We start from the raw sequence: 72,089 nt of genomic DNA on the forward strand, positions 1-72,089 counted from the left end.
CCAAGAGTGACCACACACAATGTGTGCATGCTAAGTCGCTTCAGTCGTGTCTGACTCTTTGCAACCCCGTGAACTGTAGTTCGCCAGACTCCTCTGTCCATGGGATTCTCCAGGCAAGAATACTGGATCGGGTTGCCATGCCCTCCTCCCGGGGATCTTCCCAACCCTGAGACTGAACTGTCTCTTTCGTCTCCTGCCTTGGCAGGCAGGTTCTTTACCTCTAGGGTTACCTGGGAAGCCCAGCCCTATACAGTACAATTACATGATTATGTCTGTTTTCTACTATAGTCTAAATATTACTCCTATGACAAAAAAAAAAAAAAGTAGGAAATAGTATCAGAAACCAGTGCTCTGGCTAGTTGCATGGTGGTGGTGGTTTAGTTGCTAAGTTGTGTCCAACTCTTGTGACCCCATTGACTGTAGCCTGCCAGGCTCCTCTGTCTATGGGATTCTCTAGGCAAGACTACTGGATTGGGTTGCCATTTCCTTCTCCAGAGGATCTTCCCGACCCAGGAATCAAACCTGTGTTTCCTGCATTGTAGGCAGATTCTTTACCAACTATGAGGGAAGCCCATAGCTAATTGCTTAAGTAGTGAAATTTCAGTTCACCCAGACAGCTGTCAAAGAATGGTAACTTCTGTTCAGGCCAGGGTTCCTACCTGGACTGTGTATTCTTCTTACCTGTCTCTCCTAGCAGGAAAGGAAGAGTCAGGCAGTCGCACAGACTGCTTCCTCAAGGTCTAGGTAAAGTGCTTTGGCCCCTATCCCCACCCTCACAATTGCCTAGAAAGGGGAGTACAGAGGCAGGGCCTGGTGTAGGGGAGGCTGCAGGTCCTTAGGAGGAGGGAGTGAGCAGGCTTCCCTTCCTGGACCACTCCCACTGGCTCCCACTGGCTCCCACTGGCTCTGAGCTCGCCACTCTTCCTGCCTCCAGCAGAAGGCAAAGATGCATGCACCACGTGTGTGTTTTTGAGAGCACACAAAAAAAGACAAGGCCCTACTGTTTCACAAGAGGCAACAGGAAAATCATCATCCAGCTAAGGCGGGTTTGCTGAGATTGGTGAATTGAACCACAGGCCACCGGGGCTGTTGAGAAGTGTTGGGGCTTCGCTGGGAAATTATGCCTGGGATCGCTGCTTAGCCCTCTAGCTACTGTTGCACTCTGGTGACTTTCTTATTAGACTGTCATCATGCTAACTGCTTAATGACAGATGGTCTTTAAGTGACATACACCTCTTCTGTGGGTCATGTTGCTGAGTGGTGCTCACCCCTCATAGCCAGCTTGGGCCCATCTGCCCAGACAGGTGTGTGTAAACACAATTCTGATGATGCCAGTACAGAGTATGCTCCAGGAAGCGTTTGTTCCCTTAATCCTTGGCCCCAGCCAGCCCCTTTACCACTGGCATGGATTACAGGAGCTCGTTTGAGGATCATCGTGGGCTACAATTGAAAAAAAAAAAAAAACATATTAGTAACGATTTTGACAGAAGCAGAATTTGAGTTCCTGATAATTACTATTTCACCAAACCAACTGGGACACAGAGCCGCAATTAGAAAGAAACAATCTTCCACATATAATGGCTTTTGCACTGCATGATACTATTAAATAACCATCATTAGCTACTAAAGTACATACTACCCATTTTCCAGAGCCCTTTCTCTGCCAGCAAATTTAAGACCAAGAATGATCAATGAATGAGTCATCAGCATGATCACTGTTGATATAGGACATGCAAATTGAAATTAGAAGATTGAAAAGTATAAGGAATTACTACAGATGGTGATATTATACCGATATTAAAGCTCTTCTTGCAAGAGACCCAAAGTCCATTTCTTTGTGTTTACAGTTCATGGATTAGAAAAAAGAAGGTACTATATCCATGGAATGCTATGGGGAAAAAAAGAACAAGGAGGTACTGGGCAATTTTCCAGGTACTGTGCTGGGTGTTGCAGATATAAAGATAAATAAAACGTAGCCACTGTTCTGAACAAGCTTGCAGATTGGGAAGTGGGGACAGACAAGTACATACACACAAAAATCATAGTACAAAGTGATAAACACAGTAATCAAAGTGTACACCTGGTACTTGACAGCACGGTAGAGTGTGCCTTGTAGGAGAGAATTGAGGTGGGGGAAGAAAATCAGTCTGCTTAAGAATGTGCAACTTCCTAAATAAGGACTTTCATTCTCCTCTTCTTGAAAGCCATCTTCTTTCTCCTCTCATATGGAGAAACGTTCAGATCACACAGGCATAGGAAAGATAGTAAGCAAATAAGGGAGAAATGAAAGACAGGTGACTCTTTCAGAGAAAACAAGCTTATTCTAAGCTTTTTCAAGCCTTTAGAGATGTAATAAATTAAGGGGGCAGTTTTTAATCAGAACATGAAACATAGGCTGTGTTCTTTACACATTATAATGATCCAATGACTACAGTAGCATTCTTGTGTCTTTAAGAAACATTTACATTAAATTGAGGTCTGAGAGGAAGGCAGATTCCTAACCAGGCTCCTTCTCTTAATGTAATTTTAAAACAGTTGCAACTCCAAACACATGTTGTTTAGCCCGGAAACATGCTGACTTTTGCTTGGTGTTTTTGTTTGTTCCGGATTAGCTCACAGATACAATGTTAAGAAATAGATGGCTAAAAAGATTTGATAACATGGCATGGCTCCTGTCTATCTCAAACTCTCTTTTTATTTAAGTAAAATTCACATGACATAAAATTCATAATCTTAACCATTTTGAAGTGTACAACTCAATGGTTTTAGTACATTCACAACGTTGTACAAATGCGACCACTGTCTAGTTCCAGAAGTTTTCATAACCCCAAAAAGAAACTCAATATCCATGAAGCATTTTGTTTCCCCTCTCTCTCCCCCTTAACCACGGCCAACCTGCAAAACTGCTCTGTCTCTCTGAATTTGCTAGTTCTGGATGTTTCATATAAATGGAATCATGCAGTACGTGACTTGTGCCTGGCTTCTTTTACTCTGCATAATATTTTCAAGGTTTGTCTATGTTGTAGCATGTTTTGAAATTTCAAACCTTTTTAAGCTAAGTGCCTGCTCAATCATGCCTGCTCTGTGACCCCATGGACTGTATTTCTGCCAGGCTCCTCTGTCCATGGGATTCCCTAGGCAAGAATACTGGAGTGGTTTGCCATTTCCTACTTCACTTTCCTTGTTATGGATGGATCATAAAAGGATATACCACACTTTTTTTTATCCATTCATCAGTTGATGGATATTGGTATTGTTCATCTTTTTGGCTATTATGAATAGTCCTGGTGTGAAGATTTATGTACAAGTTTTTGTTCAAATGTCTATTTTCAATTTGGGGGAGTAAATAGGAGTGGAATTGCTGGGTCATATGATAATTCTAAGTTTAACTTTTTAAGGAAAGCAATCAAGTATTCTAAAGAATACTTGAGAATTCTAAAGAATACTTGAGAATCATCAAGTATTCTAAAGTTGCTGCATCATTCTTTATGCCCACCAGCAACATATAAGGGGTCTAACTTCTCCATATGCTTGTCAACATTTGTTATTTTTCTTTTCCTTAAAAAATTATTATAGCCACCCTAGGGGGCGTAAAGTAACACCTCACTGTCAACCTCTTTTCATGGATTAAAAATTCATCATAGAAACTACTTCACAAAGAAACAAAAAAGCAGGCTCACATCAGGTCTTCTTTTCTTTTGTGTGTGAGGTTACCAGTAAATTGAGAGGAGATTTCCCTAAGATGAACTGCAAAACAAACATATGAGATCCTGAACAGTAGAGCTGTGCTTCATAGGCTCTCATCACCCACTGCCACTGGAGCAGCCATGATCAACACCAAGGGGTCTAGGTGATGATGGTGGAAATGTCAGCCTCCTGAGTAATAGCCAGGTGTCTTTAGTCAGTGATCAGCAAAGAGGCATTTAAATCATTATGAGGTTTGGGTTGTTAAAAGCTCTTCTGGAGAAAAAAATAAAAGCCATTATAAAAAACAACAAACAACCCAATGAACATTTTTATTTTTTTCTCCATATGTGCAGTATTTTTTAAGGAAAATGAAATAAAAGTAACCACGAATTCCACATGCTACTTAAGATAAAGTAATTTGTTGAGGTAAAGCAATGAGTTAAACAGCTTGGGAAATTTCTTAGGAAATTTTGAATTTCTTCCCAGTACATTTCTCATTAATAATTCAGTGTCCATTGCACACACCCCTGTGAGAGTCTGTCATCTTTTCTTTTATCTCTGATTGCTATAATCAACACACTACAGAAGGTTTTCTTTTCCTTTGAGGAGCACTTAGTTTTGAGAACTAAAACATATATGCAAATGATACCTGTATAAAGCGAGGGGAAAATAGAAATTATACTTTTTTTTCCCCTTTCAATTTCTGCATTCCACATTGGCACAAATATCCTTGATGAGGAGTTTAGTTTCTCTTTACATTTGCCTCTGCTTATTGTAAACGGTACTGATGGAAGGGATGATGAGACTCACAAGACAGTGGGTGCTTCCTGGTTGAGAGGAAGAACTAACAAAAACTGGACACAAAGCTAAATCTTGAAAGAGCCCCCGCAGCACTGGGATGCTGCAGGTCAATTTTCCTAGGAACCCACACGATTCAGACAAGGACTTAAGGAGATCTTGAAAAGAACTGGGGAGTTGGAGTGATACTTTTTTGGACTGAAAGAATTGGAAAGCCCAAGGGAACCCAGATTAGGGATAGTGGGAAGTCCTAACAGATCGTTAAAAGTGATGATAACTGAACTGTTTTTTGTTCGTTTACTAACTGTTCAGTTCCTAAATAAAGTCAGAGAGCTTTAGGCGTGCCTACATAGATTTCTGTCTCTTAAGGGTTTAGGAACGTAAACAGCAGCCGGGGCACACATCCAGGGGGCTCAAAAAAGGCTGAAATCTTAGGTATTTCACGGAAAGTCTTGAACAAGGTCCGTCCTCCTGCTGTTCCTGGAGTTGGTGACAGGTCCGATCACCTGCACGGCCGGACCCCGACTGGCACCCCTGCTCGCCCAGGCCTTCACACTCTCCTCCCCCTGGGCCCGCCGACTCTACAGGGTACAAAGTACAGCAGGGACGCGGGCGGAGCCTTTCCAGGCGGCGCAGCCGTATCTATCCCCAGCGAACACCTAGATGGATTTTCAATACCGCGCCTGGCACGTTTGGATGGGGGAGGGCGGGAGAGCGGTTAGGCTCCGGCTCCTCCGCTCCCAGCAGCGCGTCCTCCTTTCGGCAGTCGCTGTTGCTCGGCAGACGCAGGGGGCTCTGGGCACTACCAGCTGTATTAAGAGATTCGCAGTGGGTTTTCTCCGGGCCCCGGAACACTCCCGCCCGCCAAGAGCTGCCTGCGGGGTTATAAGGCAGAAGCCCCTAACGCAAGGTTGCGGTCCTTCCTCCTCCTCGTGCTCGCGGCTTAGGGTCAGTTTCCGCGACTCTTCAGAGTCTGAGTGGGCGCCTGTGCTGGGGTCCCGCCCCAAGAAAGGAGAGGGACCGCACGGAGAACGTCACCGCGCTTACCAGACCGAACCGGCACTTTGCACGGGCCAGCTGCGCGTCGGTCTGGAGACAGCGCGCCCTGGGTAAGGAATTCCGCAGCGGGTCTGAGGGGAAGGGCAGGCGGGGGCGGTGCGGGGTGGGAGGCGGTGGCTAGGGCTCCGGACGATTGGATCCGCGTGGAGTTGGGGGTCCCTCAGGGCGGGGCGGCAACTGAGAGAAACTGAGATGAACTCCAGACATCATCTGTGCCTAAGGTCGGCTTCACGCTTTGCTTTGGCTAGGAGCCCGGTGGGATGGGACAGCATCTACAGCTTTGTTCCCCACCCACCCTCCAGGAAAGCGGAGCCACCCCCCAGGTCTCCCTGAAGGATGGGTAAAGGGGAACCCCGGAAGGAGCTGCTCTAATCGACTGGAGCTCAAAACTGGGAAGGAAAAATTGGGCGAAGGGTGATAAGACACCTCTATCGCCTACCTTCCTCGCTTTCTCCGCCCCCCGCCCCCCTCCCTTTTCGTAGCTGCTGACGCGCTGGTGGTGGCTATTAATCATTCGCCAGCCCACAGCCGCGGCAGTTAATGGCTGTGCCGCTCCGGGCTCCAGTCTCCCGGCCTCCCCTCTCCACGCTCGCGTGTGCCCAGGCGCCCAGGAGCGGCGAGCGGCTGCGCACCGGCAGTTGCCGGGCGATGCGCTCCGCCGGCCGCGGTGGAGCTGCGCTTCCTGCAGTCGCTGAGCGCTTCCCCCAGGCGCCGGGTGACTGCGAGCTGCGGGCGGACCGCCGGGGTGCCGAGTGAGGGCGCCAGCGGCGGGGGTCGCCCGGAGAACGTCCTAGCCCCGGCAGCCCCACCGGCCCCCATCAGCTGAGATGTTCCCCAATGGCACCGCCTCCTCTCCCTCCTCTCCTAGCCCCAGCCCAGGCAGCTGCGGCGAAGGCGGCGGCAGCAGGGGCCCCGGGGCCGGCGCTGCAGACGGGATGGAAGAACCGGGGCGAAACGCGTCCCAGAACGGGACCTTGAGCGAGGGCCAGGGCAGCGCTATCCTCATCTCTTTCATCTACTCCGTGGTGTGCCTGGTGGGGCTCTGTGGGAACTCCATGGTCATCTACGTGATCCTGCGCTACGCCAAGATGAAGACGGCCACCAACATCTACATCCTCAACCTGGCCATCGCCGATGAGCTGCTCATGCTCAGCGTGCCCTTCCTGGTCACCTCCACATTGCTTCGCCACTGGCCCTTCGGCGCGCTACTCTGCCGCCTCGTGCTCAGCGTGGACGCAGTCAACATGTTCACCAGCATCTACTGTCTGACTGTGCTTAGCGTGGACCGCTACGTGGCCGTGGTGCACCCCATCAAGGCCGCACGCTACCGCCGGCCCACCGTGGCCAAGGTGGTGAATCTGGGCGTGTGGGTGCTGTCGCTGCTCGTCATTCTGCCCATCGTGGTCTTCTCGCGCACGGCGGCCAACAGCGACGGCACGGTGGCCTGCAACATGCTCATGCCCGAGCCCGCCCAGCGCTGGCTGGTGGGCTTCGTGTTGTACACTTTCCTCATGGGCTTCCTGCTGCCCGTCGGGGCCATCTGCTTGTGCTACGTGCTCATCATCGCCAAAATGCGCATGGTGGCCCTCAAGGCCGGCTGGCAGCAGCGCAAGCGCTCGGAGCGCAAGATCACCCTGATGGTGATGATGGTGGTGATGGTGTTTGTCATCTGCTGGATGCCTTTCTATGTGGTGCAGCTAGTCAACGTGTTCGCGGAGCAGGACGACGCCACGGTGAGCCAGCTGTCGGTCATCCTCGGTTACGCCAACAGCTGCGCCAACCCCATCCTCTACGGCTTCCTTTCAGACAACTTCAAGCGCTCTTTCCAGCGCATCCTTTGCCTCAGCTGGATGGACAACGCCGCCGAGGAGCCGGTCGACTACTATGCCACGGCCCTCAAGAGCCGCGCTTACAGCGTGGAGGACTTCCAGCCCGAGAACCTGGAGTCCGGCGGCGTCTTCCGTAATGGCACCTGCACGTCCAGGATCACGACCCTCTGAGCCCCGGGTCCGAGCCGGGGGGCCTTGAGCCCAGAGAAGGGGAGGATGAGGAGAATGGGAGGCCAGATGCGAGAGGCGAAAGGACCCCCGGCGTCGGGGTGCGAGAATAAAAGTGGGGCCTTCGGGCCCACTGTGCGCTTCGGGTGGAGACTCGGGAAAGGCGCGAGACAACGTGGACCCGGAGCTTTGTTTATAAGCTGGAAGACTAGCGGGCCCCTCTTCCGCTTCTTCCTCCCCTGCGCTTGCATCTTTGCATCCCTCTATGCTCCCCCCGCCCAAGGCAATTTCGGTCTTTCTTTCCGCCCGGTCCTGCAGGTGCAGGGCGTGAACTTATAAACGTCTCCAACTCGGCCGGACCCTCAGCCCCGTCAGCCGTTGTTTCTGTTTAAGCTGAGCCAAGGTTACCGCCACAGGTTTCCCTCGGGAAAACCCAGCTCGCCCTCAGCCGCGCCCTGCGGCGTCCCTCGCTCGCCAGGTTTCTGCCTGATGCCCCTAGCGGAGCCTGGCGAACCCTCGCTCTCCCTCTCCGCAGCCCTCTTTTCAGGGAACTCGGACTGGAGAAGGATCTAGGCAGCGGGTCTTTCCTCTCACTCTCGAGTGAAGGAAGGTGCGCGCATCCCATCCCCAAACCTACCCCCAACTCCCCATCCACCCAGAGCGGAGCCAGGTGCTTAGTAAAATCGGTCCCGCGCTTCGAGCCCCCCAGGCATTCTGCGATCCTATCCAGACCCCCTCTTTGGAGCAAAAAGGAGCTGAGAACAAGTGACTAGGGGTTTTAAAAAAGATTCCGGAGTTTGATGGGGGAGGAAGGCTTTAATGGAAGTCACCCTCCCGGCCTGGTTCACAAAGGGCGCTTTTGGTTTCAAAAACCAAGCGCAGGGGGGCTTCCGGGGCCAGGCGGGACAGGGTGCGCTTGCCCCGGGGGACGCCCGGGAGCGTGGGTGCAGCTCCACTCGGCCTTCTCCCTCACCCTAGCTCCTGGAGGTGCCCATCCAAGAGTCACAACAGGCACCGGGCGGGGACCTCGGGTGATGCCTTCCCAGTCTCGGCCCATCCCGACCGTGTCACCGCCACCTACAGGCTAGAGGGTGCGGCCTGCCCGACCCCTGAGGGCTGCTGCCTTTCAAGCGGTGCCTAATAAGTTATTCTCTTGCTTAACATTTATTTATTTATTTGTGGTGTTTGAAAAACGTGGTCTCTACTTTCCTTTTCTCTACTTGCCCTAGCCCAGGGCCTTTTCTTCAGGATATTGGCGGTGGGGCCGGCCCGGAGGTGGCAGGGGACCCCCAAGGTCCCCTCAAAACCTCTCCTTTTTGCTAGGCCCTCTTCTCTGATTCTTTCCTCTAGCCTTTCTATTTTGGCTTGTCGTCAGTGAAGTTTGCAGAGTTGTTCCTACTTTTCTTATGTAGTCTCTTGTTTTAAATAATGTGGTTTAGCCTCCTCCCATGCAGAGTGGAAAGTCCCAGCTTTCAACATCACCCGACATATGATTTGAATATATATATGTATATATATACATATATTCAAATCAAAATAGACTCACATACTAGATACATTTATCTTGCTCCCTTGTCATAAGTCCATGAAGCAGTTGCCAAACAACAGGTGTGAGACTGGCTAGAATACTTTTAGATATGAGGGTTCAAATAGCCTCCCCTCAAACTTGGAACTCCACAGCCTGATTCAGATAGACTTTAGCAGGCACTGAGGATGTCCTTGCATAAATTATGTACCTGCTTCTTCTAGGTTCGCAGCATAGGTGATTCTAACATACAATCTAGGTAGTACCGGCACTTCTTTTGAAGACATTGAAAATAAATTAATTTGTGTCTGTGTTTTATCTGACCAACTTCATTGGAAGCCTGAGCAGGGCAAAAACCAATAATTTTACTTCTTTGTATTACCTGGGTTGCTTTAGATTGCTGGCTTATACATAGTAGGCATTAAATACATGTTTGTGACTGTTTCAGTAAACCAGAGTGTATTACAACACTCAGGAGTTCTCAACACCTGGGGTTCTCAGGTTCCTACATCAACATGATACACAATGGTTGAAAATCACTATGGAAAGATGTTTTGTGTATATTTGCTTCGAGAACATTGTGCTTTCCTGAAAGCAGTAACCAGGAGTTACAATGTCCTTTAAAGTTTTATTTAATGAACAAATATGCTTTTGGTCATAAATTTGAAAGTTTAGATCTGTCATTTAAAAATCATGCATATTATTACTCCTTTGGAAAATAGATTTTTAATAGTTAAGGACAGTGACATTTACAAATAAAAGTCTTGATCATTATCCTCTTCTGAGGACACAAATTCTAGTGCTCTTAACCTGTTTCCATTGTAATATTAACTAAATAAACAAATGTATTATGTTGTTGCAAGTTGTCTGACTTTGCAATTTGAATCTTCCTGTTTCAACAGATTACTTCAAAACACACACATATTGGCTTAGTTGCTCTATGTATCATTTAGATATTAAAAAGTAAGGTTTCTGATTACCTTTGGAATTTTTACCAAGATTGAGGTTATAACTTTACCTATTTTTTGAAGTCTGTTAGTTCTGAGAAAGAAAAAAACTGAGTCAGTATGAATAGGAAAAAGTGTACTTCTTCCCCTATGGTTGCACTCTCTGTAGTTTGCTGTGGTTACCAGACGAAGTAGATGATATCACAATGTCTCACAGATTGAACTACTGGCTGCCCTCATTTATGTCCTCAGACTTTGCTGTGGGAGTAAGTAATTGCTAATTTACATCCCAGGGAAAGGTAGTGGAAAGGGAAAAAAAGTGATGTCCTAAAGATGTTGCAAAGGGCAATGGATAAAGGAAACACAAAAAATCAGATCTCAACTTAAAAGAAGAAAGATGTTTTAAAATATTTTTAATTGTGGAAAAGTCACACAATAGAAAACATACTATCTTAACCATATTTAACTGGACCATTCTGATGGCATCATGTTGTTATGCAACTCTCATCATCTCACCTTCCTAAATGGCAATTCTGTCCCCAGGAAACACTAACTCCTCATCCCGCCTTCCCACCCACCCCCATCCTCTGGCCCATTGCTTCTACTGATGGACTTCCCGACTCTATGAATTTGACTATTCTAGGTACCTTGTGTAAGTGGAATCAAACAGTATTTGTCTCACCTAATGTATACTGGAGTGCATTTTTAAGGTGACCTCAATACATGTCTTAGAAACAGATTGTACCCCTCCTTCCCCGCCCCCCACCCATGCTATACAGTAGGCCCTCACCAGCCAGCTACTTCATAGCAATCCCACTCCTGGGCATATACCTGGAGAAAACCATAATTCCAAAAGATCCATGCACCCCAATGTCCATTGCAGGACTATTTACAATGCCCAGGGCATGGAAACAACCTAAATGTCCATCAGCAGAGGAATGGATAAAGAAGATGTGGTACATATACACAATGCAATATTACTCAGCCATAAAAAGGAATGAAATTGTGCCATATGCAGAGATGTGAATGGACCTAGAGATTGTCATACAGAGTGAAGTAAGTAAAAAAGAGAAAACTAGCATATAGTAATGCATCTATGTGGAGTCTAGAAAAATGGTACAGAAAGACATATTTTGTGCTTTTTTCAGTGATGGCCGTTTCCATCCCTGAAAGAATTTAAGAAGGTACTAAAGGAGTGTTTTTTTTTTTTTTTTAAACATTTTATTTTCACAGCAAAATAAGGGAAAAGGAGTATTTTCCAAGCAGTGATTCCAGAACCAGGGTGGGGGGATTGTGGGCTTCAAATACCTTCAACTGCCTTGTAACTCTAGGCTTTACAGTTCTACACATAATCTCAGTATGATTAAAAATAGCTGAACTGTTGCTTTTTCACTATTTTTAAAAGCTATAGCAAGGTGGCAAATTGAACTCATAACTCCGATGTGCAGAGAAAACATTCTGTTCTTTTTGTTTTAATTCATCTGACCATCCAAGCCCCTTCCAGCCGCTTAGCTGGGACGAAAAATTAAATAACTGTTCAAACATCCAGCTGAGCTGATAATTTAGCCATTTTCAGATAATTTCAAAATTTTATTTAAACATGTTTCAACAGTCTCTTCGCTGGGTTCCCGTTCCTCTTTTGTTATCTTAAAAGTGGCTTTAGAGTGAACTGGGAGAGGCTTCGTGTCCTAATGGAGGAGGGAATGAGGTGGGGTCCTTGGGAAAGGGGTCCTGTCTGCCCTTTGATCTCTGGGAAGAGGGCATTTGTCCACTGGGATGATCCTGGTTGCAGTTTGTTTCAATCTGCAGCTTCTGGAGCCTGTGATCTGACTTCTCACCTTGGCGAGGGTCATGCTTCAACTCCTTTGGGCTACAGCCCTCTCAGGGTCTTAGGGGTCCTCATATAGCCTCCCAGTCTGGGGTCTCTGCCAAGACTCTGCCTCTGCCAAGCAGTGGCCTGGCCTTGCCACAGCAGGCAGCCTCTTGGTGAGCCTCTTGGCTCAGTGACCAGAGGGAATCCAGTGGCTCTAGACTGGTGACCCTCAGGATCTCCTCCGGCTGGTAAATTTTTCTGTGGCTTTGTCTCAGGTCTTTTGCATTTCTCCTGACAAAGGTCAACCTCACTCATCAAAAACATTCCATACACCCTGCCTCCCTGTTACATTAGACAAAGAGCATAGGACTTGAGTCCTTTAGATTGATTAGCCTTTGACGTGTTGTTAAGACTAAAGGACTCAAGCCCTATGCTTTTCCTCTAGTGTAATAGGGATGCAGTTAGTTTTAGCCTGTGATGGCTTCCCAGGTAAAGAATCTGCCTGCCAATGCAGGAGATGTGGGTTTCATCCCTGGGTTGGGAAAATCCCCGGAGTAGGAAATGGCAACCCACTTTAGTATTCTTGCCTGGAAAATTCCATGGACAGGGGAGCCTGGCAGCTGCAGTTCATGGGGTCGCAAAGAGTCAGACGTGACTGAGCGACTGAGCATGCACACATTAATATATTGAGGCAGGAGAAAAAGAATTTGGCAAATCTCTGTGCAACCCCCACCCCCACAGCCTCCTTTTATTTCCAAGCCTTTTCGCATGGCCTAGAAGTTGGTGATGAGCCTCACCTCAGGGTGAGACAAGGCAATGAAACATGATTTATGGAGGAACATAAAATGTATCAGTTTAATGTCCACGCTCTCTCTTCCTGGGGACCTCCGTGTTCTCAGGGTGGAATGTCTGAGGTCATCTTCTCCCACAATACCCCAAGATAGGATCACATTTGAAAATCTTTGATGCCTCATCCAATTTAACAGTGACGATTGAAAAATGCTGAATGTATAGTTTGGGCTTGAGAAATAAAAAAGCAAGGAGTTCTCCTGGAGAACAATATAGAAAATACATTTTAAAAAATTGTGATATATTCCCAGTTTATTCTAAACAACTAATAGAGATGACATACTCATATCAGTGTTTGAAAAAATGCTTCATTAGAAGGGTTATGTGTTGCCAATCTTATCTTGCTCATCCCTTCTTTATTCCAGTGTGCCACATCAGACAGGTTAGGTCCTTAATTGTTATGACTGATAGGCAATCACATAATTGTTACAGTGGTGTGTGCTTTAAAAACAAGGTATCACAAAGCTGCTCTCTTGTTGCACCATACACCTCTGAGCTCATAAGAACCTCTTCCACATATTCAGATGAGTATCTTGCTTTTCACTGAACACATTTCATTTGTTGGTGTTAAAAGAAGGCAGAGAGGTTCAGGATTGTTACATGGCTTCCAAGAGCGAGGCAAGTGCTGAGATAATGTTGTAAGTGATTATTTACTGCTTTGCTGACTATCTAGAGATGGGGTAAGTGTACTTCTGGAAGCAAAATCCAGCTACTGATTTTACCCATAAGAAAAAGGATAATGTTTCTGCAATGACGATATAGTTGAGAAAGCATGTGAACAGAAGCAACTAGTTCAAACAAAAATATCAAAACACCTGCTTGTCAAACTGTTGGGTGGAGAAAAACATCATTGCAAAGGAAGTTACAGCTTTTAAAAGCCCTTTGGTAAAACATTCACTTTGATGATGAACTTAACTATTGTCAAAACATTTATCAAATGCAATCTTCTTGGCCTAAAGCTGGAAATATTATACTTATTTAAGGCTGAGATTACAGGCATGCTTCTAAAATTCTTTGGAATAATAATGAGCTTAAAACTCTAAAAATAAATACCTCTTTAAGCCAGACTGATTCAAGTCTTCTGTTTTAATTGGACAAAAAATATAAAAGAAAATGAGAAATAGGGAATGCCATCAGCTACCACATTATCTCTGCAGTAGAATTTGACTCTATGCCCCTCCTCAGCACCTACATGCCCAGACCAGACACAGATGATGACCTCCAGTGCTCCCAGCCTTAAAAATTTAAGAAAGACTTACCATGTATCAGAGCCCACTTGGAAGAAGACATACTATGGAGATGCTGTAGAATAACATGTACAGAAAAAGTTCTGACTTTCACAATAATATCTGTATCAAAAGACAATAATACTTCATTTAAAGAGGGAGAGAAAAAAATTCTAAGACATCATAGGCAAGCAGGAAAATATTTTACAATAACACATGTGACTGGCAAGAGTCTTCTAGGAAAGGTTGTCCAAATATTGATGAACAGTAACTCTCAATAGTGTTCTGTCTCTATAACCCTTGAACAATTCATTAATCTAGCTAATATTATTAGCAGTGGCAAAATGTCTATTCAAAGTCAATAATTAAGTTAAACATCCTCCTTCATGTCCAGTGAGCCACTGTAACTAGCCAATCAAGCAGATGTCTACACATCTTTTGCAATAGACTCTCAGGTCTCCTTCTATGTAAACTCTGTGTGGAATCTGAACTTAAACACACACAACCTAATTAATGAAGCCAAAAGAAATTTCTTAGGTAATAATTGGTGAAATAGAGCTTCAAACCTCTGCCCACCACCTCCTTTTCATTTTTAAGTTCCCATTTCTTAATGCTTCTCCCTTCAGCCTAGTACTCCTTTTTTGACTTTCCTCACCTCTCCCAATAGAGCTTTTCTCAGAAAAGGATTTCTTTTGATTTGTAGTTTACCTCACTGACAAGGCTTCGGGTGTTATTTTCCAGAAGCAAGGGTTCTTAATAAGGACGTGGTATCAGAAGGTCAGGCAGCCAGCTGTATCCTTGAAATTACATCTGTTTCCAAAGCAAACATTTCTTAACAAGTGGCCCACAGCCCTGCATCAGAATCACCCAAGAACTTATGAAAATGCATATTCTCTAAGCTCTATGTTAGAGACCTTGATTCATTAGGTCTGGGATGAACCTTGGTATTTCTAAAGTACTTAAAAGTGTGAGAACTACCAGTTTAACTGCTAAGAGCATGGAGTTTGCCATCAGCAGCTGTAGCTCTGCTTTCTTCATTGGGTGATGATTAATCTCCATACTCAGATTGTGCTCATCTGTAAGATCAGGATGATAATACCTCCTTTACCTGATATCATGAGACAACCCGTGTTGAATGCCAAAATGGAATGAAAACCTAACTAGCTCACATAACTGAAAATTCTTAACGAAGAACTCATGGTGTACTTGATCCGTAACTCAGTACAATATATTTTTTTTCAGTTTCCTTTTCTCATCTCTGACTTTCACAATCTTGGCTCTATTCTCAGATTGGCTATTCCTGCGTAATTACAGACAGCTGCAGAAAACTGAAATGATATTTTTCCAGGTTCAAATTTCAGGGGAAAGAGTACAAATGCTTCTCCCTGATTAGACTCAGATCATTTATCTGTTGAGAGGCATGTCTCCATGTGTCCCTCATCCTCCGTGTTCCTTGCTGGGTACGCAAGAATATGAGGCGCTGACCAATTTTACCTAGATTATTTCTCAGAGTTTTGTTTTTAGCAAGCGATCTTGAGTAAAGGCAAAGAGAAGGCTTGATTACTGCTTACTACAATTCGATGGTTTCCCCAAGATCAGTGTTCCTCATTTTTGACCCAGGCCCATCACTGCACAGCATCCATTTGGGCTCACACTGCCTCACCCCCGTGAGAATCAAGGACAGATGAACTATTGCTAATCATGTTGCTTACCGGCTATACCCTGAGTTATAATGTTCTCTGTCTCTGACCCAGAAATCTTGTGTCTTCTGCTGGCCTCTATGAAATAGCAACAGAACAACTTACTAACTTGTAAGTAGAATAAACTAAAATTCCAGATCCTGATAGTATCTACCACTGCACTCATTAGCTAGGCCTGGGGATTATGGTTGGCTGGGCCTGGGTGATACACTCTACTTTTGGAGCTGGGAGTGTCCCTCACAGAAGAGGGAGGGACAACGGGACAGATCTCAAGAAGAAAAGTTGTATACAATTACCCCAAGTAGATGACGAAAGATACGTTATGTGGCAAAAATAAAATTAAATAAAAATCGACAGCTGTCTAGCACAGATTTAGGAGCCAGATATGTGTGTGTGCATGTATCAGATAGCATATGAAAAAAACAGAGATAGCACTTTGCCGACAAGCGTCTGTATAGTCAAAGCTATGGTTTTTCCACCTCTGCTTCCCAGGTGGCAGTAGTGGTAAAGAACCCACCTGCCAACGCAGGAGACTGAAGAGATTCGGGTTCAATCCCTGGGTGGGGAAGATCCCCTGGAGGAGAGCATGGCAATCTACTCCAGTATTATTACCTGGAAAATCCTATGGAGAGAGGAGCCTGGTGGGCTGCAGTCCATGGGGTGGGCAAGAGTCGGACCCGACTGAAGCTGACTTGGCACACATGCATGGTTTTTCCAGTAGGCATGTACAGACTTGGTGAGAGTTGGACCATAAAGATGGCAGGACGCCAAAGAATTGATGCTTTTGAACTGTGGTGCTGGAGAAGACTCTTGAGAGTCCCTTGGATTGCAAGGAGATCCAACCAGTCCATCCTAAAGGAAATTAGTCCTGAATATTTATTGGAAGGACTGGTGCTGAATCTAAAATCTAATAGTTTGGCCACCTGATGCAAAGAGTTGACTCATTGAAGGCAGGAGGAGAAGGGGATGACAGAGGATGAGATGGTTGGATGGCATCACTAACTCAATGGACACGAGTTTGAGCAAACTCTGGGAGATGGTGAAGGACAGGTAAGCCTGGTGTGCTGCAGTCTACAGGGTTGCAAAGAGTTGGACACAACTGAGCAACTGAACAACAACATATATATATGGATATCAAATTCTATTATATCTGAAAGAGAAAGTAGAAAATAAGTGATTCAGGTTTTAAAATTCTTCTGTTTGATCTAGTCATATATTTAAGTATTAAATACTTTAAACATACAAAACTTTACTTCATTTCTTTAAATACAAGCATATATGAAAGCTGAGCAAAATTCATTTTTATTTATGTAATGAAATGATAAGGAATACTCATCATATTATTTATTTGGGAAATTCAATGTATTTCACAAGTTATACTCATGGATTCCATATGACCTCAAGAAAATTTATCACCCTGTGCATCAGATCCTACATCTTTAGAATGAGAATAACTAGATAGCAATCCAGATTAGTAACAATTTATTGCCTTCCCATAAGATTAATAACATTATTTAAATATATTTTAAGATCAACTTATAAAGGCATTTCACTGTAATGCAGAGCATACAGTTAAGCATATTGAAGATCGTATTGAGATCAGGAACACATATGAATAACATGGAGTGATATACAAAGGTCTGGAGGCTGGCTCAAGCTATATTCTATAATCAGCAATTGGGAAAATGTTTGCTTTAAATACAGTTTTAGGTAATAGAAATAAGATTGCCCACCACAGCCAGAAATGGGTACCATGATTAGTAAATAATATCCAGATATTTGGATTTCCTTCTGTTTTACTGCAGCTAACAAATATATGTATGCTACATATTTGGGGCCTGAAATACCATCATGACGATAACCAACGCCCATGAATTAAACTGACAGTTTCAGTTCCCCTCAGATTTTATAGCAGTTACATAAAACTGTCAGTGTCCAGAATTTAAAATATAGCAGCAGAGCAGGCAGGAAAGAAAAGAGAAGTAGCATTTTTTTCAGTACCTACTTTGTAAGTGATACATTTTGCCAGATGCTTTGCATGCTATCTCATTTGGTCTTCACCAAGATTCCTATTAACTGGAAGTCTCTATTTCTCTTACAAAACAAATATATATAGAGAGAGAAACACACAAAAAATATCCTTTTAAATGGCACACAGATTCAATTCCACAAACTACATGGAAATGGGAAAAGTCTGACTATTGCCTCCAGTTTTACAAATCATAGTGTCCAAAATCAAATGTCAAAATGTACCACTCTACTCACAGTCTGTACCTAAGGAGAAAAAGAAATGAAATAAATTATTGGTAAATATTAAAGAACCGAATTCTCCTCACAGAGACCATCAGATTGCATATGAGAAACACCAGTTTCACCTCTAAGTTAAATGCGGCCATGTCAAGAACTGCTCCAAGAGAGAGCTGTGATGAAGTAGGTGGAATTAAAAATCAGAATGTCTACGTTAGAATCCTTGCTTTGAATATTAGTGGTTATGGAACCACGGGCAGGTTATCCACTCATGCCTCATATATCTTAATTTAAAAAATAGGAATAAAAACAATTTCTGTCCCATAATGTTAGCAAAGTGACAGTCTTTTCAGCATTTTTAATACACTTTAATAATCCTCATTTATATAAATATCAGAGATAATGATAGTTCAAAAACAATGAAAACAAGAAACAGTTTTCTTTTCACTTATGAAGATACACTAAACATATTCCTATTATTAGGAATTATATAATTAAGTAACATTAAAGCAATTATAAGATGCATGGTAAGTTGCTTCAGCAGTGTATGACTCTTTGCAACCCCACAGACTGTAGCCTGCCAGGCTTCTCTGTCCGTGGGATTCTCCAGTCAAGAATACTGGAGTGGTTTGCCATTTTCTCCTCCAGGGGATCTTCCCCACCCAGGGATTTAACCCAGATCTTTTATGTTTCCTGTGTTGGTAGGTGAGGCCCTACCATTAGCACCACCTGCTAATAGCCCAAATACCTTTTAGGACATTAGTTAACAGTTGTAATTTTTTCCCTCTCTATTTAAACTGGTAAGCTGCTCCATTGTAACAATAGTGTAAAGTAATTGAAAAGCATTAAACTAAATCTTTTAATCTGGTACTCTGCCAATTTAGAGGTCATGTCATTTATCAGGATACCAATTAAATAAAATACCCTGAATTAGTCAAATGATAGAGTCTAGTTAAGGAAACATGAGAGACTCAGGAAAAAATTCTTCCCAAATATTAAAAAGTGATTTATAAAAAAGAAAACAACTTATTTTCTTATAAATTCTTCTTGTAAATTATCTCATTGAATCCATGAGCAGGAGTAGCATGCAAAACAAAAGAGGCAAATATGCAAAGCACAATTTCAAACAGCTGTGGACACTTTTAAGCTGTGGTCTGCCAAGTTTTTTGTTTTTTTTTTTAAATGAGTGCTCTCTCACCTGCAGCTGCATCTCTCATCTCATTTGCAAACCAAGGCTGGACCTATAAAGAATTAAATTGATGACTGCACCCATTCCAATCCTACTCCTATGGCAATACCTTCTCCAAAATGAGAATCTCTAGAATCATCACAACCAATATCCAGTTACATCCCATTTCAAAAGGAAATAAAACCGACTCCACTTGAATGTATATTCAAGCTTTCCTGTCATTTATTTTCTAGCAAAAAGCACCGGGGAAGCCAAGGAGACGCATTTGGTAAGCCAAGTGACGAATTCTTACAAAGATGGTGAGTAGCATGAGGAGAGATAAAGTCAGCCAGGATTTGCTTGGGCAAGACCTAAATCTTGACCTCTCTTCCTAAAGCTCTGATGGCGGGAACCTGATTTCTCAGTTGTATTCCATTAGTCAGTCTGCGGAGAAGGCAATGGCACCCCACTCCAGTACTCTTGCCTGGAAAATCCCGTGGACAGAGGAGCCTGGTAGGCTGCAGTCCATGGGGTTGCAAAGAGTCGGACATGACTGAGCAACTTCACTTTCACTTTTCACTTCCATGCACTGGAGAAGGAAATGGCAGCCCACTCCATTGTTCTTGCCTGGAGAATCCCAGGGACGGGGGAGCCTGGTGGGCTGCCGTCTATGGGGTCGCACAGAGTCAGACACGACTGAAGCGACTTAGCAGCAGCAGTCTACAGTTCCCTCTGAGCCATTCATCTTGGATTCCTCAGAGCCTAGCCTGCCATCTGAACGGTCACAGGACCCAGCACTAGGAGATGGAGTTGTGAAGCTCATCCACTTAATAGCTCGGATAAATGACTTCATATCTTCACCTTAGCTGTAGTTTCCTCATCTGTAAAACAGGGGAAATATTAATAAAAGAACATACATCATAGGGTTTTTATGAAGATTAAATAAATGAATATTTGTAGAGTACTCAGAATAAACTTGGCACATAGTGAGTTTTCTAAGCGTTCAGCAAAATACCATTACATTAAATTGATGGATATATTAAGACAATGTAAAGTCTTAAAGTCACTGATTTTGGTAATTGGGGCCATTACTTAAATCTTGAGGGTTTTCTTTAGTCTTCTGGACTCTCACTGACCAACCATCCCCCCCCCTTTTTTTTTTCCTTTTTAAATCATTTTTTTAATACAAGCTTTTTTTTTTTTTTTAAGCTGCATCAGATCAGGTCTTAGTTGCGGCACATGGAATCTTTGTTGTGTCACGAGGGACCTTTCATTGTGGTACTTGGGGTTAGTTGCCCCACAGCATGTGGGACCTTAGTTCCCTGACCAGGGATTGAATCCACATCCCCTGCATTGCAAGGCAGATTCTTAACCGCTAGACCACCAATGAAATCCCTCAACCATCCTTTCTAAAGTACAAGTTATGACTGGCTTATTATGAATTCCCTAATCCTAAGCATGCTGGCTTCCTAATGGGAGATAATAACAATGGTTCCTGAACCTGGCTGCACAGCGAGCACACTTAAGACTTTGAAAACCATACATTCCTAATGTATGGTTTAGGAAACTTGAAAATAAAGCCTTTGAAAACCATACATTCCTAATGTATGGTTTAGGAAACTTGAAAATAAAGCCCAAGCATCATTTGGAAACAAGGTTTCTGATACAGGTGGTTTCACTAACTGGTATTGAATCTCAACTACAGATTTAAAAGACTTCATAAAGCAAAGTGTTGTATTTCCAGTGAATAAATTTAAGGTGCAGTGATCAGCCTCTCAGAGAAGGCAATGGTACCCCACTCCAGTACTCTAGCCAGGAAGGTCCCATGGATGGAGGAGCCTGGTAGGCTGCAGTCCACAGGATCGCTAGGAGTTGGACACGACTGAGAGACTTCACTTTCACTTTTCACTTTCATGCATTGGAGAAGGAAATGGCAACCCACTCCAGTGTTCTTGCCTGGAGAATCCCAGGGAAGGGACAGCCGGGTGGGCTGCCGTCTATGGGGTCGCACAGAGTCGGACACGGCTGAAGCGACTTAGCAGCAGCAGCAGCAGATCAGCCTCTAAGTGGTGGAGGTATATTTTGTAATATGGGACCTTCTCTAGTCCTTCAAATTGTACCACACCATCATCAGAATTGCCTGGCACTCCGGTGGCTCTTTAGAAGCCTTCTGTAGCTCTCCTAAGTACAAGAGCATTGTTGCCAACCCCTCTTTTACTGGTATCCTTTTCAAATGTGATGGGAAATATTCATCCTGACATTCTTCCTGCAAGACACTTCTCTTCGTGGGAACCCAGTTTTGTAAATGTGTAAATTTCTGTAGCTCCCTTGGGTCTTGGTTTGTGCCTCAGCAGTTATTTAAATCAGGGAAAAAAAAAAGAAGAATACATAACATTCTTAATCATAACCTTTTCTACTGCATCTTCCTCTAGTTCTCTCACATGATTAGCATATACAATACAAAATCCCTGAGCAAATGGAGACTATGTGTCTTCAATACTTTAGCTCATTAACCATTATTAACATGGAGATGGTGCTGGGGCTTGGGGAAGCTGTGCTTGTGACTGTTAGGAATCATGTGGTGGTGAAGATAGTGACTATTACTCCATTATCCTTATTATGACTTCCTGGCTATAGTAGAAGCTGCTTCAAAGAAGTGGTTTATTAGTGTTCAGATAAAAATCATAGGGTCTCACTGGATATTTAAAGCCATGATAGAAAAAATGAAATGAAGGACTAATGACTTGGAAAAAAATCAAATGACAGATAAGACTATAAAAGGAGGGTGTAGAGGTCTACATTTAATATATCAAAACAATATTTAGCTGAGGTATAAGAGTATAACTCAACACTGAATAAAAATTCAAATAAATGTAGTATTTCATTTGTTTCCCATAAGCTGCATAACACTAGAAAAATAAACATTGACCAAATAGTGTGAAATAGAAGGCATTTTGCAAATAACTCTCTAGAAATCTTTTTTTTTTTTTTTGGTCAAAAATATTACAGAAAGAAAACAAGCACCTAAGAATCTGATTTAACTTATTTCTCAATTCTTTGGTAATATATAATGACTTTTTAGTACTGGAATATATTTTTTCAAAAGTCACACCTATTTACTCCTATTTATGATCATATGAGCACCGAAGAATTGATGCTTTTGAACTGTGGTGTTGGAGAAGACTCTTGAGGGTCCCTTGGACTGCAAGGAGATCCAACCAGTCCATTCTGAAGGAGATCAGCCCTGGGATTTCTTTGGAAGGAATGATGCTAAAGCTGAAACTCCAGTACTTTGGCCACCTGATGTGAAGAGTTGACTCATTGGAAAAGGCTCTGATGCTGGGAGGGATTGGGGGCAGGAAGAGAAGGGGATGACAGAGGATGAGATGGCTGGATGGTATCACTGATTCGATGGACGTGAGTCTGAGTGAACTCCGGGAGTTGGTAATGGACAGGGAGGCCTGGTGTGCTGCGATTCATGGGGTCGAAAAGACACGACTGAGCGACTGAACTGAACTGAACTGATGATATTTTGTCACCATTTGAAGGCTACTTCTGAGTTAGAAAACACATATTTTAATATTATGTCCAGTAAGTTAAAAGCTCATATATTATTCTTAGAAATCAAAGATTAGTGATAACACGACTTTGTAAATAGCCTGATTTTGCATCTTTGTTTTAATCACTTGTTCTCAACCGTGCTTCATTTCTTTCAGAAAAATGACAAATTTTGACAGCAAATTTGTAAATGTGTATCCTTAAATTAGTATCTTGTTTGAAAAGATTGTATTCAATTTATTTCCTCACTGGACTAATGCCCTACCTGTGGATTAACAACCCTATTGTAACAATCCTAGACAAGTGATATTGGTTAATAATACTTTTCATCGCTGAGGAGTTATGAGAAAAAAAAAATCCTTAAAAGTATATATATTTTTTTACCTTGGTATTTGACTTTTTAATGAAACCAGTGCGAGTCATCATCTATATTGGCCCAAAAAGGCCTTTGTTCTTTAGGGTGGAATATTATTTGTCCTGTGTATAGTGCTCAGATGCAGCAGTTCTTTGGTGTGAAAATGAGACAACGTTGAGAAATACACATTTATTTCACATATTAAGAGAGATATTTGGCATGACCCTGTGTTGTTATCTTTATTAAGCAAATTCTGGTTTCTATAAGGGCACATGAGTCTTTAGGTTATCATGAAAAATTGCTCTGAATTTCATGAATTGTGTAATTAATGATTGACAGATTATTTTAGTTGATTTAATTTTGGTTGAAGAAAAACTAAATTAAAAATTTACTCAAGTTTTCTAGATTCTCATTTCTAGAATTTATTTTCCATCTCAGTGTCCAGAGTTAGAGAAATGATTAATCAAAGTTATAAATTAAAGAAAGAATTCACATAATTTATGGAATATATATTATTAATATGCTTTGCATTAAACAATGCCACAAAAATAATCTAGAACTGCACTTAAATAAGTATATTTAAGTTTAAATCTTAACATTTAAGCTTTAATTTGGAGTAGACAAAATCATCCTTGTGGTGTATTTGTCTATGATTTACCAAGAAATCTTAGGCTCCAAAATCACTGCAGATGGTGACTGTAGCCATGAAATTAAAAGATGCTTGCTCCTTTTAGAAGAAAAGCTATGACCAACATAGTATATTAAAAAGCAGAGACATCATTTGCTGACAAAAGTCCATATAGTCAAAGCTATGTTTTTTCTAGTAGTCAGGTATGGATGTGAGAGTTTGAGCACTGAAGAATTGATTCTTTTTAATTATGGTGCTGGAGAAGATTCTTGAGAGTCCCTTGGACAGCAAGGAGATCAAACCAGTTAGTCCTAAGGGAAATCAACACAGAATATTCACTGGAAGGACTGATGCTGAAGCTAAAGCTCCAATACTTTGACCACCTGATGTGAAGAGTTGACTCACTGGAAAAGATCCTGATGCTGGGAAAGATTGAAGGCAAAAGGAGAAGGGGACAACAGAGGATGAGATGGTTGGATGGCATCACTGACTCAATGGACGTGAGTTTGAGCAAGCTCCAGGAGATGATAAAGGACAGGGAAGCCTGGTGTGCTGCAGTCCCTGGGGTTGCAGTAATTAACCTCCAATTAAAATGAATAAATTTATATTAAAAAAAAAGAGTCGGACCTGACTTTGCGACTGAACAACAACAATAACACTGTCACTGCTAGCAAAGAGCTTTTCTTTTTTAAGAGTGGGTCTTGACCTATAAAGGATAAGCATTACAGTTCCTAAGTTAGTATTTAAAAACAAAGATTGAAGTAAATGCAGTGATTTCTAAAACTTTATTGAATTCTAGACCCTCTTCGAGTTTAAATGGAAAAGAAAACCAATCTTATTTTGAGGATAAGTGAAAAAATTTCCATTCACATGGCATCAAATGTTTTGACAATAATAGCAATGCAAAGAAGATGTAGTTGTTAATGAAAAAGTATTAGTTTTTACTGTGCAAGCCAATATTAATTTTTTCATTCACACAAGAAATCTTTTTAGTTGCTTAGAACCGTGAACAGGATAGACAAATTCCCTACTTTTGTGGAATTTTTAGTGGGATGAGACAATAAACAAATACATTAAGAACTATTACAATAGACAAGATAGAGTTTCTGGAAAACTAAAATCAAGTTGTCAGAAAATGTCGTTCTGCAGGGCTTCTATTTAAATAAGACTTAAATGACATGTGGGATATTGAAGGAAAGGGAATTCCCAGCTGAGGACCTAATATGGGAATGCCGTATTCTGGGAACACACTGGAACTGAGCAGAAGAGGATGAGCAGGAGAGGAGAAGTGGCCAGTGAGAAAGGAAAGTCAAGAGAGGAAAATGTCTCTGTAAAGATTTTTCACCTGTGCCAAACGCTTATGAGAAATCTAGTAAGACAAGGATGATCAAGGGACCATTAAATTGGATAGAACGTAGGTTGTTGTTGACCCGACACAGTACAGTTTCAAAGGAATGGGGATAAAGGCCAGTTGGAGTGGGCTGAGGAAAGACAGGAATGGAGAGGAAATGGAGACAACTTCAGTCAACCCTTCTGGAAAGTTTTCTTCTGAAAAGGAGCTGAAAAATATAGCAGGAGCTGGAGGAAGGAATCGAGAACATGTTTATGCTAGTGGGAGTAATTAAGTCCAGAAGGATAAAGCGATGAAAAGCAGGAATATTCCAGGAAGAGGGTCCTGGAATAGCAAAGCACGGGCTGGAGAGCTTGTGCCCAAGTGGTGACTTTGGTGGAAGCTGGCACGCTCCTCTCTTACAAAGGAAGGCACGAGAATTCAGGTGCGCCGAGGGTGCGCTGCACCCTGGGGTGGAGACTGGCGGTTTGAGGAGACAGGAAAATCATGACACGGGCTCATCGCGAAGAGTGGGAAGTGAGCATCTATTAAAGTATTAAGGTAACCAAGCAGTACTGAAGACCCAGTAAGGATACATGATCATGAATTTAAACTGGAATCAGTAGACAGAAAGCACATGCTTTTCTGCAGACTTGTTCTGCGGCCAGTGTGGAGTAAGAGCTAGTGGGACAACCAGGGTTAGAGTTCTCTGGGGGAAAGTGAACTGGAAGAAAAAGAGGGCAAGAGAGTTAACTTTTGAAAAGTGAATGGACCTAGAGACTGTCATACAGAGTGAAGTAAGTCAGCAAGAAAAAAAAAACCAAGTACCATATATTAAGTCACATATGTGAAATCTAGAAAAATGGTACAGATGGACATATTTGCAGGGAAGGAATAGAGATGCAGATATAGAAAACAGATGTGTGGACCCAGGAGGTGGCGGGGTGGTGGGATGAACGGGGAGATTGGGATTGGCATATATACGGCTAATGGGAAGCTGCTGGTGCTCTGTGATGGGTGGGATGGGGTGGTAGGTGGAAGGGAGGTCCAAGAGGGAAGAGATATAGGTATTATACATATAGCTAATTCACTTTGTTGTACAGCAGCAACTAACACAACCCTGTGAAGCAACAATACCCCAATAAAAAAGCACATAGATATAGGATGATATAGTTGAATAAGGAATAAAGAAAAGTGAGAGAGATCATGAAGAATGAACAAGAGTAAAGACTGATGATTTAGAGAACTTGGTGTGATCAAAGCACAGCCGGAGTAGGGATGAGAGAATGTGAAGGGGAGTCAGGTTTAACAATCGGATATAAAACTCAGGGACAGTACAGTAGTCAGTGATACCAAGGTCCAGGGTCTACCTGTGGGGGTGGGTGGTGTTAGAAGATAGGGGGAAAGGACACTGAAGGTGAGGAGGGGCAAGGCCATGTGAGCAATGAGTTTTTCTCAAGGATCTTGAAGACATCAATAAAGATAATAGCTTGAGGAGCAGAAAAGATGACAGATTCACATACTGACATCTTCTGTGAACAAAGGAAGGTACCAAGAGGTCTGCAGATGGCAGCCACAAGACAGGTGAGATAGTCTGACGTGAACTGCAAAGATGACTGAAGGCTTCCAGAGGGACACGTACAGAGAGGACAGGGACACCCACCTCACTACCGAAGCCCAAGGGTTATCTGTGCGTGCAGACGTGCTAACTTGCTTCAGTCGTGTCTGACTCTTTGCGACCCTAAGGACAGTAGCCTGCCAGGCTCCTCTGTCCACGGGGACTCTCCAGGCAAGAATTTACTGGAGTGGGTTGCCATTCCCTCCTTCAGAGGATCTTCCCGACCCAGGGACTGAACCCTCGTCTCTCTTGTCTCCTGCTTTGGCAGGTGGGTTCTTTACCACTACCTCCACCTGGGAAGCCCCAGGGTTATCAGTATTAATGACTAAGTTATTCTCTTTGTATCTAAATAAGTGATATCATGTGGACACTATAATATCTGTTCCCCCAACAGCTATAGCTAGAAAGGGATAGGATTGATTAGAGTTTAACACTCATGTTTCATTTTCATTATATTACATAAAGACATTTAACTTCACCCATTCTCAGAGGTACTCTAGAGAATAACTAGCTGTTCAACACACAAGTGTTTGAAATTATAGTATATTCAACTCCATTATTCATTTTAAGATTTGCTTGTATGAAACTTTGACATTGTCAGGAGGTATGAAGAATTGTGAAGCAATTACTAGAAAATACTAGACTAGGAAGAAGTTACATTCCCATAGATTACATTGCATATTTATAATTTCCTTTTCCCTCTCAAATTGTGAACATAACAATTTAACACTAAAGAATGAACATTCTCTTTGGCTGTGTGAAGCTAATAATGCAAAATTATCATTATATCTGGGGTAAAATTTATAGGAACAACTTAAAATACACACTTCTCTTAAGCCAAATGTATTGGCTCTGTTGATACCCTATGATATATCCATTTCTATCTGTCCTTTTGAAATAATGTATCTCACAAGGAGGATAAGCAGAAAACATATTATACAACACAACTGTTTCTTCCTGTTGCGTTCGTGATTACCTGAGGCACAGATGACATATGATCCAAACCAGTGACATATGTCTGGGCCTGACAGAGGACATTTTTCATCTTCTGAGTCCAGGTTACATCTTCAGCAGCAGGTGTTATGAATCTAAGTGAGGTGAAACAAGCTTCTAAATTCACTTCTCAGGTTCAGCATACTTCCAGAGTGTTTCAAGGGACCAGAAATCAAAGGAAGATTTTTGTCTTTCTATTCTAAACCATGGAAGTCTAGCTTACTGCCAGACTTGATAAGCTTGGATAATTCATTTTATTTTTGTAAAAATTATTTATATTATTATATTTATGGGTCTTCGTTGCTGTGTGTAGGCTTTCTCTAGTTGGGGCGAGCGTGGGCTGCTCATTGTTGCAGTGTGCTGGCTGCTCACTGCTGAGGCTTTTCTCATCATGGATCACAGGCTCTAAGCGTACAGGCTTAGCTGCTCATGGCATGTGGGATCTTCCAGGACCAGGCATCGAACCTGTGTCCCCTGCACTGGCCGGTGGATTCTCAACCACTGATCCGGCAGGGAAGTCCCTCATTTTATTTTATGTGGTGCTTCTTCTTTTGGTCAGAGGCCAGTTACCTGGCTCACCTTTCCTGTCCTTTGCCCCAACCCTTTCCTCTGCACATCTTTGATCCTGTTGGATCACAGAGGTGTGGGAGCAATTCCTCCACCCCAAATGATTGTTCATACCTCCTCCCCTTTCCTGGTGCTTGGACTTGCTTAGCATCTAGAGCCTCTGGAGCATTTCAACACATTCTTCAATGTGCAGGGAAAGCACTGCCCTCCTTATGAAGCCTTTCCAATCCACTGCTGCCCCCTCTCTCCCAGTCAGTCATCCCTTTGTCCTTCTTTCATGCACATTTGAAGATACATCAGTTACTGTTAGTGGCCACAAAACACATTGTCCAAACCAGGGCATTTTTGAGACAAAGGCAGTCCATTGTTAATAATTATGCTGGGACACCAGGCGTAAACTATGACTGCCTTGGCTAGCCAAGATGTGTGATCAGCGTAATTACCTTATGTATGGCATTGCGTGGTGGAATCATGCTTTTCCTGCATTGTTTGTGAGGGCAAGCTTGTTTTGTACCTCGTGTCACTGAAGTTTAAATACTTTGTGGATATCTATTGCCTTGCTATCATCTTTCTTCTAACAAAGGTGTCTTTAGGGAATCACCAAGCCACATTCTTTGCAGTCTTCTAATTTGGGCCATGCTGTTTGGATGGTGATGAACCTCCCCGCTTTGCCCCATGTGGATAAGGACATGACTTAAGTTCGATGGGTCAAAGTGACACAGGTCACTGGCCAGCCCCCTTCTGTCAGTGATTGGTTCAGATCTGCACATGGTGGTCTAATTCGAGGCAATCTTAGGGGTTTTGTTCCTACTGTGAAGGGGAAAGTCAACTTTCACTTTAGTTGTTATACTGTGAGCCAGCCTGGGGACCATCAGCTCTAAGGAGAGCTACTCATGAGAATGCAGGGAACATGGAAGAAAACAGAACCAAGAATGGATCCCCCCCCCGCCCCCGCTCAAACCATTGGAGCGTTAGTCTCCAGTATTGACTGAAGCTGGCTTTGTTTACTCTGCACTTTTGAGTTACATGAACCCATAAACTCCCTTTTCTCTAAAGTCAGTTAAGCTGTGTTTCTTTGCAGGAAAAAAAACCAAAACATTTTTTCTTGACTGATGCCTGGATCATTGGAGGCACTCTAAGTATTCAGTGAATGAGTTGAATAAACGGAGTCGGGGTTCCTTGTAGGTGGTCTCAGGACTGGGAACGACCAGAGGTAACCTCCCACCTGTAGCTTCCAGGAGCCTAGAGTCCGGTGACCTGTCTTGCAGGAGTGCTGTCCTAGCAGTGCTTCCTTTAAGGAGGAGCTCAAGGTAGTAAACAAAGGCTCTCACTTTTGTTTATTTCTTTATTTTTCTACTTTATAGGCGCTTTTTTTTTTTTTTTGCCATTGGTGACTCAATAGTACTTTGGGGACAGCCAGTGGTTAAGAACTTGTTGGCCAATGCAGGAGATGTGAGAGACGTGGGTTCGATCTCTGGGATGGGCAGATCCTTTGGTGGAGAGCATGGCAACCGACTCCAGTATTCTTGCTGGAGAATCCCCATGGACAGAGGAGCCTGGTGGGCTACATGGGGTCACAAAGAGCCAGACATGACTAAAGTGACTTAACACTCATGCACAGTGAGGTAAAATGAGGTGTTACCTCTAGCTATTGCTTATAAAGGTAACTAACTCAAGGTCTGAAGTACAACCTCAAGATAAAAACCATCTTCTCCCAGATACATTAGGAGTTGGGGATTAAAACATGTACACCACTCTATATAAAATAGGTAAACAAGGACCTACTGTGTAGCACAGGGAACTGTAATCAATTTCTTATAATAACCTATAAAGGAAAAGAGTCTAAAAAAGTGTATATATATATAAAACTGAATCAGTTTGCTGTACACTCGAAACTAACACAAGATTATAAATTAACTATACTTCAATTAAAAAAATCTTCTCCCCAATAATTCTTCTACCCCTTCTTTTACCAAGACAAAGGAACTTTATCCAGGCACATACACTTTAGACAGCCAGTTTGGTCTCAGTGGTTCCTGCATTGCAGGTGGATTCTTTACCACTGAGTCACTGGGGAGAATATCTATTAGGAACTTTATTTGGGGGACCCTTGGATAAAAATTCACCTTTACTCCTTTGAATGAAGCACTAAAGAGTGTTAACATTAGTATACAAAATGATAGGTTAATATCATCTCACCAACCATCAGTTATTAACCAACTTGGCTCTAATGACCCACGTAGGTGGCAAGAGCTCTTACCAGTGATGACCGTGACATGAGAGCTCTGGGGCTACACTCCAGAGGCCCAAAGGACACCCTGTCCCTTCTCCTCTGTGACTTTGCCAGGTGGCTCATATTACTTCATGGGGGTGCTGCTGCTGCTCAGTCGCTTCAGTCGTGTCCGACTCTGTGCGACCCCATAGACAGCAGCCCACCAGGGTCCCCCGTCCCTGGGATTCTCCAGGCAAGAACACTGGAGTGGGTTGCTATTTGTTTCTCCAATGCATGAAAGTGAAAAGTGAAAGTGAAGTCACTCAGTTGTGTCTGACTCTTAGCGACCCCATGGACTGCAGCCTACTAGGCTCCTCCGTCCATGGGATTTTCCAGGCAAGAGTACTGGAGTGGGGTGCCATTGCCTTCGCTGACTTCATGGGGGTATTGATCTTAAATGCTTCCAAATCTATTCTTCACAGAGTTTAGTCATTTTTAGCGTCATAATTTAGAGCATATTTCCCCCTAACTTAAATTTCTTCACTAGATTTTCATTCTCTCAGAATAAAATCCAAGCTCCTTGGCATATTCTATAATGTCCTGCCTGCCTGGTACTACCATATGCAAATTGTGTCAGTCAGATTCTTCCTCAATGAACTCTTGGCCAGTCTTCATCTAACATCTCAAAAGTGCTGTATCCATCCCAGTCTCAGGGCCTTTTGCACCTGCTATTCCTTCTGCCTGGAAGTTTGTTTCTTGTCCTTCCTCCAACTACCACCCTCCACTTTTTCTTGCTTTAAAGCTCTTATTGATTTGGTAATTGTACTTTCATGGGCTTGCTTATTTAATATCTCTCCTCCCTAGAGTGTGGGCTTCCCAGGCGGCGCTAGTGGTAAAGAATCTGTCTGCCAGTGCAGGAGATGCCAGAGATGTGAGTTCAATCCCTGGGTCAGAAAGATCCCCTGGAGTAAGAAATAGCAACTCAATTCAGTATTCTTGCCTGGGAAATTCCATGGACAGAAGAGCCTGGTGGGCTACCGTCCATGGGGTCACAAAGAGTTGGACACAACCATTCGTGCACCCATACATCAAACACACTAGAGTGTAAGCTCTGGGAAGACAGGTGGGGATCTGATCTGTTTTTTTTAATTACTCTGTTCACTGGCACATAGAAGGTACTCAATAGATATTTGTTGAAATATAATAAAGCCATATGATGGCATACATTTCATATACTTAGGTCAGGAACACCTTCCCCATTCTAAGTGACCCACAAGAGTGCTGTCCTTCATACTCTAGTCCTAGGTACATACATGCCTCTCAAAGACTTTTAAAAATCATAAATATTAGAGTGAAAAGATACACTGGAGATATTAGTTCAAAAATGGAAAACCAGGTTTATACAGCTGAGGGACTCACCTTGGGAGGGGCCTCTTCTTCACGCCTCCACGTTCTTTGAAAAGGGAATTTTTCCTAAGCACTCCTGCCTTCTTACTTCCCCTTGGAGTCGAGCGAGTTGATTGGAGTGAGTTGGAGAGGAGCTAGGTGTGTGGGTTCAGCCGTCAGCCCCTCTTGAGCTGGGGCTCTGTCAAAGGGCGTGTGCCTTCTGCTCATCCTCCCCTCAAGCTTGCGGGATTAGGCTTTGCTGTGGGAGGCCCGCAGCTGGCTAGTTGGGCTTCTGACTGGGTATCGTGAGGCAGGGTTGTCTAATTCAGGTTCCATATTTTCAGGGCCATGGTGCCTACACATGTCTATCTTTTCTTAGTTTTTGGCTGTGCGGGGTCTTCGTTGCTGTGCGGGCTTGTCTCTACTTGTGGAGAGTGGGGGCTACCCTCTGGTTGCGGTTCACAGGCTTCTCATTTTGGTGGCATCTCTCCTGGCAGATCACGGGCTCTAGGACACGTGGGTTGAGTAGTTGTGGCTTGTGGGCTCTAGAGCACAGGCTTAGTGGTTGTGGATGAGCTCAGTTGCCCCTCAGCATGTGGGATCTTCCTGGACCAGGGATGGAACCCATGACTCCCGCATTGGCAGGCAGATTCTTTACCACTGAGCCACCAGGGCAGCCCTGTCTTTCATTAGTTTAAAAGGAAATAGTTTTCTGATTCCTCTTCCTGTTTGACTTGGCTTGTAAGTGGGTGAGCTTCGGCCCCTTGTATCTCAACACCAAAGCTCCACAGTTGGTCGGGGTTAGGGACTAGAATTCCAGCCTCCCCAGGATCCAGCTCTGATTTCCAGGGTCAAGTGCACACCTCCGTCAGCATCACCCCAACTACCTTCCCAGATACCCTGGAACTGCCTCTCCTACGGTCAGCACCCCAACCCGGGGCTGCAAGGGGCAAGACTGTCCTCGGATCCGTGCTTTTCCTCCACCGATTTTGGTTAAAGTCATATTTATAATAATTTCATCATGAGGCTAGTGAAATAAATGTTTATAGAACCAACATTATAGAAAAATTGGGTAATGATCAGATTAAAATAAATATAAATATCTCATTATGAGTTACTCTGGTTATAAATACGTTGTTTATTATCATGTTCATTTTTACTTTTCCCCCAATTATTTTGTCAGTTCTCTAATTCTGCATTTTATTTTAGATTGTTTCATGCAGCCTCTTGAAAGCTATCATTTCACTGACATTTATCTGGATATGAGGTCAGGATATTAACCCTCTTGTGGCTGATGCATATTTCAGTTAATCTTGACTAAGAAGACACTATAGTCTGTTTTATTATTACTATAACATTAATATTTTTAATATAATATTTCTAATGAACCAACAGGTGAAACTTTTGCATGTTTAAATGGAGTATAAAAAAATTGTTGGGTGTAATTATGACCTTACTTGTCGAAACAAATACCTTCCCTAATCATACCATTAAAAAGGGGAAGAGAAAATCACTTATGAAGAAAAATCAAAAGAAACACGTCTTCATTGAGAATCCTTAACCACTCTCTATTGTTGCAACTTAAAAAGCAAAAGAAATAATAATAATATAAATAAAATAAAACTTGACAAACAAAAAATGCTTTCTCCTATGTAGTCATGCTCTTTTTCTCTAGTGGCTCAAAGGGTTAAAGCCATTTCACATTGTACCTTTGGAGAAGCAATAGAGCAATGGATGGTTTTCACTGAAGTGTTCCTTCCTTTTCAGTTAGAAGACTGTCTAAACCTTTTTCTGTGTCAAGGTGGTATATGTCCTTCTCAGTTTGGAGGCTGTGTGCTATGTTTTGGAGACTCAACTGCCTTCAGTATAGTTAGATCTAGAGCTTTGATTTCTCGTATTTTTGTTTCTTCCTACTATCAATCAGCCAATAATTATCCACAAAAAATACCCTCTGAATGTAGAAATATGCTAGATCTTAAAGAAACCAGAAAAAAGTTTTCTGTTTTTAGTTCATACTAGCTCAAAGCTTATCACTGGGTTGGAACAGACAGATGTGTCTTGCTGTTCCTTTTTTAAAAAATTAATTCTTTATTTTAATTGGAGGATAATTACTTTACAATATTATAATGGTTTTTGCCATACATTTATATGACTCAGCCACAATCCCAAACCCCCCTCCCACCTCCCTCTCCACTCTATCCCTCTGGTTTTGTTCCAGAGCCCTGGCTTTGGGTGCCCTGCTACATGCATTGGACTTTCCCTGGTCATTCTTTTTGTTTATTTTAAAGCAACAATACTACTCCCTTACTTACACTAACTCCAGTTAATGCCATTGCCTGTATTGGTTGGGAGTTTCGGCTAAGCTGCTGAGAGAGACTTCAAGACACAGGGGCTTGAACCTGATAGAAGTTTATTTCTCTCTCCCACAGTTGTCAGGAAGTGGATGATCCAGGTTGGTATAGTGATTCTGTCCCATGAAACCATTCATCAACTTGAATTTCTTTCATCCTGTGTTTCCACCATCCTCAAGGGCAGTTTCCTCATTTTCATGGTCAAAGACTGGTCAATGCATACATGTGTCTCAGCCTTCAGAAACTAGACATTAATTGATGACATGCACCTTCATTTTGTGTAAGTATAATATACATTGCAGTATTTACTAGTATCCAATTCTTTTCTGTTGATAGGCACATGGAAGATTACAATTCTTCATTCGTGTGATTAGGCACAGCCATGTGACTAGTGTTGACCAGAGGGACAGGAGCTAGTGTAGCATGAGTTACCTACCTGCCAAGATTTCCACTGATGGGCTTGATTCTCCAGCCCCTGCTCCCCTTGCTAGGATGACCAAAACACATGTTGATGGGCAGATGTGACAGGACCCTGTGGGGTACCTTTCTCAAGTTTACGATTAACTTTTTTATTTGAACCTGTATTCCTTTTCTTGTTCAAAATCTGTTTTCCTCGAGATTGAGGAGAATCAAAGAGTCAAAGATTGAGCAGAGAAGGCTTCCCTGGTGGCTCAGAGGGTAAAGCATCTGCCTGCAATGCGGGAGACCTGGGTTTGATCACTGGGTTGGGAATGTCCATTGGAGGGACATGCCTTGGAGGAGGGCATGGCAACCCACTCCAGTATTCTTTCCTGGAAAATCCCATGGACAGAGGAGCCGGGCAGGCTACAGTCCATGGGGTCACAAAGAGTCAGACAAGACTGAGCTACTAAGTACAGAGTAGGACCTTATGGGGCCTTCCTGAGACAGGCCTTCCCCCATCTCCTCTGCTTTAGCTCCTCTCAAAGTACCTAGATACTAGTATTTGATGCAAATTTCTTGAACTGTTTTGCAGATATGAAAACCCCCCACCAAATAGAAGAAGTTCTTGAAGACTATAAGCACATACCCCAGGTCTCCTGGAGCCTAAGGACTGATGATGTAAACCCCTGGGACACCACCCTGCTGCCTCACCATCGGTCAGTCAGAGAACTGTGCACAGCCGACCACGTAGCCTGCAACCTATGCCCTTCAACTGCCCTTTAAAAATGCTTTGCTGAAGCTCTTTGGGGAGCTCTAGACTTTTCAAGGCATGAGCCACCATGTCTCCTTGCATGGCCTTGTGATAAACCTTTCTCTGCCCCAAATTCTGACGTTCAATTTGGCCTCACTGTTAACAATCTGATATGGAAACCTGCAGGAATCCTGAGTGAATGTGAAAAAGCCCCTGGGCTTGCAACAGACTTTTGTGAGCAAGAAATAACCTTGTGCTGTTTATTCCACAGCATAAAGTATCCCCCTCTGATTTTAAAGCAGATGCTGTGGACGCTGTATCCATGATTTCTGCTCACATGTTATGGATGAGAACATTGTTGCACGGATAGTCCTAGTTCAAGGGCCAGCAGGGCTGTGTATACTCCATCACTATGGAAACAGAGAGGGCAGGTAGTTGGGGCAGTCGGCACCTCACTTGCTTGGAATGTTCTCCCACGCCTTGCTCTGTCCATAGCCTGCATCCTTCAAAGCACAGCCTTCTGCAGACTCCTCAACATTCTGCTTTCTCTCTCCTCTGAATTCAGATTGCTCTGTTTATAACCTTTTATTATGTGTCATTCATTTTAAAAGGTATAGAGGGACTTCCCTGGTGGTCCAGTGGTTAGGACTCTGCATTTCCAATGCAGGGGGCACAGACTGATCCCTGGTCAGGGCACTAGCCTTGGGGCATGGACAAAAAGTATATATACATATATACGTATATGCTGCAGCTGCTGCTGCTAAGTGGCTTCAGTCGTGTCCGACTCTGTGTGACCCCATAGACGGCAGCCCACCAGGCTCCCCCGTCCCTGGGATTCTCCAGGCAAGAACACTGGAGTGGGTTGCCATTTCCTTCTCCAATGCATGAAAGTGAAAGGTGAAAGTGAAGTTGCTCAGTCGTGTATGACTCTTTGCGACCCCATGGACTGCAGCCTACCAGGCTCCTCCATCCATGGGATTTTCCATATTTTGACTTTTATATATATAAAAGTCAAAGGTTTTGGACTACTTACCCACATCCAGGCATTGTGCTGGGTGTGTCCTGAAGATGTAATCTCTAACTTCCAGACTTGAAGTTTCCCTTGCCTAGCATGGTGCCCTCCCCAAATGACAAGGCTAATAAATACCCTTTGGTTTTTTTTTAATAATTTAAAAAAATTTTTGGCTGTGCCACGTCTTCATTGCTGTGCAGGCTTTTCTCTAGTTGCAGCAAGTGGAGCCTCTCTCTTGTTGTGGAGCCTGGACTCTAGGGTGCCCAGCCTTCAGTAGTTGTGGTTCCTGGGCCCTAGAGCACAGCCTCAATAGTTGTGGTGCATGGGCTTAGTTGCTTCGAGGAATGTGGGATCCTCCTGGATCAGATAGAATCCATGTCTCCTGCTTTGGCAGGTGATTCTCTACCACTGAGCCACCAGGGAAGCTCTTCTTTGGCTGAGTATATGAAGAGTCAGCAGTATGATGGCAAAGGAGTGTATGTTCAGTGGCAGTGCCCTACTGGCAGACCTGGAGAAGGAAGGAAAATCCCGAGGTAGACTTCAGGGTTCGTGAAGACAGGGATCAAGTCTGTCTTGGATCCTACCTTATCTCCCTCCAGTGCCAGTCACTGGGCCTGGCACAAACCATGTGCTTAATACGTCTTTGTTGTTTCCCTGGGGAATATGAGGTAAGCCTGATGGGTGTCTACAAGAATCTTGGGACACAAGATTGGACCAGTACATAGCGTGGGACCACACTTTGAGTAGTTGGTCATGGATTTTGGGTCTTCATGTGCTAGAAAATAAGAAGCATAAGCTGTTTTGCTTTTTTTTTAAAGGGAGCCGCAGAAAGATTAAACTGGTTTGCTAAGTGAGTTTAGATATAAATATTAAATTTTAAAAAATGAGTAAATTGGGATTACAGTGATAAAAATCTAGGCTGGGATGGCAATGGTAGACCTCAATACAAAAGGGCAGATCTGATGCATATTTCAAAGGGAGGATCAACAGGAATTGGTGATGGAGAATTTAAAGGTTAAAGAAAGAAAGGAAGGGATGTCCCTGGCTGGCCAGTTTAAGACTTTGCCTTCCAATCAATGCAGGGGGTGCAGGTTCGATCTCTGACTGGGAGGCTAGAATCCCACTTGTCTTGTGGCAAAAAAACAAAACATAAAACAGAAATATTATTGTAACAAATTAAATAAAGACTTTGAAAATGGTCCATATAAAAGAAATCTTTAAAAAAAAGAAAAAATTGATTGAAAAGGGCATTTGAGGTTTCCAGCCTAGAATTCCGAAATAAGCACTGTATCTTTAGAGGTAAATGTTACAAAAGACACCTGTGATGAGTTTAATTTGAGGCCCTGTTGAATCTGCCCTGGGGGAAGAACTCTACAGGAGAATGTGGAGCAGGCAGCTGAGGCCTGGAGAGCAGGTGTTGTCGGTAATGAAGATGTAGCCTGGGGAGCCACATTCTGTGAAAGACCCAAACAGACCTCTGCTCAGCTTTGATCTTTTCCAGCATATGTTATGGTAAGTAGGACAAGTCCTCAATACACTGTCAAGTGGGCCTTGCCCTCCCATGCACTCTTCTGCTAATGAATCTCCTGGACTGTCTGTAAGGACTAATGTATAATAAGGGACAGGAAGATGCCAGAGTATCCAAAGGAAGGGCAGGGCAGAGGATAACTGGAGGGCTAAAGAGGGCTTCCCTGGTGGCTCAGTGGTAAAGAATCTTCCTGCCAATGCAGGAGACCCTAGAGACAAGAGTTCGATCCCTGGGTTGGGAAGATTCTTTGGATTATGAAATGGCAACCCACTCCAGTGTTCTTGCCTGGAAAAATTCCATGGATAGAAGAGCCTGGAGGGCTACAGTCCCTGCGGTCACAAAGAGTCAGACACGACGGAGCTATGGAGCACAGACCGAGAGTGTCAGAAGGAATGCATCCCTGAAAGAATGGCATGGTTGCCACCGCAGAGGTCTAGAGAAGAGGCACATAGGCAACTTCTAAAGAGCTATAGAGATAAAAGATGTGTGCATGTACCTGTGTATATATAGTCAAATGCAAATGTATTCAGAAGAGATCAGCAAAAGTATCTCCGCCCACCCGCCCTGCCCTTCAGCTGTGTTTCAAACCATCTACCTGAAGGAAACGGAACAAGTTGTGTTTGTGTTAGCATGTGGGTGAAAACAATTACCTAAAAGAAATCAAACCATCTACCTATTCCTCCATTTATTCAATAAGGACTTAGTACCATTTACATGCCTGACACTGTGGATGTGGAAAAAAACAGGCAGACGTGGTCTCTGCCCTTACAGACCTATATATTAAAGGTGATACAGATGATGAATACATACAAATTAATTAATTCACTAAAATCGTGGTAAGTGAAAAGGAGAGGGCTATGTGCTCTTAATTCTATCAACCTTGCCTGAGAGTAAGAGGGAAGATAAAGCCCTACAGAAGCAGGAGGCACTCTGAGTCAGATCACTGGGAAGACTGGTGGTCTGGGGCCCTGACCATGGACGCACAGAGCCATAGCCACCCCCCACACCACCTGTGGTCCTGGCACTGAGACCAAAAGGCAGTCTCGACGAGAGCAGAGGTCTGCCTTCAGCTTCGAAGGCTTGGAAATATTCACCAGCATTCTCCTCACTTGCTTCCAGTTTTAATCTGTAAGTCTGTCTTTGGGTTCAAGAAATGAAACAGAGGGACATGAGGGTGGTGAAAAAGTGGGCGATCAAGAAGAGACAGTAACAGGGGAGGCTTTGGGTGAGAGCAAAAGGAGTACAGATGTGTAAATTGTTTTAAGTTTAATTTCTGTTTTCTCCTTTTCTAACCTTTGGATCATGAATTTGTTGGGTTATTGAGTCTGGACTGGTATTGCTGGCTGGGAGCACTAAAGATCCTAGCTCCACAGACTCTGAAGTGTCTGAAGCCAGTGTGCCCAGAGACCCTGTTCTCCCCAAGTTACAGCTGTGGGACTATCTTGTTGGCTAAGTCCTTCTGCCAGGGGATCTTATCCCCAGGGACCAAGCCCATTGCCATGTATCCGTTAGGTTAGGGGTCACTGTCTGCCTTGGATTTGCTCCCACCTTTACTCCCCCAAACAATGGCCAAACTGCTGTTGGAGCTATCAGGACATCTGACACTGATCTTCAGAGGGGAGGATGTTGGGCGTGAAGCAGGCAGGTGTTGGAGGATTTTAGGAGAAACAGATGTCCTCTGGATGTCTCATCTTTTAGGCATGTCTTTGTAAGAAAAGAGATGGTCTGGGGAGGAAGAGTGTTTCCGTTCTTAGCGATGTTGGAGGGTATGTGTGGATATGAGAAAGTCAGACTTTTTGGAATACATATCAGAGAACCTGATCTCAAACTTGTCTGAGTTAATACATATATATCATGAAGTGAAAACTTTTATAAGGAATCTGGGAGAGCTTTGAGTAAATATAATACATAATATAGTTACTACAGTGACAGAGGATGAGATGGTTGGATGGCATCACTGACTCAAAGGACAGGAGTTTGAGCAAACTCCAGGAGGTAGTGAAGAACAGGGAAGCTTGGAGTTCTGCAGTCCACAGGGTCAAAAAGAGTCCGACGCAACTGAGTGACTGAACAACAACAATAATAGTTACTAAATTATTGTTAAGGATTTAAAAAGAGTAGAATCTTGATTATTCAATATAAAAATTGATATTCATTTAAACAAATTTATTATCATTTCTGCCTATTTATAATTTATTTAGAAAACCTCTATTTATAGCTTGCAATGTAAAGGCAATTTTTTTTTTACAAAATTTGTAAGGTGTAGTTTTTCAGTTCAACAGCGTACAATGTAGTGGAGGTGATGAAAAATATGTATACTGGTAGCTAAAATAAGAATGATTTAAATGAAGTGATGAGAGATTTCAGAGAATTGGTTTGAGCCTCAGGTGACTGGAGAAAATATCTTGCTGGAGGCAGCATTTAAACTAGGATTTGTACTATGGACACATTTCAGCACGGGCCAGCTGGCGTTCCAGGTAGAAGGAATTTGTGTTAAAATTACAGAGCTGCAATAAACCAACACTAAGCAACTCAGTTTGGCAAAAAAAAAAAACAGAATAAAACAGGAAGCAACCCGATAAGGTCTCGGGCCCTGGGTGAGGCTCAGGAGTGTGGACGTCAGGGAGAAAGCCTGGCATCCTTTCGAGCCACAGAGCTGAATGATGCAGTGGTGTGTTATGAAGGTCACACTGATAACAGGCTGGGGTAACTCTCCAGGAGTTTCTGAGTTTCAGGAGTTTCTTCAGAGAAATGAAGAGGAAAAGGGGAAAGCAAGGAAATAAGGTTTCTGTTTGTGGCAGTGATTTAGGATAGGGCAGACTTAATGGCTTCCCTGGTGGCTCAGTGGTAAAGAATCTGCCTGCAATGCAGGAGACATGGGTTTTATCCCTAGGTTGGGAAGATCGCCTGAAGAAGGAAATGGCAACCTACTCCAGTATTCTTACCTGGAGAATTCCATGGACAGAGGAGCCTGTTGGGCTATAGTCCATGGGGTCGCAAAGAGTTGGATACCACTGAGTGACTAAACCACGATGACAGACTTAATGGAGGGGCTTCCCTGGTGGCTCAGACAGTTAATAACCTGCCTGCAATGCAGGAAACCCGGGTTTGATCCCTGGGTGGGGAAGATCCCCTGGAGAAGGAAAGGCTACTTACTCCAGGATTCTTGCCTGGAGAATTTCATAGATAGAGGAGTCTGGAGGGCTACAGTCCATGGGTTTGCAGAGTTGGACACAACTGAGCAAGTAACACTTTTACGAGACTTAACAAGTAAGTAATCCAAAGGGAAGGGCAGTTCAGAGAGGAAATTTAAAGATAACAATGAGATGAAGTCTCAAATCATTGAAAGAAATGTCAAGACCATAAATAAAAGGGTTGATCATCCCACTCCTGCCTACCCTGTGACCTCAAATAGGGAAAAAGTGGTGTGAGAGGGTACAGATAAGGGTCCTAACAGCTGAGAGCAAGGAGAGCAAGGATTTCCTAGCATTGGTCCATGACTTTTGAGTCACCTGCCAAATACAGGAGAGGCATGAATAAGAAGGTGTAATCCTGACCTAGCTTCCACATAAACCCGAGGAGCTCAGTCAGATGTGACTCAGCCTTAGGAACAAAGAGATTCCAATCCATAAAAAAAACTCCTTAGCTTCTTACCCTCTCAAGGAAGAGGACCTCCTGTTAAAAGGAAAAACCTGGCAAATGTGCTATATAATGGTCTCAGTAATTTAGCAAGTCTCAGTTTAAGAAAAACTGTCACAGACACTACAGATTTCTACCCATCTATCCTTCCCCATTTCCACAGGGATGTTGTAAGGATATAGAAAACAATATACTACATGTAAAAAAGTTACTTTTCTATAAAAAATTGCTATGTAGGATATTATAAATCTATAAAAAGTACTACATGGATATTACAATATATCAGAAATTTGGAATTATTTTGTTTTGTTCTTCTCAATTTACATTTAAGTTTCTTGCAAAAAGAATGTAAAGGAGTTTGCTTATGGTTTATCATTTTTAAGAGCTTTCTGTACATGTTGTTGAGGGGAGTAATAGGAAAGAAAATACTTTAAACCAAGCTCAGCGTTCTGGTAATAGTAGTGTCGGCCAAACAGACACTCGACACTGTTGAGGGACCCACGACCACAGCACTAGACCGTGAGGCCACATGGGGCTTGTCCAGGGGCTAAATTACAGTCCCTGCCTCCTGAGACACTACTATGCCTGGAAAATTTACCTACTGAAGTGGTTCATATTAAGGACATGTTCCTACTCAAGGCTTTGAGAAAGAGGCTTCTGGTTACTTTAAGTATTCACTCATCTAGTAGCCACGGGCTGATACTGCATGCTCCCAGTTCTGCCATTTGAAGAAAAATATGAGAATTGGAAATAGATCATTTTAAAAATAATGAGTATTGCTACTAGCTCCATCACATCCTCATATAACTTGTTAGTTAGCATACTTGGGAAAAAGAACAAAAGTATGTTTATCTTAGGGGCAGCATTTGCTCTCTTTGGACATATTTAAATGCTTTTGTTGTTGTTCAGGGTTACCGACCGGTAGACTTGTTTTCTTTTTTCTTGACTTGGTAACATTTATTCAATATTCTTTGAAATTAGAAAGAATCAGAAGAAGCACGTATCAATCAAATACAGCCACAAAAATGTCCTGGATATAAATAAAGATGCACTATGAGATATGCTCACTACTGAAGGAATTGGTACGCTCTTAACAGTTACTACCTCTTAGCAAGGAACAACTTCAACATAAATTTAATTTACTCACAATTCAAAAACCTTGACTGGTAGAGGAAAATACCAATTCAATTCGATCACAATTTGCCTCACTAGACCCTGTCATCATGTATGTTTTCAAGGCCTAGCTTGATGACTGTTACACAAACAACAGGAAAACAAACTCAAGAGAATGTTTGACTTGTTTTCTGATTGTCAGCACTCTTGAGTTACATTCACTAGTTTCTAATGACATTAATAAGACTTCCTAAAGCTCTTGTCTGAATAGTGGTGGCTTAGTCACTAAGTCATGTCTGACCCTGTGACCCCATAGACTGTAGCCCGCCAGGCTTCTCTGTCCATGGGATTTGCCAGGTAAGAATACACAAGTGGGTTGCGATTTCCTTTTCCAGGGGATCTTCACGACCCAGGGCTCAAACTCAGGTCCCCCACATTGCAGGCAGAATCTTCTGTATTGCAGATGGATTCTTTACCAACTCAGCCAGCAGGGAAGCCTTTATTAATACCATGATGAGGGCACTTCATAGCTTCCCTCCTCAATCTGCCACTAGGGCATTTGAGTGCTTATTCTACTTCCTTTGTGGCTCAGAATCTGCCACAATGGAGGAGATGTGGGTTCGATCCCTGGGTCAGGAAGATCCCCTGGAGGAGGGATGGCAACCCACTTCAGTATTCTTGCTTGGAGAATTCCATATACACAGGAGCCTGGTGGGCTACAGTCCATGGGTTCACAAAGAATTGGACATGCCTGAGTGACTAACACTTTTGACTTTTCTCTTCCCTACTCCAGGTTACTGTAATAAGTCTCTATATTCATTTTCTCATAACAATTTTATGAGGCAGTTAACAGTACCTCTAAGTTACAAAGTTAAAAACATGTGTACTTCTTTGTAAGATAAAAGCTAATGAAACATACCTACAAATAGAAATTTATTTATTTCTCAGTAACAGAACTCAGTTCTTAAGCGTCATTTCTGTTGATGACAGAAAACTTAATCTTGCCACACAGAAGCAAGTTCATGTATTTCTGATTTTACTTAGTGCTTCCTGGTTAACTGGTCACTCTATGATTCTCTTTCTTTCATTTCTGCAAGTATCCATGGGGAAAAGATGAGTTCTAGGAAGTATGTATATTACCCTTGCATTGGAGGATAGATGATTAGTCCTATGGTCATTAGATCTGTCCAGCCTGGTTTATAGTGGGACATACAGTCTTCAGTGGTTTTCAGCTGTCTACATCTGCGGCAGTAAGGTACCAGTTCCCCTTTCAGTTAATTTTTGTGTGTTGGGTCTATTCAGGTTATTTGGTGTCATGATTGCTCCAACCCTAAGGTTTCACAAGGTCCATAGGACAACTCATGGACAAAAGAACTTTAGCTTCTCTCTCACACCATTCTGTGATGCTTCCCTCTGGTCGGTCCATCTACATACCCCTCTTAGACACTGCTATTCTACAACATCAGCACCAAGTTTGACTGCAGTTTCTCTAAGAGGTTTTCAGTTCCCCTGGGAAGTAAGTTATCATTTCCCTTTACGCTCATTACCCTTCAGTCTGTCCAGTTTCTATCACCACATGCCCCACCACACCCAAAGCATATGCCCAATGAGAAAGTGAGCAAGTGCCCACTTAGGCAAACTTATCTGAATACTTCTGTCATCATGTATGTTTTCAAGGCTTAAAATATATATATATATTTTTTTCTTTCTCTTGCTGGTAGAATTCTATCTTATTTCAGGAATTACGACACTTTCCAGATCTTTCTTCTGAAAAGGCCTAGAAACAATGACCAATTCTATAGCAGTGAAATTCTTATAGAGTCCAGATTGTAGTCTTGAAATATCATCTTTCATTAAGAGACACCAAGACTTCCTGGAGAAAGGGCTAATTCCAGATCTGGGGCAGGAAATATACATAATGAGCCTGGAAAGTCTTGTTACACCAGATGGCAAGGAAATCATCAAAGGACACTAGAATCATGTCAAAAGGACTCAGGAGTCAACTTAGGAAGCTCTCACTGGCCAAAGATAGGATAATTTGAGTTTCAATAAAAATATGAATGGCAATTGATTGGAACCCATCAAATATGTTCAGTACTGTAAACTCATCTTAATAGTTAAAATATAATTGATCTTTTGAAGATTATAGGGAAATTAATTACCTAAAAATTGATGAACATAAAGAAATAAGTATTTATTCTGACTTTCTTACATATGGCATGTATAATTTGATAACCAACTAGTAAATGAAAGAAAGTGTCTCCTTAAAAAGGTTCCTAGGTAATTCATGAAAAAAAATAAGCACCATTTTGTAATCCTGATGAATTGATGTATCTAAGCTTTAAGCATCAGTGGCTGCTAAAAGTAAAAAACAGACATTATATGCTCTTGTTAAGGAAACACACCACTGCATTTAGTCTTGTCAAAGATATAATAAGTAAGTCTGATTGAGCCTCTGAATCTAAGTATCAATTTTCAGGAAATATAGGAGACAGAAAAAAATGTCAAAATGCGCCATGAGTATGAAATCAGCAAAATTCAGACTGTGGTAATCTTGACAGGTCAAACACCCCAAATTCTCCAACATGAAAATTATAAGAAGGAGGAATGGGATGGAAGGGGAGCATATCTAGAAATCAAAAGATACTTGAAAATAGACTGTTCAGAGTACATGGTGATGGTTTAGTCACTCAGTCATGTCTGACTCTTGAGACCCCATGAACTGTAGCCTGCCAGGCTCCTCTGTCCATAGGATTGTACATATAAGTGATATCACACGATATTTGTCTTTCTCTGTCTGACTTACTTCACTTAGTAATATAGCAGAAACAGAGCCACAAATGTAGAAAACACATTTATGGTTACTGGGGGGGAAGGGGAAGGAGGGATAAATTAGAAGATTGGGTTGACACATACCTACTACTATATATGTGTAAAACATAACTAATAAGGATCTACTGTATAGCAGAAAACCCTATTTAAAACTCTGTAATAATCTATATGGGAAAAGAATCTAAAATAGAATGGATATATGTGTAACTGATTCACTTTATGTACACCTGAAACTAGCACAATGTCGTAAATTAACTATACGCCAATAAAAAATTTTAAAAAATACATAGGATGTGCATACAACATGGTATCTCCCCCTAATGGAATCCCACACAGGTGTAACAAGGAATAAGGAAGATCTATGTGAACTAATGATATGGACTGATATGTCATGTATATGTGTGTATCTGTGATATATATCATAGTAGTATGATATAAGTGATAATTTCCTGATTTTGATAATAGTATGGTAGTTATATAAGATGTTATCATTTGTGGAATCTTGGTAATTGGTATTTATAATTGTTCTATTTCTGTAACAATTTTGTTAAGTCTGAAATGATTTCAAAATGGACAAAAAATTGTAAATAAAAATGTTAAAAAGAAAGTATATAAACTCAAAATGGATTAAAGATCTAAACGTTAAGACCAGAAACTATAAAACTCCTAGAGGAGAACATAGGCAAAACACTCTCCGATATACATCACAGCAGGATCCTCTATGACCCACCTCCCAGAATATTGGAAATAAAATCAAAAATAAACAAATGGGACCTAATTAACCTTAAAAGCTTCTGCACATCAAAGGAAACTATTAGCAAGGTGAAAAGACAGCCTTCAGAATGGGAGAAAATAATAGCAAATGAAACAACCGACAAACAACTAATCTCAAAAATATACAAGCAACTCCTATAGCTCAACTCCAGAAAAATAAACGACCCAATCAAAAAATGGGCCAAAGAACTAAATAGACATTTCTCCAAAGAAGACATACAGATGGCTAACAAACACATGAAAAGATGCTCAACATCACTCATTATCAGAGAAATGCAAATCAAAACCACTATGAGGTACCATTTCACACCAGTCAGAATGGCTGCGATCCAAAAGTCTACAAATAATAAATGCTGGAGAGGGTGTGGAGAAAAGGGAACCCTCTTACACTGTTGGTGGGAATGCAAACTAGTACAGCCACTATGGAGAACAGTGTGGAGATTCCTTAAAAAACTGGAAATAGAACTACCTTATGATCCTGCAATCCCACTGCTGGGCATACACACTGAGGAAACCAGAAGGGAAAGAGACACGTGTACCCCAATGTTCATCGCAGCACTGTTTATAATAGCCAGGACATGGAAGCAACCTAGATGTCCATCAGCAGATGAATGGATAAGAAAGCGGTGGTACATATACACAATGGAGTATTACTCAGCCATTAAAAAGAATACATTTGAATCAGTTCTAATGAGGTGGATGAAACTGGAGCCTATTATACAGAGTGAAGTAAGCCAGAAGGAAATACATAAATACAGTATACTAACGCATATATATGGAATTTAGAAAGATGGTAACAATAACCCGGTGTACGAGACAGCAAAAGAGACACTGACGTATAGAACAGTCTTATGGACTCTGTGGGAGAGGGAGAGGGTGGGAAGATTTGGGAGAATGGCATTGAAACATGTAAAATATCATGTAAGAAACGAGTTGCCAGTCCAGGTTCGATGCACGATACTGGATGCTTGGGGCTAGTGCACTGGGACGACCCAGAGGGATGGTATGGGGAGGGAGGAGGGAGGAGGGTCCAGGATGGGGAACACATGTGTACCTGTGGCGGATTCATTTTGATATTTGGCAAAACTAATACAATTATGTAAAGTTTAAAAATAAAATTAGAAAAAAAAAAAGAAAGTATAAAGTGTGTAAGATTAAAACACAATGTCTAAGGATACACACTTGCGTAATACAACCATCCAAATGTAAGAAGGGGATTTCTACAAATGTCAAAATAGAGGCTACTTCTGAATTGAGGAAGGGGCTGTGACTGGAATGGGACACAGGGAAAGGCTTCTGGGGTGGCTGGCAAAGTTCTGTTCTTGGCCCCTGTGGTCTGATGGTTACAAGGGTGTTCTCTTTATCATAATTCACCAAGCCATACATTTTTTCTGTGTAACTTTCTGTATCTTCATTCTATTTTATGAAGAGAAACAAATGAAAAACCAGAAAAGAAAAATATGATTTTGCTCTGCCTTTCAAGATTTTCTCTTTTATGAATATCAAAAACCTGTTTTGGAATTCAAAAGCAACTATTTGACTCTTTGCTCTTAGGCTAAACAACCTCTTTTAGTGATGTAAATACCATAACCACTACAATATGCTTTTAAATGAGAGACATGAGCTTATCACCTCCCCCACCACCATTTTACAGAGCTTGATAGCTGTTCTTCTCCATCCTATTCTGGACGAGCTTAAGCAAAAGTGTCTTAGAAGTAGAAGAACAAGACTACAGCAAAATTATCAAGAGGACATGGCCACAGAAGGACACTTCAACGTCACTGTGAGACTTGAAAAAATAAAAAACTGTAATTCTGCTTGTTGATTAAGCACCCTCTATTCTCCAGACATAGTGGGAATGGAGAAAAGAGAATATGAAACTTTTGTGTTGAGGTACACACAATTGCATCGAGTGGTTTGCAAACTTTGTTTAAAATCAGTTACCTGGGTAGGGTTAAAATTTATAGAGAGAGATTCCAAAGCCCAATCTCTAAAGACTAATCTAGTAGGTCTCTGAACACATGCCTGCCCACACAAATGCCTGCATTTGTGTTTTCAGATGTAGAACAGTTTCAAAATCATCTGAAAGGCTCAGGTGTGGCTGTTGAGTGGAGGCTGAAATAAAGTGGAGCTTGTTAGAAGTGAGGAAAGCAAGGAACTGAAACACACAGGCACTGGAAGAGTCATACACGAGGGTTCAGAGACTGGAAGATGATAGGACTTGCTGCTGCTGCTAAGTCACGTCAGTCGTGTCTGATTCTGTGCGACCCCATAGACAGCAGTCCACCAGGCTCCTCCGTCCATGGGATTCTCCAGGCAAGAACACTGGAGTGGGTTGCCATTTCCTTCTCCAATGCATGAAAGTGAAAAGTGAAAGTGAAGTTGCTCAGTCATGTCCAATTCTTCACGACCCCAGGGACTGTAGTCTACCAGGCTCCTCCGTCCATGGGATTTTCCAGGCAAGAGTACTGGAGTAGGGTGCCAATGCCTTCTCCTTAGCAGGACCTAGCCAGAGAAAAAGACTGTAAATGAGGTTTCAAGTTTTCCTTCTAAGAAAATGAACAGGCAGCTGTGAAATAAGTGCAGGAACAGAAGGTTTTAAGTAAGAAAGGAATCAACCTCAAAGAGGTTGGAGAAATAATGAAGAAGCAATAGTAGAGACATATTCTGAGAAGGACACTGACCTCAACCTAACAGAGCTTTTAAGAGATCATGCTTGGTTGGCTCCATTCTGCCATGGGTTCGAAATTTTATGAAAAATGTCACAGCCGGAAAGCAGACAAAATTATACGGAGCTTGGTCTGCAATTGCTATTTGTCAGGAAGTCAAATGTAAAAGCATACAGTGTTCTGTAATTCTTTCCTGACTTACTTATATGGGAAGTAATAGGGAAAAGCAGTTAAGTTATTGAGCTGACACCTATTTATTCTTCCTTAGGACATTTGGACCCCCAAATGTGTAATGTCACCAATGGCAAGTTGCATAATAAATTAGTGATGCATTCTCTATTGTATTGTAACAATGGTACAAGTACCGACTTTAAGACAAAGTGTGTGTATACACATACACAGAGGTGGATATATATACTTCTAGATACAGATAGTACTAGCTATAGATAATTTACATTCAGTTCAGTTACAGTCCATGGAATTCTCCAGGCCAGAATACTGGAGTGGGTAGCCTTTCCCTTATAGATAGGCTATTTTTCACCTTAGAAAAGAAAGTACCATATATTCTATTCAAATAGTTACCTTCTCTGTGGAGAGGTTTTATGGGAAAGAGCAAAGATAAAATACTACAACTGAAGTGAACTGAGACACATTCATTCAAACAAGCTGGGTACATTGGATAAGCCATCTACTTACCTGATTTTAGTTATCTTTGTGAAATGATTTTACATAAAATTTCTTTGAAAGTTGTTAATTCTAATTCATTTGTGATTTTGCTTAAATTTAACTGTTTAAACATATATTTAGTATATGAAGCAAATTACCTATTACTTTATTCCTTTAATGTTATACTTTATATAATGTATATATGTACATATCTAATACATTATATACTCAAGAGCATCCCAATGATTTTATGTCAATCATAGTGTAAACTTCTTCCTTGTTTCCAATCTTCCTGGTTACTTAGCTTGTTTCTCTATCTCCATCCATGCACCAACCCTCAAATATTTAGTTTTAAAGTGCTAGCATATTAATAAAAGTGGGATATTTTCTGGGGGGGTGGCCTCAGTCTCACTAAATAGTGATTATCATTAAATCTTGATTGTTTTTTAGAAGAATGCTCCGTTTAGACAATTTTATAATATCCCAAGTCCTAACAAGATGATAGATATTTGTATTTCCCACTTATTTCTTACACTATTAATTCTTATGGTAAGCTGTTTCCCTATTCTACGTGCCTTTGCCCACACAGAAGCTTGTTAACCTGTAATCATTCCAGTATGGGCATGTATGGTCACTGCACACACTTTCATGAAGTGGGGGAAGGAAGTGGTATGGAATTCAAATTTTCCTATGGATTAAACAGTGCTCAAGAACCTAGCAACTGCGGAGGAAACCCAGTTTGCTTTTGCTTTAACGTACCCAGAAGATTTCAAATCAATACTCAGCAGTAACACTTTAATTGAAAATTAACACTGCCATAATTGGAAGTGAGGGTCAGCATCCTGATGTTTGGGAAAGGTCTATTTGGTTGAGGAGGTATTACACAGAGGAGCACAAAAAATGGAAGAGGGAAACACAAATCATGTGTTTCCTTGAGCAAGGACACTCAGTAAACACTTGAATTGGTGGTCAACTATAATTTGCTTCTAGAGCCAGCACTCTGGCAACGCTACAGTTTGGATTTATAGCAGAGTACCCAAGTAACAATGACTTTGAAAATAAAGCATAAAAGAACCAAGGAAAAAGTTCTTAAAGATCTACTCCTCATTACAAGGACTTTCTCCTTCCTGTAAAAGCAGGAGGCACTCTTATTGCTATTCCCAGCATGCCCCTCTGCTGGTCTTCCTGAATAATTACTCCTCTGGGAAACCAAAGATATTTGAGTCTGGGTTATCAACAATACTTTATTTTTTGCCTAGGAATTTCAAACCAATATACTCCCAGCCCGTACAATGTAAACAGAAGGTTTCCTTTCCATTTTGGTGGAAAAAAAAAAAAAAACAACCCACTTCATTCGTTTCCCATGTCATAAAAAGTTCAACCACCTCTCCAAATTCCCCAGAATAAACACAAGAAAATAGCTCTCCCTAGTAGGATCCTGGCCCCCCTCTACTACCTTGAGGCCCTTCCGCTTCCTCCATCTTCATGGAAGGAGTGTTCAGTTCAGATCCGGCTCCTCAGTGGAATAGAGGGAATTTAGGGGACAGAATTTCTGTAGGAATTGTTAGCCGCACAAATAAGTTCCTCTTTCCCCTTTTCACTAAACGTGAAAACTACTCACAAGGAGCGCTCCCTGTCCCCCGTTTCCCTATGTGTCACCAGAGCCAAGAGAGGACCCCGTCAACGAGGCTCCCTCTACTTTGTCCCGCAGACCACAGTCTCCGGCCTTCACCCCATTGTCCGTGGAACGTGCAGAGCTGGAGCTCAGAGGAGCCGCCTCAGCATCACCCTCCGTGCCCGGCGAGGCCAAAGGCCCCTTCCTTTGTTGAGGGGAAGGGCTCTTGTGGAAGCAGAGTTTGAAAAGCCCCAGCACTGTCACGGTCAGTATCACCAACACTACTACAGCCATGCTCACAAGTACGAAGACCACGGTGGAAGAATCGAAAGCCTGGGGGTTGTCCGAGGGAGACGTAGCATTAACCTTGGGAAAGGCTGTTCCTGAAGAGTTCACGTCCGCCTTTACCTCTGTTTGAGGGGACATCTGAAGGGTAGATAGCGTGCTCTGTGCTCCCCACCGAGGGATCTCGGGAAAAGATGCTGTTGCACTGCCTTGTCCGGGGGCACTGGGTATCTCTCCCGGCCTCTTCTGGACACTGGGTGACCACGTTCCCTTCGGCGCGAGGCTGGCTGCAGTGGCTGGCGGGTGCCAGGTGACCACCTGGGTCCCTCCAGGGGTCGGCTGTCCTTCCCCATTGGTTACACAGGAGCGTCCGTCTTTCCCCAGCACGAAACCCGCAGCGCACTCGCAAGCAAAGCCTCCCACTTCGTCTAGGCAGTCAGGGAGCTCAGCGCACTTACCAGCCCGTAGATACCTCCCGGGACAGGGACAGAGCTCGGTCCCAGAGGGTATCCCTTCCCAGTGCGCGTCGACCTCGGTCGCGGTGCAGGTGGCCGTGATGGAGAGCTGCCCAGGGCAGAGCGCACTCACCTCCGTCCCGGGGGGACTGAAGTCCAGCGCCGCGCTGTACAGCTGGAAGGGCGCGCGGTAGCTCAAGTTCGAAGCGGCCCCGGGGCGCGGTGCGGGGCACAAGCTCTGGAACTGGTACTTGCACAGATAGCCGTCGGCGCGCTGGTGGCATCGCATCTCCTTCCAGCCCGCGGGCTCGACTCCCCCGGTGGCCTGGAGTCCCGCGCACCTCCGAACGGTGCAGGAGAGTAGGGGCTCCTCCACCCAGTGCAGCGTGTCGCTTTCCGACCCGCCGACGTCGGGGGACAACCAGGAGAAACCCCGCAAAGGCTCATTCTCCAGGGTGCAGTCGGATCGCCGGCGCTCCAGCGCCACCCAGAAGAGAAGGTCTTTGGAGCCCCCTCCAGGGCCCGGGCCGGCCCGCAGGAGCGCGAGCACTGCGCGGAGCTCCGCGCCCCCGCGCACCGTGCTGAGCACCCCGTGGCGCAGGTTGCAGGCCTCCTGGGCCTCCTGCCGCTTGAAGGTAGCGTGGTGCAGGCTATAGCAGGCCCCCGAGGCCGAGCAGCTCGCGCGGTCGGCGGTGGGGTGCTCGCCACGGCCGGGCCGGGGCCAGAACGCCTGCCAGAGGAAGCACAGGGCGAGCGCCGGCCTCATCTTGCAGGCCCAGCGCCCACAGCTGCTCCCAGCTTGGGTCTGTCCCGTCCGAGGGCGTGGGGATGTCCCGGGAGCGCGGGCACCGCCTCCCACCGCTGGCTCCCCCCGCTTCCCGCTCCCCAACCCCACCCCACCCCCGCCCGTCCCCTCGACCGCCAAGCCTCCCCTCCAGGGTCCTGGCGACAAACCGCTTCCCTTAGGCCTCGACAGGAAACGTGTCCGGAGCTCTGCGAGGCCCCACGGGCAACCCTGATTTATTCTGGGGTCAGGAACACAGCTGGCTTCAGGGCACGGGGAACGCTGTCCGCCAGAAGGTCAAACACCCTGGTCAGGGCCGGAGAAAGAGAAAAGAAAATCGCTCCTGGGAAGAAGCGTTTGTGGTTTTTCCCCCAGCTCAGGGAGTTTGGCAGCCTCAAACCCCCAAACATTTTGGCGAACACTGGCAGGAAGGGCTGGAGAAGAGGAACTAGCTGAGCGCCCACGCCCACCCATTGTGCTGCGTCCGGAGCCGCGGAGTTGGCCTCGCCACAATTTCTAGACGGCTCCCGTCTTCCTCAGTCCCGAGACTCGGGGTGGGGGTGGGGTGGGGATGGGGGAATCTTGTGCGAAGTATAAGCACCTCCTCTCGCCACCAGAGGCAGTACTACGAAACCCCCCGTCTCTCCTTGGGCTCTGCTTCTCTGTGCTGTCGAAGCCAATATTGCAGTGCGAATTGCTAGTCAGAGGATGAGCAGCAGAGGATGAGATGGTTGGATGGCATCACCGACTCCAGGGACATGAGTTTGAGCAAACTCCGGGAGATAATGAAGGACAGGGACGCCTGCCATGCTGCAGTCCATAGGGTCGCAAAGGGTTGGATACGACTGAGCGACTGAACTGAACTGAATTGCTGGTCAAAGAAGTTCCTTTCTGGTATCTGAAAAGGGAAAGCCGGTTTCTTCTGGCAAGGCTCGCCTTACAACTTTGTTTTTGGCTTCCATTTCTTTCTCTTTGAAATGGGCTTATTAGTTCATTCAGGAAAGGAAGTGTGTTTCAAGGCCTAAATGAAAAATAACAATCATTGATCTTAACTGTTATGTTAGGTTTCCTTGCCACTATATTGATTCATAACTTCTTTAAGCTTATAGGTTATATATAAATGATCATGGCCTGTTTGAGAACAACTACCCCACATAGGATTTTATCCTTGAACTATTTTAATATCATTTTTCTTCTATGATTAGGTGCCAATATTTGTAGCAGTAAGTTGTAAAAGTCCCCTCTAAGGGACACTAGAGTTCAATATCCTTAAGAAATTAAAATATTTATTACATTAGCATGTCTATTGTATACTGTAAAAAATACCCTGCAGTTTAAAAAAGCTTAAAAAGAGATGGGTCCATTTCTTCAGAGTTCCAAGGGCTGTTTTGTTTTAATACAAACACTTCCACTCAGTTGGAAGCAGAGAAGACTTAAAGGTGAATAAAGAAAGTTAAACAGGGCATTGTCTATGAAAGGATTTTCTTGTTAGCACTTTAGACAAAATGCATCATTTTAGAAAATTGTCTGCCTTAGCCCACAGCAACCAAATAAGTTTCTATCAGAAGTACATAGTTTCAACTAGGCGCTCTTCACCATGCCTGATGCTTGTAAGTATCTATAATCAGAGTGAAGGTTCCGATTCCACAGGTAATGCACACCAGGCTCTAAAACTCACTGTTCCTGGATTGTCAGGTTAGTAAGGAGGAATAGGAAGGAAGCTCTCAGGACCACACTGGTGTGCTTCTACCTCACTTTAGACATGACCCAGCCACTGAACAACAACCACAATCTCACTTTCATCACTACTCTCACTCTTCCTTTTGGAAATTCTACGTACTGTATCTTAACAAATGATAGTGAACACCAAGAATCATCATCACACTTATGGTGCTTTTGCTGCCTGTGGAGTCTTGTAGCAGGATTTTTCTCCTACCCTTGCTGTTTCCCCATTTAAAGGACGTTCAATAGTCTTTCATTTCAGATGCCTGAGAGTCACCTTAAACATGACTCTGCATTTAAATTAAGTATGTTAAGGAACATGGAAATCTAGAAATCTAACTGAATGGATTTTAAAAATACCTAATTACTTGGGCCAGATCTCTATACCTTTGCAGTCTAATGACTGCATGTTTGTAAACGTGTCTATGCGGTACTGTATATTTTAACAAAATAAAATTTTCTACAAATCTAAATAGTCAGTGGAAATTTCTTAGATATTTTAAAAATCACTTGAGATGTGGTGAGGGTTCCAAAGTAAGAAAGACCAAATGATTGAAAAACTTACAGTAAATGCATGATTCCTCTATGGGCATTCTGCCTAGAGAGGTGGGATATTAGAAGAGAAGATAGTGGCCATAATGACTGCCTATCACAGTCCTGGCCATGCTGTGATGATGTGAGAAAAACAAATTAGGTCAAAATAAGACATATCATTATGTAATGAATTACTTTGTATTGACCTATGTTAAAGTTGGACTGTAAAGAAGACTGAGCACCAAAGAATTGATGCTTTTGAATTGTGTGCTGGAGAAGACTCTTCAGAGTCCCTTGGGCAGCAAGGAGATCAAACCAGTCAATCATAAAGGAAATTAACCCTGAATATTCACTGGAAGGACTGATGATGAAGCTGAAGTTCCAATACTTTGGCCACCTGATGCAAAGAGCTGACTCACTGGGAATACCCTGATGCTGGGAAAGATTGAGGGCAGGAGGTGAAGCGGGTGATGGAGGATGAGATGGTTGGATGGCATCACCGACTCAATGGACATGAGTTTGAGCAAACTCTGGGAGACAGTGAAGGACAGGGAAGGCATGCCGCAGTCCATGGGGTCACAAACATGCAAACACGACTTAGCAACTGAACAACAACAATTGACCTATAACCACTAACATATTTTGAAATGTGTAATATACCTGAGAAAACTAAAAATGAATGGATGTTTTAATTTTTAATGTTTTTAATTTATTATTGATTTTTATTAACAGCTCACTTGATTGAATGTTTATCTTAGCAATTGCAGGTTTAGTGCTCATGAATGCCATTGGAGGTTACTGTTACTTATATGTCCATTTTTCAGATAATAAAACTGAAATCCAGAGATCATGTATGGATAGTTGGTGTGGGGTCAAGTGAGCAAGGATGAACTCAGAACCTGTGGGTTTATTTTTTTTAATGGAGGTAAAATTTATATAACATAAAATGAACCATTTTAAAGATGCTTACTCCTTGGAAGGAAAGTTATGACCAACCTAGATAGCATATTAAACAGCAGAGATATTACTTTGCCAACGAAGGTCCGTCTAGTCAAGGCTATGGTTTTTCCAGTTGTCATGTATGGATGTGAGAGTTGGACTATGAAGAAAGCTGAGCACCGAAGAATTGATGCTTTTGAACTGTGGTGTTGGAGAAGACTCTTGAGAGTCCCTTGGACTGCAAGGAGATCCAACCAGTCCATCCTAAAGGAGACCAGTCCTGGGTGTTCATTGGAAGGACTGATGCTGAGGCTGAAACTCCAATACTTTGGCCACCTCATGCGAAGAGTTGACTCAATGGAAAAGACCCTGATGCTGGGAGGAATTGGGGGCAGGAGGAGAAGGGGACAACAGAAGATGAGATGGCTGGATGGCATCACTGACTCTATGCACGTGAGTTTGAGTGAACTCTGGGAGTTGGTGATGGACAGGGAGGTGATTCATGGGGTCGCAAAGAGTAGGACATGACTGAGCGACTGAACTGAACTGAACTGAAGGTGTACATTTAAGGTGATTAGTTAGTACATTCTCAGTGTTATGCATGGAGAAGGAAATGGCAACCCACTCCAGTATCCTTACCTGGAAAATCTCATGGACAGAGGAGCCTGGTGGGCTGCAGTCCATGCATGGGGTCGCAAAGAGTCAGGCACGACTGAGCGACTAACACTAACACTAATGTTATGCAACCATCACCTCTATCAGTTCCAAAACCTTTTGATCACCTCAAAAGTAAACTTTAGGACTTACCTGGTGGTCCAGTGGTTAAGAATCCACTTTCAAATGCAGGGAACATGATCTGGGAACATGATCTTCCTTGATCTGGGAAGATCCTACATGTGGCTAGGCATATAAGCCTAAGAGCCACAACCACTGAGCACCTATGCCCTAGAGCCTATGCTCCAGAAGAGAAGCCATGGCAACGAGAAGCCTGAGTGCCGCAAGGAAGAGTGACCCCTGCTCAGGGCAGCTAGAGACAGCCCTAGAGTAGCAATGAAGACTCAGCACAGCCAAAAAAAAAAAAGAGTAAACCTTATTCCCAGACTGTTTTTATTTTCAAATAATGCTATTACCATCATAATAGGATACCATTTTACCTCCACTGGATTCCAAATATTTGAAATGCTGACAATACGAAGTGAAAATCTATAGCCTTTTTTATATATTACAGATAAGAGTAACAACTTTGGGAAAACTTGCGACTTTTTCCTAAAATTGAACATTCATATACTGTTTCCAAATAGGAAAAGGAGTGCATCAAGGCTGTATATTGTCACCCTGCTTATTTAACTTCTATGCAGAGTACATCATGAGAAACGCTGGGCTGGAGGAAGCACAAGCTGGGAGAAATATCAGTAACCTCAGATATGCAGATGACACCACCGTTATGGCAGAAAGTGAAGAGGAACTCAAAAGCCTCTTGATGAAAGTGAAAGTGGAGAGTGAAAAAGTTGGCTTAAAGCTCAACATTCAGAAAATGAAGATCATGGCATCCGGTCCCATCACTTCATGGGAAATAGATGGGGAAACAGTGGAAACAGTGTCAACCTTTATTTTTCTGGGCTCCCAAATCACTGCAGATGGTGACTGCAGCCATGAAATTAAAAGACACTTACTCCTTGGAAGGAAGGTTATGACCACCCTAGACAGCATATTCAAAAGCAGAGACATTACTTTGCCAACAAAGGTTCGTCTAGTCAAGGCTATGGTTTTTCCTGTGGTCATGTATGGATGTGAGAGTTGGACTGTGAAGAAGGCTGAGTGCCGAAGAATTAATGCTTTTGAACTGTGGTGTAGGAGAAGACTCTTGAGAGTCCCTTGGACTGCAAGGAGATCCAACCAGTCCATTCTGAAGGATATCAGCCCTGGGATTTCTTTGGAAGGAATGATGCTAAAGCTGAAACTCCATTACTTTGGCCACCTGATGCAAAGAGTTGACTCATTGGAAAAGACTCTGATGCTGAGAGGGATTGGGGGCAAGAGGAGAAGGGGACGACAGAGGATGAGATGGCTGGATGGCATCACCAACTCGATGGACGTGAGTCTCAGTGAACTCCAGGAGTTGGTGATGGACAGGGAGGCCTGGTGTGCTGCGATTCATGGGGTCGCAAAGAGTCGGACACGACTGAGCGACTGATCTGACCTGATCTGATACTGTTTACCCCAGTATAGTTTTCATGCTCAGGTATATAATACTCAAGAGAAGCTTGCACATGTACAAGAAAACATATAAAAGGATGCTGATAGCAGCATTGTTCATATTTAAAAAAAACAGAATTAATCCAAATGTCCAGCAACAGATGACAGATAAATAATCTATGATACATTTACTCAATGAATATTATATAGCAATCAAAATTAATGAAATATAGTTGCAAGTAGCAAGATGAGTTAATCTGATCAGTATTCTGGTAGTAGAAATGGTATTTGATGTGGACTGTAGTTAGAGTCCTAGCTTTTGATTTGGATAGTGGGTTTGTAGGTGGTTATTCCATTATTAAAAATCAGTAATTACATAATTAATAAAATAAAGAAAAGTGGCTTTATCTGGACAAATGATGAATAACATGAACCAAACATTATAATTAATCTGACTCTGAGCAGCTGAATTCCAAAATGTAAGGTATAAACAAAATAAGATGCTAGTTATATTTTCAAGAAATATTGTCAGTATATTCCCTTTGATCCCCACATTATTTTGAAGGTAACACATTTCTAAATGTAAGCTAATTATTAATCTGAAAAAGCATAGTAAACAAAATATTTCTGTTTCTTTTTTAGACAATCTTGTATTATTATTTAGAATCATGTATGATATTTATTTGTTCTTTCATTTATACAAGGTCACCCCATCCAAAGAACTAGAGACCATATATAAGGAGAATAAGTTTAGCCCAATATTTTCATTTGATTATTAATTTTAGGATGTCAGAAGCAATGATGGAGAAGAATAAAATTGCACTAATCACATTCAAGTTATAAGTTTATATAGTTGTCAATCCCACTGAATAAATTCTGCTACTGTTGAAAGAAAACAACATCTGGGTCTTAGCATATTTCAGAGTTCACCAAAGATATATAAAAATACTTCAGAGGAAATTGAAAAGGAAACAACATTCCATTAGGAGAACATGGCATTCAGAAGCTAATCGAAGCTAGAGACCAAGAATTGTAAAGATTCATTGCCTTTTAGAACTGTATTGAACCATAACAAAATGTGTATTGGACCTTAACAAAATGTGTACTGAACCTTAAAAAAATGATCAACGATCATTTTCTTTATATTTCAAACTGAGTAAATTTTAAATTCTAAGTCTCAAGTATATATGATAGTACTTAAAGAAGGATAAAATTTGGTAATTTTATTTTCTGAAAACACAGCTTCTAATCATATTATGTACATGGCCTAATCAAGATGTAGGATACGACCCTTAATGCAACAGATCGTACAGACTCTTAACCTAACAAATTCACATACACTTAACAGGTAAAGACTTCTTTTAGGTAACATTGTCATTAAGTTATCTGCATACATGTATATAAAGTCACTCATTTCAGAAACGTAGGTCACAATAACAGGTACTCATTTGGTTTACTACAGAAACAAGAAATTTTAAAAGATGTTAAACTTTATGCTCCCTCGTTCAAACTGCTCTCTAAACAGAGGCAGTGCTGATCATGTTCCATGTGCCCTGGAGGTAATATAGAAAATTATTCTCTAGTGGCCATTACAGAACTAGTACATGTCCCCATTGCCAAGTTTATAATCAAGAAATAATGGAGGTATGACTCATGCACACAAAAGCCTTGTTATAATCCAAATGCCTACCAAGTTCTAGAGTATAAATATTTATCTAAGATTTTTTTTAAATTGCCTACAGAGCCAGTTTATGTGCTACACTTGAAAATCAGTCTCACTATTTTAAAGTTACACACACACACACACACACACACACACCCCTCTTACCCAGATCTTTTTTTTTTTTTCCAACTGATCACAATGAAGGTGAAACTTGTAGGGTTAGCTAATAACATCCAGCAAACAAACGAATTACAGTTGTATGGAAGCAGGGGGATGGTATGTGAATCACAAACCTTTTTCTTAAAGATTTGCATCTATCTGATCAGGTCCTACTGGGCCCTTTTCTCTTTCCTCTGGATACTCTCTTTCATGTAATCTCATCTCATATCATCCTATGATTTGGGATATCATCTGTATGCCAATGATGCCCAAATAAATCCACACTGCTTTCTCGGATAAGCTCTAAATTCATATATCCACCATGTACTTAGTATTCGATATGTCATTTTGTATTTCAGATTCCCATTTCCTAAACATAACTTTCGGAGAAGGCAATGGTACCTGACTCCAGTACTCTTGCTTGGAAAATCCCATGGACGAGGAGCCTGGTAGGCTGCAGTCCATGGGGTCGCTAAGAATCGGACACGACTGAGCGACTTCCCTTTCACTTTTCACTTTCATGCATTGGAGAAGGAAATGGCAACCCACTCCAGTGTTCTTGCCTGGAGAATCCCAGGGACGGGAAGCCTGATGGGCTGCCGTCTATGGGGTTGCACAGAGTTGAACACGACTGAAGCGACTTAGCAGCAGCAGCAGCAGCAGCAAACATAACTTTGGTTCTTACACCCTGAGCCAGGTTCTCGATTTGCCTTCATCATTTCAGTAAATGGTACATCTATCCTTTAAGATGCTCACCATCACCTTCCTCACCTCTTATATGGGTTGTGTGTTTTTATTTTATTTTATTGTAATTGACAGAAATCCAACTCAAATTAGCTTAATGCTAAAAGGAATTATATGATTTGTAACTGGGAAAATCCTGGAGTAGTTCCAATAGTCGAATGGAATACTGCCAAAACCACAGCAGCCAGGAGATTCAATCACACTAGGGTTTGTCTTAATCTCTCTCCCTTTCTCTTCCCTCTTCATGGCTGCATCTTCTCCTGCTTCCTTCTGTGTTTATTCAAAAGACCTGAACCAAAATCTGGCAGTTCTCACAATATACCCTTGTAACATTCTACTAAAGGCGAGCCTTCTCCTCTAGCTCCATTAGTAAAATCCCAGGAAAAGATTCTGATTGATTCAGCTTCAGTAATATGCCAGTCATCTGCTCAATCATTAGAGCCAAAATGCTAGGACTCCATGATTAGTGATTTCCTTCAGGGGAAAGCATCTGTACCAGAGGTTAAGTGTAAGGAATATTTTAAGTCTACAGTATACTGTGTGGATCACAATAAACTGTGGAAAATTCTGAAAGAGATGGGAATACCAGACCACCTGATCTGCCTCTTGAGAAATTTGTATGCAGGTCAGGAAGCAACAGTTAGAACTGGACATGGAACAACAGACTGGTTCCGAACAGGAAAAGGAGTTCGTCAAGGCTGTATATTGACACCCTGTTTATTTAACTTATATGCAGAGTACATCATGAGAAACGCTGGACTGGAAGAAACACAAGCTGGAATCAAGATTGCTGGGAGAAATATCAATCACCTCAGATATGCAGATGACACCACCCTTATGGCAGAAAGTGAAGAGAACTCAAAAGCCTCTTGATGAAGGTGAAAGTGGAGAGTGAAAAAGTTGGCTTAAAGCTCAACATTCAGAAAACGAAGATCATGGCATCTGGTCCCATCACTTCATGGGAAATAGATGGGGAAAAGGTGGAAACAGTGTCAGCCTTTATTTTTTTGGGCTCCAAAATCACTGCAGATGGTGATTGCAGCTGTGAAATTAAAAGACATTTACTCTTTGGAAGGAAAGTTATGACCAACCTAGAAAGCATATTCAAGAGCAGAGACATTACTTTGCCAACAAAGGTTCATCTAGTCAAGGCTATGGTTTTTCCTGTGGTCATGTATGGATGTGAGAGTTGGACTGTGAAGAAGGCTGAGCACCAAAAAATTGATGCTTTTGAACTGTGGTGTTGGAGAAGACTCTTGAGAGTCCCTTGGACTGCAAGGAGATCCAACCAGTCCATTCTGAAGGAGATCAGCCCTGGGATTTCTTTGGAAGGAATGATGCTAAAGCTGAAACTCCAGTACTTTGGCCACCTGATGTGAAGAGTTGACTCATTGGAAAAGACTCTGATGCTGGGAGGGATTGGGGGCAGGAGGAGAAGGGGATGACAGAGGATGAGATGGCTGGATGGCATCACTGACTCAATGGACATGAGTCTGAGTGAACTCCGGGAGGTGGTGATGGACAGGGAGGCCTGGCGTGCTACGATTCATGGGGTCGCAAAGAGTCGGACACGACTGAGCGACTGATCTGATCTGATACTTTGAATGATCTAGTTTTATGTCTCACTACGATCCCTGGTGGCTCAGATGGTAAAGCATCTGCCTACAATGTGGGAGACCCGGGTTGGGATTGATCTTCCCTGGGTCGGGAAGATCTCCTGGAGAAGGAAATGGTAACCCATTCCAGTATTCTTGCCTGGAAAATCCCATGGATGGAGAAGCCTGGTAGGCTACAGTCCATGGGGTTGCAAAGTGCTGGACACGACTCAGCGACTTCACTTTCACTCATGATCATTCTAGTCCACCCCTATCAAATATCTTCTTGCCGTTCTGCCTGCGTTATTCTGAACCCCATATGAATTCTTCAGACTCATCTGTATGACCTTTAAGAGCCTTAGTCTGATTGTCTCTCTTCTGTGTATACCTCTGTTGCTCCTAAAATAAAATAAAGCTCCAATCCTTATTGAGACCTTTCTCTTTCTAGGTTAGCCTTTTGTCTCTCTGGTCTCTGGTCTCTCTGCCACCATCTAAGTGAGACCTTTCAAGGCAACCCAATCTCCATTTTCCCACCAAGTTAACTGTCTAGCCCCAGCCTTTCTATGATACCAACCTATTTTGTTTTCTTCATAGAAATTATCTTGTTCATTTATTTGATTGTTCTTGCCTGTCTCTCATTCAACACAGGCTCCATACCTGTCACAGATGAGTAAATGAATATATGACTGAATCCACCACCATTCTCCCCCTTGCTCATTGTACTCTAGCCGCACTAGCCTGTTCTCTGTTCCTCCAAAACATCTCATAATTCTTACATGGTTTCCCTTTATTGACCTCATTCCTCTCCTGTCTGTTAGATTTTTTAAAATTACATCATTGAAAACTGTGGGATAAAATGTACATAAGAAGTACCTAAAATACTTATGGACAGTTTTATGATAAACAAGAAGCCACCATCCCAGTCAGGGAATGGGACCAGCTTCTGGTTACAACTTCGTTAAGATATTTCCTCTCTCCTCTGTTCAATCCCAAGGTAACTTCTCCTGCAGTTCTCTGACCTTAGGAGAGGTTTATTTCTGGTTTATTCTGACATTGAGGATGTAGCTCAGCTGATTGGTAGGAGGTTTCCTTGGGTGGGAGTGAGTTTGGACATTTGTTCTTCTCTCCTTGTAAAGCTATAAAAGTTCAAGATCACCAGGATTGGTGGCAAATGTCCAAGGTCAAAAGTAGGCCGTCTCAGAGCTCACTTAGGTTTCCATGTTCTTTCTAACCCCTTAGAGTTCAACCTGGTTGTGTGTATGTGTGTGTGTGTGTGTGTGTGTGTGTGTACACATATAGACAAACATGAGTGCGTGTATATTTCATCACTGTTGTCTTCTTTGAAAGGGATGATTTCTTAATTCAAGTTCCCCGTGGCTCAGAGGTTAAAGCGTCTGCCTGGAATGCAGGAGACCCGGGTTCAATCCCTGGGTCAGGAAGATCCCCTGGAGAAGGAAATGGCAACCCACTCCAGTACTCTTGCTTGGAAAATCCAATGAAGGGAGGAGCCTGGTAGGCTACAGTCCATGGGGTTGCAAAGAGTCGGAAACAGCTGAGCGACTTCACTTTGACTTTCACTTTTAAAACAAACACCGAGACAAGGATTTTGGAGCTCTTCACAGTAATTTATTTGGAGGTGAGGCAGAAGTCACTGGCAAAAAATGAGACAGGGAAGTTAATGAGTTATGACTGTGGGAACTAGGGACCAATATTGGAGGGAACCATCTGAGGTCTATGAAACCCAAGTGTGTCCCACTTGTGTGGTGAAGCTGTACCAACTAGCTTCAAGCAAGTAGCTCCAGGGTATTTGGCCTTAGGCACTCCCAACAATCCCTGAACCAGGTCCTGCACACTCTGATGTAGAGTAAAATACCTTCAGGCATAAAGACACCAAAGGTGTATGTAGCACTCACTACAGTTGGTCTCAATAACTCAGTCTGCCACATTCTAAACTCCTGTGTCTTAACCATGAGTTTAAACTCTAAACTCCTGTGGCTTAAACTCCTCACTAAACCCTGAAGTATATACGAGGTTCCCCACTCTATTTGATCTCATGGATGCTTGTACTTTTCCCTTCTATAATTGTGTGAAACGATGTCTATGTCCTCCAGTACCTTACTACTCAAATGCCAAGAACACTGGCATTAAAAGGGAGTAGTGTGTGTTCAGTCCTGTCACTATTTGCTATCCCATCGACTGGAGCCCACCAGTCTTCTTTGTCCATGGGATTTCCCCAGCAAGTATACTGGAGGGGGTTGCCATTTCCAATTCCAGGGGATCTTTCCAACCCAGGGATCGAACTGGTAACACTTGTGCCTCCTGCCTTGGAAACACAGAATCAGCACCACCCCAGATACAAGGAACTAGAATTTGTATATTAACAAGATCCCCAGATGATGTGTATGCATGTTAAAAGTTTGAGAAACACTGCTCCACTAGACTGAATTTCCCTGGGGGCAGCGATTGTACAGTCTCTCTTCTTCAGCATTTATCCCAGGTCCCTAGTAATGTAGCTGGTCTATGGTAGGCATTCAAGAAATAACACTCACACATAGTGTGCATGTGTGTAGACACACACATAAAGTGCAGGTGATGTAGCAAAGATGCTCTGTATTAATAAGTGAACACATGGAATTTTCTAGCTTTTTGTCATGAATCAGATCATTATTCCATGAGGCCAGCAGTTCTAGGCCCATTGGCTAGTGTGTCTCCTAACAAAGCTATTGGAAGTACTACTCTTCCTGTTTTAAGAAATTCTTGTTGTAACAAAGTGGGTGGCATTTCTCTTTAGGTCTCTAGACAGCTTATTGTGGTGCCTGTTCCAGCGCTAGTCTCATACTCTGATCTGGCCTCGTAGGATTTGTATGGTAAGTGTGCTTCGTCATCAGGGCATGCCTTAAGTCTGAAAGTGTGCCTATGGAATTTTCATTTCACAGAGCTGGAAGAGGGAGGGGGGAAAAAATCACAGCTACTTAAATTCAAATCCTGTTAGGCTTATCTGTTATCACTTAGTAAGTACTAGGGATAATCAGCAGTTACCTTAGCATTTACCTTGTAGAGGCAGGGACCCTGAAATTACTATTAGCCAGACTTCCTATCTGGCCTATTTTAGGGGCTGTGTACCTGAGAAATTCACACACCCCTGCACAACAGATTCTATATTGGCTTGACTATTCCAGAAATGTGATTTATTCTTACCATTATAAGACATTTCAGATCCATTACCTTCAGAAGATTTTTGACTTTCAGATTTAGCATCAAGAATTTTTGTTTTAAAATAGCAGTGATTTCGGCAAATGTATTCAATAAAATTGGATGCCATATATTTTTTGGTACTCCACCTCTTTGTTTTGTCCTCCATTCACGTAATATGACATGATTTATTATAGTGGGGAGACTAGGAAAAGCACTGCTTGCTACACTCTAGTTACAGCCACACACATCTATGAAATACTGAAGATCATGGTTACTGTATTTTTGCTAAATTATACCTTTTGTGAATTTAGTGTGAATTTTGTGCCTTGCTGTAGATTTGGCTTTACAGTTACTGGAAGATTAGAATACTTTGTACCAACCTACTTTCAATACCTCGTATTTATCATAGGAATTCACAATTTTAAGTGTATTTGTGAACATGTCATTGCTTAATAATAACCCTTCCTCATTCATTCTGTGTGACTGGATAGGTGTTAATTGGAAAATCTCACTGGGGAATCCTCTTGAGGATTACAGTTTTCTTGGTCTTTGATTTAGCAGGGTCACCCTGAATTGCAGGAGATGAAAGTGGAGAGTCAGGCAGGGATTTAGAAGTGTATTGTCCATTACAAGCTGGGTAGTCTTGAATGACTGCAGCATTCTTGGGTTAGTATCTGAATGTGCCTTCAGGACCAGGACAGGGAGACTTGGAGGAAGGCTGCAGTAAGCCTCTTACGGGCTTTGGGTCTTCTGCCCAGTGGCTTGGAAAACCAGCAGAGATACTCGCCATCAGGGAAAAGGTTGTGGAAATTCCTCCTCACTCATTCCTGAACATCCTTTGTGAACATCTGGACTGTGGAGAGAGTGGGGTTTCAGCACAAAGAAGGCTTCGCCAGCAGAGCAGGAAACCCTCTTCCATTCTCTGTACTGAGAGCATTCGGAAAAGGCTCAGCAACAGACACACAATGACTCTGCTACACCTGGGAGCCCCAGTTCAACAGGGGAGAGGGCAGCTCCCCTGGCCTTTCTCTGGCTCTCTCTTCCTGCTGTGGAGTATTAGCTCTGCCTTATCCCTCTTTAAAGATAAGGGATAAGAATTCAATTTCCCGGCCTCTCTCTTGGAATAAACATTTACCTTTGTTCATTCTCAGCCTGGAATAGATTCTTCCTTCTCCAAATCTTCTCCATCTGAGAGATTATATATATATATACACAAAATATTTTATCTATAAAATATATATATTTTATTTGTAATATATATATATATATGTCAACAGGGAATACATATAAAATTCTTATTGTTGAGCCTATGTTTATGTTCAGGAAATTTGTTCTCTTCACCTTTTGAAACTGCTCAAGAGAATACTCTGGATTCTTTTAAAAGAGCACAGAAATATGAGGGCAGTGTTAGAGACCAATATCCTTTGGATATTTTTGAGTTACTGACATCCCATCAATATTAAGAATTGGATCACAGGAGGCTTTATAGGACAATCACATGATGAAAGAAGATAAAATTATCTTAAATTCAGCTTGGGGTGGCTTAATGAAAACAAAATATTAAGTGCGAGAAAGAAGGCCAAATAAAATATATTAAATTTCCTAATATTTTTTTCTTACTACTTCATAGTCAATTTAAAACTGATATTCAGGCTTTTTATGAACAATGAGAATACTTAATTCATCTGGATGAGAACTCAGGGTAGTGATAAGGTTAGAATGGGTTTTATTATTAAACACTCCATCTTCTCCCCCTGAGGCTCTCCACTGAAACACTGGGGTTTACAGGTTCCAGTATCATTCAAGGCATCTGTCAGCTGAGATGCTTAGCAGCACCCTGTTCAGTTCAGTCCCTCAATCATGTCTGACTCTTTGTGACCCCATGGAGTGCAGCACACCAGGCTTCCCTGTTCATCACCAACTCCTGGAGCTCGCTCAAACTCAAATCCATTGAGTTGGTGATGCCATCCAACCATCTCATCCTGTGTCGTCCCCTTCTCCTCATGCCTTCAGTCTTTCCCAGCATCAGGGTCTTTTCTAATGAGTCAGTTCTTTGCATCAGGTGGCCAAAGTATTTGAGATTCAGCTTTAGCATCAGTCCTTCCAATGAATACTCAGGACTGATCTCCTTTAGGATTGACTGGTTTGATCTCCTTGCAGTAGCAACACCCTGTAGGCACCCAATGATATCTCACATTTTAAAAAAAAGTGGTAAAAGACATAACATAAGATTTACCATCTTAAGTATTTTTAAGCATACAGCTCAATAATCTTAATTATATTCACACAGTTGTCGGCTATTAGTGGTAATACAGAATGGTGAAGCTGCTATGGAAAACAGTATGGCGGTTCCTTGAAAAATTAAAAATAGAATTACCATATAATTCAGCCTGTTGTAACTTGAATTTGAGTACAACACCAACCAAAATAGAGCTTTTCTTTTTTTTTTCCTGGACTGTAATGTAACACTCCCTGATAGCATGAGATGACAGAGAGAAAGCTTTCAGTCACACAGGTCTGAGTCACTGACATTTCCCTTGTTCATCTCCTTTCTCTGGTGAGACATTAAATCCACTTATATTTTTCCATCATGCTTTTATTTTTCACTTTCTCCAATCACATACCATTGACTACTGGAATTCTGCTCATGGAAAGAGCATCCATGAGGTACACAGAGCATCAAAGGCAGTGGAACTGAAATGGAGAACTCATCATTCATTCATTCAGTGTATATTTATTGAGCATCTCCCACATCCTTGACACTGAACCCTGTATTGAAAATCTAGTGATAAATAAAATAGAAACGTGTCTTCACTTTAAAGGAATTTATGATCTCATGAAAGACAATAAGAAAATTAACATATAGTTACAAAGTGTGATAAGTGCTATGAAGAAAAGCAATTCAGTTCAGTTCAGTCACTCTGACTCTTTGCGACCCCATGAATCGAAGCACGCCAGGCCTCCCTGTCAATCACCAACTCCAGGAGTTCACTCAAACCCATGTCCATCGAGTTAGTGACGCCATCCAGCCATCTCATCCTCTGTCGTCCCCTTCTCCTCCTGCCCCTAATCCCTCCCAGCATCATAGTCTTTTCCAATGAGTCAACTCTTCGCGTGAGGTGGCCAAAGTATTCGAGTTTCAGCTTCAGCATCAGTCCTTCCAAGAACACCCAGGACTGATCTCCTTTAGGATGGACTGGCTGTAAAGGAAGATTTCAGAGACCACATGCTTGACCCACTGATCCTGGAGGGGCAAGGATGGACTGAGGACAAAGGGTAGGCAGGTGTAGTAGAAACAGGATCAAATTCTACTAGAGGAGTGAAGGAGAATGGTAGCTGAGCATCAAGTCTGTGAACCCCCAAGTGAACATTCAGTTTAGTTGCTCGGTCATGTCCTACTCTTTGTGACCCCAAGGACTACAGCATGCCAGGCTTCCCTGTTCATCATCAACTCCTGGAGCTTGCTCAAACTCATTTCCATTGCGTTGATGATACCATCCAACCATCTCACCCTCTGTTGTCCCCTTCTCCTCCTGCCTTCAATCTTTCCCAGCATCAGGGTCTTTTCCAGTGAGTTAGTTCTCCACATCAGGTGGCCAAAGTATTGGAGCTTCAGCTCAGCATCAATCCTTCCACTGGTTGGATCTCCTTGCAGTTCAGGGGACTCTCAAAAGTCTTCTCCAGCACCACAGTTCAAAAGTATCAATCCTTCGGTGCTCAGCTTTCTTTATGGTCCAACTCTCACATCCATACCTGACTACTGGAAAAACCATCAGATCAGATCAGATCAGTCGCTCAGTCATGTCCAAATCTTTGCAACCCCATGAATCGCAGCACGCCAGGCCTCCCTGTCCATCATCAACTCCTGGAGTTCACTCAGACTTATGTCCATCGAGTCAGTGATGCCATCCAGCCATCTCATCCTCTGTCGTCCCCTTCTCCTCTTGCCCCCAATCCCTCCCAGCATCAGAGTCTTTTCCAATGAGTCAACTCTTCACATCAGGTGGCCAAAGTACTGGAGTTTCAGCTAGAGCATCATTCCTTCCAAAGAAATCCCAGGGCTGATCTCCTTCAGAATGGACTGGTTGGATCTCCTTGCAGTCCAAGGGACTCTCAAGAGTCTTCTCCAACACCACAGTTCAAAAGCATCAATTCTTCGGCGCTCAGCTTTCTTCACAGTCCAACTCTCACATCCATACATGACCACAGGAAAAACCATAGCCTTGACTAGACGAACCTTTGTTGGCAAAGTAATGTCTCTGCTTTTGAATATGCTATCTAGGTTGGTCATAACTTTCCTTCCAAGGAGTAAGCATCTTTTAATTTCATGGCTGCAATCACCATCTGCAGTGGTTTTGGAGCCCAGAAAAATAAAGTCTGACACTGTTTCCACTGTGTCCCCATCTATTTCCCATGAAGTGATGGAACCGGATGCCATGATCTTTGTTTTCTGAATGTTGAGCTTTAAGCCAACTTTTTCACTCTCCACTTTCACCTTCATCAAGAGGCTTTTGAGTTCCTCTTCACTTTCTGCCATAAGGGTGGTGCCATCTGCATATCTGAGGTGATTGATATTTCTCCCGGCAATCTTGATTCCAGCTTCTGTTTCTTCCAGCCCAGCGTTTCTCATGATGTACTCTGCATAGAAGTTAAATAAACATGGTGACGTAGTCCTTTTCCTATTTGGAACCAGTCTGTTGTTCCATGTCCAGTTCTAACTGTTGCTTCCTGACCTGCATACAAATTTCCCAAGAGGCAGATCAGGCGGTCTGGTATTCCCATCTCTTTCAGAATTTTGCACAGTTTTTTTGTGATCCACACAGTCAAAGGCTTTGGCATAGTCAATAAAGCAGAAATAGATGTTTTTCTGGAACTCTCTTGCTTTTTCGATGATCCAGTGGATGTTGGCAATTTGATCTCTGGTTCCTCTGCCTTTTCTAAAACCAGCTTGAACATCAGGATGTTCACAGTTCACATATTGCTCAAGCCTGGCTTGGAGAATTTTGAGCATTACTTTACTAGCGTGTGAGATGAGTGCAATTGTGCGGTAGTTTGAGCATTCTTTGGCATTGCCTTTCTTTGGGATTGGAATGAAAACTGACCTTTTCCAGTCCTGTGGCCACTGCTGAGTTTTCCAAATTTGCTGGCATATTGAGTGCAACACTTTCACGGCATCATCTTTCAGGATTTGGAATAGCTCAACTGGAATTCCATCACCTCCACTAGCTTTGTTCGTAGTGATGTTTTCTAAGCTCCACTTGACTTCACATTCCAGGATGTCTGGCTCTAGGTCAGTGATCACACCATCGTGATTATCTGGGTCATGAAGATCTTTTTTGTACAGTTCTTCTGTGTATTCTTGCCATCTGTTCTTAATATCTTCTGCTTCTGTTAGAAAAACCATAGCTTTGATTAAATGGACCATAGTCATCAAAATATGTCTCTGCTCTTTAATATGCTGTCTAGGTTAGTCATAGCTTTTCTTCCAAGGTCTTTGAATTTCATGGCTGCGGTCACCATCTGCAGTGATTTTGGAGCCCAAGAAATAAAGTCTGTCACTGTTTCCATTGTTTCCTCATCTATTTGCCATGAAGTGATGGGACTGGATGTCATGATCTTAGTTTTTTGAATGCTGAATTTCAAGCCAGCTTTTTAAAGTGAATAGTAGAGCTTCCTTTTCAGGGGTATTGAGTGCTGAGAACACAGTAGACAGCACAGGCATCAGTTTTATATGCGTATCCCTGTAGTCAATGGAGCCTTGAGTTCTGTCAGACGTCTGCCCTACAGCCACAGTATTTGCCTGAGGGGGTTTTTTTTCCTCCCATGGAAAGCATTTTATTTTAAATATGGCAGTGTATACATGTCAATCCCAAATGCTCAATCTATACCGCTCCACAATTCTTCTCTCTTGATAACTGTACATTCATTCTCTAAGTCTATGAGTCTGCTTCTGAGTTTCCTAACATCAAAACTGTCCTGCCTTTAGACTTCATGCCAAAATTCCCATAACTGTCTATTTCAGGTTAAGATCCTTGTCCAAAGGAGAAACCACAGATGTCCCTGAACTCTCCTCTTTCTTTCTTCCATGACCAATTGATTACTCCTTCCTATAGCTCCCACATTAGACCCGTCTCTTGAACGTATCCTTTGTGCTCTTTCTGTTCCCACTACCTCTGTTCTATATCAACTAGATTCTTAGCGTCCGAACCTGGTCTCTCTACTCCTGTTACTCACCCCTACCCGCTCCAACCTGAGCACACTCTGACTTCCACACTTCCTCCAAGGTTATCACAAAGCACAGATCCACTTAGGTACCCTCTTTTCCCCGCTCCTTCTCCCAGCTTAAAAAAATCTATGTGGCTTCTCATTTCTCTCTAACAGAAGCAGGAGCCTTTGTTGTGTGAATATACCACCCCGTATTATTTGCTATTGTTTCCTGTGTGATAGTTGTAGTTTTTCAACTGCATTTCATGGTCATTAATTTGATACTTTGGACTACATGTAGACCCTCCAGAGCAACTAGAATAGCAGTAAGCAGGTTGTCTGATTAATATCAACAACTAATAAAGGAAGCCCATGGGTCCTGTTTTATCGCTGGAGGCTGATAAGAACCATGATTTGCCTTTTCATAATTAAAATAATAAACACTGGCTTTATCTAACCAATCAGAATTCTGGTTGCCTTCGGGGGCTAGCTGCCTTTGTTTTGAGACCTTGGTCTGTATACACCGGAGGTATTTTTGTGAGAAGAGTGTTAATCCCATGTTAAATCATCCATTCATTACATCAGACACTGCTCACAGA

General features: G+C 42.7%; 2 protein-coding genes and 1 non-coding gene across 3 annotated transcripts; 2 read left to right on the forward strand and 1 right to left on the reverse strand.

Annotated features, from left to right (window-relative positions):
- The first annotated feature begins 4,449 nt into the window (after positions 1-4,449).
- LOC540013 (uncharacterized) lies at positions 4,450-37,378 on the forward strand. Its single transcript, XR_003031453.2, has 2 exons — positions 4,450-5,594; positions 35,009-37,378. It is a non-coding gene; the product is annotated as an uncharacterized protein (transcript).
- Positions 5,589-9,929, forward strand: SSTR1 (somatostatin receptor 1). Its single transcript, XM_015459297.3, has one exon. It carries the CDS (start codon positions 6,372-6,374, stop codon positions 7,542-7,544), a length of 1,173 nt encoding a protein of 390 aa, XP_015314783.1. The 5' UTR covers positions 5,589-6,371; the 3' UTR covers positions 7,545-9,929.
- A 13,252-nt stretch (positions 37,379-50,630) lies between the features above and the next one.
- CLEC14A (C-type lectin domain containing 14A) lies at positions 50,631-52,528 on the reverse strand. Its single transcript, NM_001077890.1, is given in 1 exon segment — positions 50,631-52,528. A coding segment is annotated over 1 exon segment (1,473 nt). The 5' UTR covers positions 52,522-52,528; the 3' UTR covers positions 50,631-51,048.
- Between the last annotated feature and the right edge of the window lie 19,561 nt (positions 52,529-72,089).

This window comes from Bos taurus, chromosome 21 (genome assembly GCF_002263795.3).
Source record: "Bos taurus isolate L1 Dominette 01449 registration number 42190680 breed Hereford chromosome 21, ARS-UCD2.0, whole genome shotgun sequence".
In the NCBI taxonomy this organism is placed as follows: Eukaryota; Metazoa; Chordata; class Mammalia; order Artiodactyla; family Bovidae; genus Bos; species Bos taurus.

Bases quoted from the DNA above. Each gene is read 5' to 3' on its own strand.
- SSTR1 (XM_015459297.3), top strand. From the start codon at position 6,372: ATGTTCCCCAATGGCACCGCCTCCTCTCCCTCCTCTCCTAGCCCCAGC.